The sequence below is a fragment of the Chaetura pelagica genome, unplaced genomic scaffold (assembly GCF_000747805.2).
Source record: "Chaetura pelagica isolate M959 unplaced genomic scaffold, ChaPel_1.0 scaffold261, whole genome shotgun sequence".
Lineage (NCBI taxonomy): Eukaryota > Metazoa > Chordata > Aves > Apodiformes > Apodidae > Chaetura > Chaetura pelagica.
Window position 1 is genome coordinate 1,456,136 of NW_009952189.1, and position 69,605 is coordinate 1,525,740.

Here is a 69,605-nt window from a genome sequence, read left to right on the forward strand (position 1 = left end):
GTGGCTCATACACGTTTTCCCAATTAAATGTTCTTTTGGGAAGCTGGTCTTGTTTGTTATGGTTCCTGGAGTGTACTGTTTTAGAGGTTAAAGTTGAAAGCAGGGAACAAACGCTGTTGAAATTTGCCATAAGTATTAATCTGGGATCTAGTTAGTGTTTTAAGTTTTTCTACTTTCTGTTACTTAACTCATCTGAGTATTTGAGGTTAATTTCATTTGTCTATTGATTATTAAGGTTTGTCAGAAGTATTCTCCTGTTCATGACATTAATTTTACCCTACTTGGGTATCTCTTAAAATGCTTACAATAACAACTGCAGATTTATTTAAAAAAAAAACCAAAATAAAATAATTTGAACATTGAGAGAAGTATCATTTTAAAAAGAGTGAGTTTGTGTACAGGTTAGGGTTTTATTGCTAAATTTATTGTTTAAAACCTGTACATTCAAGAATTCTCTGGAAAGGTTGTCTTGTTTTCTTATTGCTAAATATTTTTAGCATTGGTAAAATGAAGTTTGTTAACTTTGGTTAATGTTATAGTCAGATTACATTAAGGAGCCTGATTGCTTTTTTATTATATGACCTATTCTTGACATACTGCTCTGATGCTGTGTTCTCTGTGTGTGTTAGGTTTAAAAATTGATGATAACTCTAGTAGCTGAAATTTTTTTTTTCAAAATAGTAAAGGCAGTTTTCTTTCTAGGCTATTCTGTAGAAGATGACTTGCCAGGAAAAAAGTGCTTGCAATTAAAAAGCTATAACTGAAGAATGTAGTACCCAAACACCATGTTGTATTTTCATGGGCAACTTGCAGTTCTTATGTGTTCTGAAACTCTGAGATTAAGCATATGGCTTTTCTGCTGTCAGAGTAAGCTGACTGTAAAAACATAGGGGTTTTTTTTCCAGTGAAAACTATATGCCTATACCTAAGTTAGGGTACATAGGCTTATGCTATATTGGAATGGAATAGTAGGAATTTACTGCAGTAATTTTGGGGGGCAGTCAGAGTACATTGCCAGTTTCTTGCTTGTGTCATGTGACACACTCCTGCTACTTGCATCACAAGGAATGTTCTGATAAAAAATGCTTGTATATAGAGTATGACTGAGCCTAAATTGCACAGTGGCAGAACAACATAGAATGAAAAAATACACAAACATGAAACAATCAGCTGAAAGTGAATTATTAAGTAATTGAACAGTTATTTTAAATGACGTGGCTAATTTATGGCTGGGGTAATATTTTGGGGTTTTGTGGAGTGTTTTTCATTTTGCTTGTGAATGGTTAAAGGAAATTAATAATGTTAAGTTCACAAAACATAATGAAAATGTTATTTAATTAGATAAGCATGTTTTGAGTGCAAAAAATTTTGTTTTAATTAATTACTGATACTATGAAAATACTTGTAGGCCTGAGTTAGTTTGAAAATTGCTGTGCTATGCCTAATATAACCATATGACAGAGAGAATTTCTAATCCTGAGAACTTAAATTTGTGTGATTTTAAAATGACATAAAATATGGAATGATGTCTTTGTAGCCTGGGACAGCCTGATCTCACTTGAAAATAATGCAAGAAGCCATTGCAAAAAAAACCAACAACAGAACCACAACAAAAAAACCCACAACCTTGCAAAGATTCCAGTACCAGCAAACAAGTGAACAAATCTTAGGAAGGGCAGATAAAAATGATAAATGTTTGTAACAAGCTTGAGTACTTGATTAGCAGTGAAAACCTTTGTAATAGCAGCATACAAGGTAGTATTTAGATTATTTTTCAAGGAGGTTGAGAAGCCTTGAAAAAGACAAAAATAACTGGGTGGCCTTATCACTGATACGATGTTTTCCATAGGCACTGTAAAGCAGAAAATTGTTCTAGTAACATTTAAAGTATCAGACTGTTTATGTGTCTGAGTTAGTCATCCCAGAGTTCTGTGGTTAAGAGGTGTTTCCTGACTCAGAATGCTTAACTATTTAAGGGTAAGGGAAGACACATCAGATCTGTGATGACATAATAGAGTGTTTGGCATCAGTGCAGTGAATTTTGGGGTAGTGGTCTAGGTGTGCCAGCCATCTGATCATTTTGTTTGTTTATTAATGAGAACAATGGAAAAAAAATTCACAGTTTCTTGAAATGAGAAAGTACTGCATTGTGAAGCTCTCCCAACCATGAGGGCAACAGAAGCTCAGAGAATATAAAAATATAACCATTTATCTAAGCTTTGACCTCATCTACTTTGTAGTCAGTAGTTTTAGGATGAGAATGTTGAGCAGTATAAGGGTCTTGAAGTAGGCAGTGAAGCCAGTAGTGCTCAAGAGATGGTGGGGAGAAGACCTGTGTCATCTAACCTTAGGCTAGAAATGCTATCTAGAGAGGAATATTCAGAATAGATAGAACAGAGCAAACTCTAGATAATGAAAGACAAAGAGGGATGTTACACTAGTTCAGATGGGAACTGCTGTGGTCACAGGACAAAGTTTAAGCTACTGAAGATGTGTCTTAGTGATGTGGTGGCATTGCCACGGTCTCAAAACCAGGCAATTTCTAAGACCTGAGCAGAACCATGGTTTGAGAGCTTATCCTTAGTTGATAGTCCTGGAAGTCAGTGACTTGCAGTGATGAAAGGAAGACTGAAGCAATAACAGAATAATGTCTGTTTTGTGTATGCTGAGACTAAGCTGATGGTGAGGCATCTGTACAGAGAAAGAGGTGTTAGCTTTGACAGACACAGGAGCTGCAACACAGAAAGTAAATTTCATAAAATAGTAGAGGTGGATGAGGAGGCCCCTTCAAGAGGTTACACTGAAAGAACAATTGGAACAACAAGGGACGAATCATGAGAGCAACAATGACAAGGAAACCAGGGAGAATATTTCCAGAAAAGAAGCATTGCTGGTGGTCATGGAAGATAAGAATTATATCTTGATTCTGAGCCTCGCCATAGGGTCAGGATGCAAGAAATGTTAGTGAGAATGGTTTTGGTGAAGCTCAAGGAAGGGGAACAGGATTATATAGGTGATAGAAGTAGAATTCAGGGATGGGGATCTTCAGGCTACAGTTTTTACTGTCACTGGAAGTTTAAACATAGTACTTACTAAGTTTTGAGTAACAGCATAGCTATGCTATTGTATTGTGTATATGCACTTGATGTGTGCTATAGGTTGGAAAAAAAACTCATAATCAAATGAGTAGATGGTTTTGCGTGACTAACATTTAAATCCTTACCAAGGAGCATGTCAGTGTCTTAAGACTGGCTGTTCGGAAATCTTTGTGAGCATTATATTTTTGAATGGTTCTTCCGCAATGCTTGCCAATTCTCTTTTAACCTCTTGTCTTTTCAGTAGGAGCAATTTTATGAAGTCAAGCTCTTGATTTGGATTGTATTTGCTCACATTGTTTATTTGTTGTATTAAGTAGCTCTTTTTAATTTCTGGTGTATTCTGCTTGATAGCACTAAGAAACTTTGAAAATAATATCTTTATAGCTTGATTTCTCCAGAAATAATCTGTGGACTGTTTTATTATGTGTAGTATGTGTGCATTTTTTACTGCTAGTTAAAAGGCAATATCCTTTGTCAATACCTCATTTGCAGACATAATTCTTTTAAGCATGCTATTCCATACTATGAATTGATCATGGGTTTGTGAATGAGAGTTTCCTTCCTCTGACTTGCTGATTTCTGATTTGCAGTAATAATTCAGTCAAAGATTTTTCATTATTTTGAACTTAAGCCATTTATATATGTAAAAATAATGTGAAAAGAAGCTAAAGTAACTACCTATAAAGCCTTCCTAAAAGACTTGTTGGTTTTTCATGGGCAAATATTTTTAAAAGAGATTTTATAGTTAGTAACTTATTCTTGGTAAAGAGTACAGTTAAGGTGCAATATGTAAGTATTCTACACTGGTTTTTTTCTTATAAAATTGAAGAGAGAAATAGTAATTTTAGATTTGTAAAGTATGTATTTAATACAAACAAGTATTCTGTCTTACGCAGTGCATTTGAGTCTACTGAGAATGAAAAATCTAGTTTATATGCAATATTAGTTTCACATTTGGAGAGTAAATAATGTGAGCAGATTTTTAAAGTTTCAGGACAACTTCTCTGTGTTTCTAATACTTGCTACCCTAAATTCTTTGGATGCTAATTGCAAGAATATCATTAACTGACCTGTATGGTTCTGTAATGTGCTGAATCCCTGCCTCTGAAGAGCATTTTACAGGGAAGGTGTGCATCTGAGTGGATTCTTTTTTGTGTGGTTTTTTTTATTTATTTATGTTATTGCAGTATTTGAAAACTGCAGAGCAGTTGGAGCGTCTGTCTGCTTTTAAAGAGTTACTTATCTTTTTCCTTGTTTAGGTGAAGAAGGGAAAAAGGGAAAGTTACTAGCTGTATTGTCAGATGAAATCTTAACTCTGACACTTGATATGCCTTTTAAGTCTGTAGTATTTCAAGGAAAGTTTATAATTATAGGTATAAAATATATTATTAGTCTTACTGAACTTTCATTTTTTTCATGTGGAAATGCTTATAATGTTTCAATATTGTATGCATTTCATACTTATATTGAACATAATTGCAATAATCAATAATTAAGATTATATGAGGCAAGGAAATAATATGGAATTATGATTATCTCTTTAAAATGTAAGAGCTCAGAGAAGGAAACAGCTGATAAGTTTCTTTGAAATAAAAATTATTTAGAGAAACTAGCAATTTCCACATAATTATATTCTTACCAAGTCTTGGAAAAGTGAATGCTAAACTTAGAGTTTGACATTATCTCATTTCCCGGGGTTCTACTTACTTTGTGCTGCTCTTTACTCATAATTCATGCGTGTGTGTTGTGGTTGCCACCTTTTTTAAAAGAAATGTTCAGTACCCCTTACAACCTAAAGAAGCTGTCTTTCATTGCCTGTTTCTATGTGATGTCATAGGCCATGTCTCAGAGCTTGCGTATACTATTTTAAATAATTGGATTTTCTGAAAAGCACTTCATACTCGTTAACTGGAGTTTAGTTAGCCAGATAGTGGTATACAGCCATGTAACTTCATGTTTTTTGCTTGTAAATGCGTAAACTACATATTTGAAGTGGTAGATTTTTTTTACCAAGACAGGAAAGAAGGTAGAGGTTTCAGTATGTATGTGAGGTATCTTTTGGTTAAGGCCACAGTTTTACATCCTTACAATAGACAGAAGCTATAATGTTACTATTTTTGTGTTCCATTAAATATGCTTTCTAATTTTTTAAAAGCTTCAGTGATCCATCAGATTTTACCGTAAGATGTAGTTATTATAATGTTTTACTGTGTTAGCTAACCAGGTTATTTGATGAGTGATATGCTACTGGGGCATGAATTATTCTCTAAAGCAGTTGGAATGTTTCAGTCAACTGCATGTTTCTTCAGTAAGTTTGTGAGACTCTTTTTTGAACATGTCTATGTAGATAAGTCTTGAACATTCTTATTTCTGTAATTATATAAATATGGTTGTTTTCATTGCTTCTCTTGGAAAACATTAAGATATTAAGGTGGTTGTGTTAAGGTTTTACTTGTCCTCATTTGTTTCTTATTCAGGAGCAAAGCCCATCTCTTTCATTGTAAATGAAACTTGTAACTTGGTACAGAGTGCTGTTTAATCAGTATATTCAAAATTCAGAACATGTAATAGGCAACAAATTGTATTGGCAAGTAGTAATTTTTGACTGCTCTGCAGTTTTTCTACTGGTATTCTTGATAACATTGCTTGGTCAGTAGAAAAGGTCGATCTTTTGTGGTTTTTGTGTGTTTTTTTCAAAGCTGTGCTTGTGTATTTCCAATGTGTGGTGCTTTGGGAGATTACCAGGAAACTTAGTATCAGAACGAAACTTGATCAGGCAGCCATGAAATTCAGAATATTCTAAGCCTGAGAAAGGGAATTGAATTGTATAAAATACTGGTCCCTAATTTTTGCCGGATCATAGAAATGGCACAGAGTAAAAAATACTGTCTAGACAGAATCTTACTTTTCATGGCAGCTCTTATTTTAACTCTACAATTTAATTTTGGGAGCCATGGCAGATGATCTTGCAAGCAGTGGTTCTTTTGCTAGGTGTGGATTAGAAACTGCCAGTGTATAAAATAAAAGGTTGAACTTGTTTACTCAGCAGAGGAATATGTGAAATTCGGCTTTTATCAGTTTTTGATATGGTGCTGGAGGTCTCTGATAATGGGTTAGAGCTTTCATCTGTGCTCTTACGTAAAGGGAGCTTCAAAATGAAGGTCTAGAGAATCAGAGGTGCTTTCATTCACTCTGAATTTATGTCATTGTGGAAGAGTTCTAAGGCCTGGCAAAATAGAATAAATAATAATTAAACTTATTCATTTATTTTGTTGTTGTTATTCCAGCCATCTGCCTAAAAGCCCTTCGTATCCTGAACATGAAAAAACAAGCACAAAAACCAGTGACTTGCCAGGGTCGAATGCAGAGTCCATAGAAAGTTGGAAACAGAATTGCTCTCTCCTGATTTGGTTCTCTTTGCTCTGTGTGGTTATGGCTGTTTGCTGGGTTTTGACAGGTGGCGTTATGTCTTCTCTCTCTACTGCGGCTGTGAAAGATGGTCAGAAGATAGCAGACTCTCTTAGGTTTTTAATTTGTGTAACAGAAAGGTATGGTAATGACGACCGAGAGTGACTGTATTCATAATTAATGTGTTTTGGTAATAGTGAGGATATTAGAATAGACACTAGAAAGATGCTGCTCTTATGTAACTGAGGCATAAAGGCAGTGGGTAGGGCATGGCCAGTGGATAAGTGTGGCAAGAAGAAAAATGCAGTGCCACTACAGTATGCTGTAGCCACTGCTGAAGAGATAATTCTGTATAGGTATGTATTTTTAAAATCCAAAATATTTTACCACTTTTCAGATTAGCCAGCCAGCTCTGGCTTCAGTAGTGGGTCTAAGAATTCAGAAAAGAAAGGTTTATTGAAAGGTTGGTGTTATTCTGCATGTATGAGTTTCTTTTCATGCTTAGTTTTGTTGTAGATAGGCAGTGATGCTAGTAAAATCCTTAATAATATAATGTTTTCCAGAAGTGAGGGAGATATAGCAAAACTATTTTGGACATGTCTTTTCTGTCCAAGTACTTTTCTGGCCAAATTTTTTTCTTCTGCTGTTCAGCAGTTCTTTGCCAGCACTGAGTCCTGGGGTATTGTTTTTTGTTTGTTTGTTTGTTGTGTGGTTTGTTTGTTTTTTTCGTTTTCTATTCCAGTTGTTCCTTTAGTTTTGCATGCTTGGTGTTGTGTTTTGTTTGTTTTGTTTACATCAGGTACATTACAAATAGCAGTAAAAAAGTTACACAGAGCAGTTAATCAAAATAAGTATTTCAGGTTGGGTTTCCTCTTTGGAAGAGGTTTGCAGCACATTTCATGCATTCATTGTGACAAACTTTCAGTCAGCACAGATGGTACTAACTTTGAATCCTAATAGTGATGTAGAAGTCTGAGAGATCTCTATGTAGGTACTACATTTCCAAGGGTTGCTTCCAATATTAATTTTTTTTTCTGTTGATTATGGGTGTGAAAGTGCCTCTTAGCTTGTATGTGAGAGTTATAGGAGAATATACCAGGCGGAGATTGGAAATAGGGAGTTCTCTAGAGCTTAAGTTGTATTTTTGCCATAAAGCTCATAAGAAATTGGAAAGTTAAGGCATAAAAACTTATTCTGTTACCTAGTTAATAATGCAGACATTGGCCAGATTCATGTTCAGTTTTGATAATATGGTAACTAGGATTTGTGTTTGCAGTTCTTACGTGTAGATAGCAGCGCACTTAAAATACTAAGAACTGTGTTAAAAACAAATCTGAGAGCTCTACTAAAATGTCAGAAATCTTTTGTAAGTGGACCAGACTCTTAGTCATTTGTAAATGTTAAAGGCTACTAGAAAGTGCGGGACAGCTATTTCTGTTGAATCCCATGAGCTGTAAGGATAATTGCATTTTGTTTTGGGTTTTTTTTCAACAAGCAGCTGCATCTACATTTAGCTTTTGAAACTGCAGTAAATAGAAGGTGAACTCAGAAGATATGCTGAAGGTGCCTGTCAAGACAGAGTTTTAAGCCAGTCCTTGTGTTCCCTGAATTTAGGCTGAGTTTCTTTAAGGAAATATATAAGTGGTGACATATCCAGTGGTTTTCCACTACTTCATACTGATAGTCTTTCTGTACAAGATCTTAATTACTTTTTTTTATGTTCAGTACTTAGCAAGCATTTGGACAAACTGAATTGGCTCTTAGCTGTTTCATCTCATTGCTGTATGGCACTTCAAGTTAGCAGTAAACTGGGTAGATGTGTCAGTTTGCATAGTCATGAAAGTTGTATTGCATCAGTTCAAATTTGAAAGTATATCTTTTTTGGTTAGAATAGTTAAAAAAAAACAAAACCAAACAACAAAACACAACACTACCAAAAAGAAACAGACCTATGTTTGCCAGAAGTTACTAGGCAGTGATGAGTGTTACATCTGTAGAGATAAGAGATTTCTTCACTTCCTGGAAGTTTTCCTCTGTGCCTTTGGTGCACACGATTCAAATTGTGGGTATTGTTACAGTACTGTCTTAACATAGATTTTACTGGTGGCATTTTTCATACTTTTTGTGTGTTCAATATTCTGTTTAATGTTCTATTTTAGGCAGTTTCCTTCAGTAACAATATTACTTTTTTTTTCATTTAAGATGGAAGATACTATTCTACCGGTGTCCAGTTGCTTTCCTAACTGATATTGCAATTGCTTTCTAACTGATATTGTTTCCTTCTTGTGTCGACATTAGCTGAAAAATACGTATAGCCAGTGCTTGACATTCCTTTCCTCTGTTTCCAATTAAGATCTATTCAGTTCTGCTTCCTCTTGTTATATATACAGCATATTAATATAATGTTGGGGTTTTTATTTTACTTAGTTGCTTTCAGTCTTGTTCTCTCCTGAATTAACAGCCCTCAATTAATTAGTTTTGCTTCTACATCTTTTTTTTTTAATTTATTTAATAGAGTAGTGCACTAGAATACTTTCCTTGGGGTTTTTTTGTGTGGGTTATTTTGTTTTGTTGGGGTTTTTTTGTGTGTGTGTGAAGTTTCTCTATAAGCCCTATTCTCTTTGTTCCTGGGCAGCCTGCATTCACTTACCTTTGTCCAGAGCAGTACTTCCAGAGTACTTCCCAGCAGTGTTGCTCGTTACTCTGGATCTGTTACGTTCCTTCTTCCCACCCCAGTTTTTGCTGTTGCTAGCCCTATAGACTTGTGGTGTGCTTAGGGCATCACCACCATTATCTACAGAATGGGGAGGTCACTGTTCCTACTCAGCCAAGGTGATAATCTAACAACTGTATGTTTGAAGTGAGGTCCAAACCCTATTCCTTGCTTTTGGAACTAGAAGCTTGGTCATATCCCTTCTGTCTTTGATCACAAGAGGGGGTGTCTAGTGAGTCCTGGTGTGCTGCTTTTCTCCCAGCTTTAGAACTGGTGAGGGAGAGAGAAAAGAATCTAAAGAATTCAAGAACCCCAGATAACTTGTGTAACAAAAGACAAAACATTGATACAGAGAGATGAAGAAAATTAACTTATTGGATGGAGAAAGCCACAGAGAGATCTTAAGTGTTAATCTTGTGATGGCAGGAAGAAGGCTTAGCTGAGGATCACTTTATCTTTGAAAAGTTTCATTATTTCTTTTCACTACCCTTCTCTTTTGACACGTTTCAGTCTTCATACTCCCTAGAAGTGTATCAAAAGCTATTATTATTTTGTTACCCTTTTGCTACTCCAAGGGTGATGGATAATATAGAATTTCGAATGAGCTCTGAGACTGCAGTCAGTTGCTGTTGGCTTTGCAGGGAGTATGTTAAGAGTTGTGAAGAAACAAGGAACTTTGTTCTTACTAATATGGTTGATTTCTGAAGCAACTGAACTAGGAGAAAGGATTGATTTTTGAAGTGATGAAAGCAAAGGAAGGAAAGCTTAGACCAGGTTTTGAAAGCTTAAATTCTGTAAATAAACATTTCCCAAAAGGGGGGTTTGTGTATACAGATAAATTTCGTGTTGGTTGTTAAACAGTTTTGTTATACAACTTGAATTAATATTTGCTATACAGAAAGTTTCTTCTAACATAAGAGGGGTTAAAAAAGCAGGTGTAACTTCCTGCTTATAATTTTAACTTTCCTTCTTGCCTGATTCACTGGTTGATTTCAAACATTAAATTTGCTTTTCTTTATACCTTTTCAGAACCTTAGAGAAATAGTATTCATACAGGGGTGTTTTAGTATAGTTTTAAGACTATCAATTTGGTTGAAATAGTTCTCTCCTACTTCTGTTGTTCTTACCAGAGAAGGAATCCTTACTAGTTTGTAGGTTTTGTAATACATTTGTCTTGAACTTGTCTGCTATTTTTGCATCGCAACAACTATGCATTTGAAGGGTTAACATCAAGATATTCCTAAAGGAGATGTGTAACACTGGTACACTTTCTTTCAACAGTGAGCCTCAGTTACTCTCAGTGGTGAAGCAGCTGATGTACCTCTTTGCCTAAAGCACTCCTCCTTCCCCTCATTTTGTAAAAAAAAATTGGAAGTCTAATAGGCATGTCCTTTTGATATCAGAATTGAATAATAGTTCCAGCCAGTGAGACTTGATGTGTGCAGCCTTTCTCCTTTGGTAAAAGGCACTTTCAAACATTGTCTTGCAACACTGGGCCCAGAGTTGGAGAAACAGGAAGCAAGCACTTAAGCTTTGTCCCAGATCTTCATTACTCCTTCTGTCTGTGGCCTCTTCCTTTTCTCAGCTGCTTTCTTAATTTCTGTTGTGGAAGCCAAGAGTAACTTCATGCTCGTCTGAGTTGAGTCATTTATCAGCTTCTGCTTAGCCAAATAATCTGTAATGGAATCCAGTACATTTTCTTCTGCTTAAGGTCATGTATTGCATTGTCCATCTTTGTCCCTGTCCTCTTGACTCTGTATTCTGTCCATTTTCTACGCTGTCTACAGTGTAACTGTTGGAAACATCTTGAGGACTCTTGAGGCCTCATCACACTATCGTTCCTGTAGGTAGCCTGCATTAATCTATAACTTGTACTGCTTCCAAACCTTACCTGTTGGGTGGCGTGCAGGTTCAGGCAACCCTTTTAGCAGGTGGTCTAATATACCTGAAAGGATGGACTGTGTTTTTTTTAATTACAAAACCAGTCAGGATACCCGGACCTCTTGGAACCACTCTGTACTCTTCGTGTATTGTGAAGAGTTGTGCCCTGATGGTGAGTATACTTAAGGTTTGTTCCAAGGTTTACTAGCATGGTTGACCTGATCCTGCAACTATTAAAAGTATGACAGCTGAGCAGCTGTTGGGTGCCTGTCATGGCATTGTTTGTGTAGTTAGCGAAGATATATTTGCTAAAGGACAGTATTCTTTGTGATTGCCAGTCTCTGGGGAAAAATCAGAAAATCCTTAAATCCTTTCCTTAAGGGAAAAAACCTTAAATAAGCCAAAGATAACCAACCCACAACACCCCCCCAAAAAAACCAAACCCCAAACCAAACCCAAACAAACAACTCAGCAGTAAATTTTGTTAATAAGCATTTGTATTATCATACTGCACTTGACAGGTGGCTTTGTGTGCATACCTTCAGACTGCTGTGGCATTCTGTTGTCATGCTTAAGTCAGTGGTGAGCTTCTGAGCTATGTTTTTTTGTGGGCTTTTCAAGTGTCACTCCAATATGAAACTGGGTTTACTGATGTTTTAAAGCTGAATTTGAGCTCTGGTGTAGGATGACCATTCAAGGCTGATTGTACTGGTGATGCCAACTTGCCTTGGGATTCCTGTGCATGTTTAGTGTAGCCCTATTCTATATCAGAACTCTTACTTAGTTTCTTATCTGTCCCACTGGTCTCCAAAGCTCACACTGTGTGTCCTTTCCTATCTACAGTATATTTGGACCATGTGAGGTCCAGTTACTAACTGTGTTCATTTCTGACATCAGCATTGGACTCTGAAATCCCTTGAACAGGAAACATTCATAGGCAGGAGAATGTTCAGGGGAAGTACTTTTTGGACTTGTCTGATTCTTGCTTTTCTTCAGCTGTTAATTCTGCTGTTGGAGGTAGACAAATTGATTGTTGGAACCTTGGCCTGAATAATAACCCCTTCATGCACTAGCAGTGGGAACAGGAGGCCCTGCACCTCTGGGTGCACTCTTAATCTCTGTCTGCTCTTCTTCCTCATCATTCCCTTGCTTGCCTTACAGCAGCAAAAGAGATTGGAGGGGAATGGATGGACAAATAGTCTGGGGTTGGGGAAGAGAATGAACTCTCTAAATACAAAGGTAAATGATGATGTGTTTATGAGTGTGAGGACATCTGAATATGCTTTTTTTCTCGTGAGTCTCTTGAATTTTCTACTACTGCAAAGACTATATTGTCTGAAGAAATTTTGGAGGTGGGAAAATTAGATGTTGCTGTCTCAGTGTTGAAGTTTTTGTCCGATTCTTTAAATTACCTTTTTGTTAAGGTATGGAAACATTGAATTGCTTTTCTGCTTTACACATGTTCTTGTATTTAGCTGTAGGGAAGTTGGTCTTTCTCCCCCCACGGGAGTTTCCTCTGTATATGGAAAAAATACAAAACAGAAGTGAAAAATACCTCAGGCTTCCAAACCTGCTGCTCACATTTAACTTCTCCCACCAGCCTTCTCATAGAAACAGTGCGGCAGTTCTTCCTCTGTACCCATAGCAATGCCATCTATTTAAAGAGCTAGACACCATCATAGCTGATATGGTAGGTAACTTGATAAACAAAATTATTACAACAACCTGTGAAGCACTGGAATTGGGGGAGAAGTTACACAGTGAAGTACTTTTCTATTTATCTTTAAATTGCCAGGATGTTTTATTACACTTTCTTCAGGCTAGTAAACATAATTTGGTACCTGTTCCGAAAGTTTTATAGACATAAATAAATTCAGTATGCAACTCATGTTTTTTTTGTTTAAAAATGCACTTAAGGCAGGGGCCCTAAAATTGTGTGTAACAAACCAGTTAAATGCATTTTGTAATTTATTGTTGTCATTACAAATTCTGGAAACCCTCTGCTTGCACTGAGTGTAGAGCAAACAGTTGGTTTCTGTATTTCTTATGCATGGACGAACAGCATGTAGATAACAAAATTGAAAAGACTTGTAAGATGAAATGCAGGTATTGCATTCTGATGTGTGAAAGCTGTTTTGACAGTATTCAAACTTTCCCATAACCATCTAAGATTATTTAAGCACTTTAAAATTGACATTCTGAATTTTCTTCATTTGTTTAGACTGCATATTGTGTATGCTTTTGTCAAGTAACAGGATTTTTTTGGTCTCCAAGTTGTTCTGTAAAGAGCAGGACTAAAGAACTTGTGTTTGCCTGTACATTTGTGCCCTATATGGTGAAGAAAATTTACAGGACAGTACCATGAGCTCCTTGATCCCTAGTGGGCGAAGGTGTAGCTGTAGTACAGCTAAGGCATATGCTTACTATCTATACAAATGGCATATACAAAGTGATCAGCTGTGAAACTGGTTGTCTTTTTCCATGACATCAGTATTTTGGAAATGTCTAAACAGCCTCCAGTTTTCATAAAACACAAAAAACCTTAATTGTCTTTAATAACTATTGGTCTTTTTAGACTGAGTTAGAACTGATTTATGAGTTCTGAGGTTATCGTGAAGGTGGCTAATCAGTTATATAGTGTAAGCTTCATTTTTTAGTAAAATGGGAAACTAAAGCAATGAAGGAGTACTAGCTTAGCTGTTAGTAGAATACTAAGCCTGCTCTCTGGACACATTTGTGTGTCCATATTTCCAAAATGCCTTAATGCCTTGGAAAAAAAGATACCATCTTTCTAAAGTGCTTCTAAGCTGTAACTACAAATCCTCTGATTTTCTTCAGGGTGAGACTTTCTTTTCTTCATTTGTCTTGGCTGCACAGGCATCTGCATGCTTTAATTTAGGAACTCAGCTTATCTATCTGATTGCTGTATCTTAATGATCACATTTGTCTGTTATTTTCCCATATTTCTTGGAGAGCTCCACCTGCCCTGTTTGAAGCAGCAGTAGGCAGGAGCTGTGAAAAGGAAGTCTTCCTATTGATTAGCATGTTCCCCATACTACACACTTGACAGTCTGGTGTTGGCAATCAATTTTAAACCAGTCAAGGTATGAATGAGACAATGGTAGCTGTTAACTGAAATAACTTTTTGTTTAGCACTTCAAAATAGTTTTGACAATTTACTTTCCCTTCTGGCCTGAATGTACTTGAAAGGATGAGACAATGTTTTGAAAAGAGGTTGGGTTCAGAGCTCAGCAGTTGTGAGTCTTTGCAACACTGCTTAGGCACGCTTATCATGCAGCAAAATCCTTACACAAAAATTTGTGCCAGCACAGACATTATTCTGGGAAGCTAGTGTAGCAGTTACAGGTTCAATATCATGCAGAAGTGCCATTGGGTATAACTTCCTTTTAAAGTACTAGTTCCTTAAACACTTCAAATACCTAGGTCAAGTAAAATTTGTCTCAAAAACATTCTTGTTTTCAAGTTGGGTTCATAGTTTATAGTGTACCTCATTAAGATGCAGGGAGAAGTTTTAACAGTAATTTGCATCTGTGTGGAGTTTAAACTTGACAAACCTGAAAAGCAGGCCTGCTTGAATTAAGTATGATTCACACAATTTCCATTTTAAAAAAATGGACAATAATAACTGCTTTGCATTTGTGCTCTGCGGATATTTTTTTTCTTATTATTAAAAGTATTATCGTATTGGATGACAGGCATTGTGCAGATTTTATTTCTGTAGCAATTTGTTTCTAAGCATTTGAGTTTGACAATTAAAAATAGCAGTAATTGAAAGGAACTTGTAGATTATATATTGTAAACAAATATGCTTGTTATAAATACCATTTTCTTTTTCCATTCAATAGTCAAGTATTTGTTCAATGGGAATCTGAATTTATGTGTCTTTCCTGTGTGAAAATGCTCTATTCATTATTGCATGAGGTGTGAATGAATCTATTAGAAACACAGAAATAATTTACCTGTGAATTGATTCAAGAACAACAAAAAATCCAAAGATTTTCACTCTTTTAAAACATTTGTTTTTATTAAAACACAAGTTTGTAAACTGCATTTTGCTGTCTAGATGCATGATTTTAAAGGTTTAATAATAATTTTTGCCTATAAAATGCTTCCCAGTTGGAGATTGTTAGCACAACCACAGTGAAAAGATTGACAAAGAATGGCCCCCAAATGATTTAGTTGTCCTAGAAAGTTGTAAAAGAGCCTTCTAATTCTCCCTCTTTTCTGGCATGTGTGTTTATTGCTGCTGTTTTTATATTCATGGGGTGTTGTATTCATAAGCTTAATTACAAAACAATATACTTGAGATTGATTAATTCTAGGATACTGACAGCTCATTTTGCAATTGCACCCAGTTAGTATTCGTGTAACCATATAATTCCTGGGTGATGCAATAAGAAAACATCTGAAATCTAGGGAAACCTGTAATTTCGTAAAACCGGTTGGTGCCAAATACAGGTTTGTTAAAAAGTGTATGTATTTACTGGTTTTGTGTCATCATTTTAATCTATGGAAGAGATGAATTTTATTAGCTGATTTGGAAATCACTGTATGGAAACCTGCTTATGAGTTGATAGCCTACTCTCTGCTTACATACTGTGATATCATTTATGATTCTCTGTAATTGTTTTATAAGTCTAGAATCAGCAGATGACACATAGGTGCATCAAAGTAAGCTTATATAGCTCCAGCAGTTTCCTTTTAATGAATGCTTCTGGTTTGCATTTTGAAGGATTACAGCAGTACAGAAGTTGGAGAAAGAAAGGGAGGGGAAGGAGAGGGTACAGACTGTAATTCCAGAATCGTCAGGGTTGGAAAGGACCTCTGAGATCACTAAATAATACTGTGTTTAAAAAAAATAAATTCTAAAATATAACAAGTTCACTCAACTGACTGAGTTGCTGGAGGAAGATGATGATGATAGAATCATAGAATGGTTTGGGTTAGGAAGTATCTTAAAGATGATCTAGTTCTACTGCTCCTGCATGGGTAGGGACACCTCCCACTAGACCTCGTGTTTTTTAGAAGTACAAAATTGTAGTGGAGATTTTTAAAAATTGTTACTGAATTTTGCTTTGGTGGACTAAGCACTCCACATACTATTGCTATGAGAGATTACAGTTCCTAAAACAACACCAGCAAATGGAATGCATGATTTATTTATTTATTTAAATTACAATATATAAAACACAATGGAGTGTGGCTAAACTGAAGCTATGTATGCAGTAGATTTCTAATAGCAATCTGCTGCCAAAGTGGGAGGTCATACTCTCCTCTGAGTGTTCCTATGGATTGCATTGTCGTGGCACTGGCACCCACTGGATTCATGACTGAATCCATAAAATTCATTCTCCTTTCTTGCTTTCATCCCCCTCTTCCCCCGAAAGATGTCTTTTGTTCTAGGTTACTGATCTGAATCTTTCTGTGGGAAGGTCTTAAAAGTAAGGGTGGGTCCATGTAGTCAGGGGGAAGCTGGCAGGCAAGACCTATGTTTGGTGGTGACAAATCAGCTCAGCTGCCTGTGAAGCCACAGTCCAACTGTGAACTGGAGCGGCTGGGACACAGGCATGTTTGCGTACCCTGACCTAGCAGGATGGTGGGAGAGGCTTTTGAGACAGTGGTGACTTAAACTGTCACAGCAAGACTTGTCAGAGTTGGTCTGGTTAATCTTACAAGATGTTAGCATTCTTTGCTGTCATTTTGCATTAAGTTCTGACTGCATTTGGGGTGATACTCTTACAACTATCCTAAACTAAACCTTGACTAAGGCTGTTAGTCTGCTGGTAAGATCTCTTACTTATGCTTAAGACTTGTTTTTTGCAAGTAATTTTCCTTACAGAATTCTTCTGTGTTTTAAATTCTTCCATATAGGTTTTTTTTCCCCATGAGTTGCATGCTTGCTAGAATGCATGAGAAAACAAGTTTAGCTGCTGCTTTTGTGTAATCTTTTTTGGCTTCTCTTAAAGTTGTATTTGCTGAGGTGATTGAAGAGCTTTCTTTATCTGACCAAAACCACTGGTTTTCCCTCCTGTCTCCTGCTTCCCAGTATATTAGTCATGTGACAAATTGATGGGCTGAGTTGGCTCCCTCTGAAGGTCTGAGGCCTACAGGTGGTGCAGGGGAAGCTGGTTGAGAAGCTTGGAGCAGGACAGTAAGCACCTTAGAGGCAGATTAGTACTGTTCTTGTTTTTCTGCTAATAGGGAGCAGTTGCTGTAGTAATGAAGCTTCTTTGTTTATGTGGGTGTAGAGTAAGGAAAAGCACATGGAAGAGTGATTCACTAATTACTTTAATAGGACAGTGGTTAGAAATTTTGAGCTGACCAATGACTATTGCTGTCAGGAACCTGTTATCTCTTTAAGAGGTGTTCAAAAGAAGTATGTATTTGCCTTTATAGTTATTGAGGTTAGGCAGACTTTTTAAGAATCTTTCTCCTTTGCAAGTCAGTATGAATTTTTGCCACTTGCAAAATTATTCACAGCTTCTGAATGCGTATTTTTGGCATTACAGTGAATGGTGGCAATTCAAAGAAAACCATGAGCCTTAAGGTTTTGCCTCAATTTAATTGTTGTTTTGTTGTTGTTTTTTTTTAATTCTGTACAGAGGATGCACGCTTATCTTCCAGTTAAGGATGGAAGGTATGTTAAAAGAGGGGAAACCATTCTCTGAACACTGCAGACGTTCAGTCATTTAAAGCAAGGTTGAACAAGTCCTTGGGTCCTATACTGTAGTGGAGGCTTCCTATATTGGCTGGAAAGTGGTCTAAAAAGTCTCATCTTGTGTCTTGTGATTTTTGTCAAGTAATGAGGCAACAGAGACAACAATCGGTAGGTTTATTGAGGTTGATTCCTCATGCATCGAAAAGTTGTTCTTCAGGCTACATCTTATTTGGAGTTAAGATAACTGTAAAAAGCACTGCTTTATTACTCAAGAGCCCTGTTTTTGCCATATTTAGACACTTAATTTTGTGAAACAAATGCTAGCTGCTTGTTTTTTAAAGGGTCACTGGTACTTGAATTATGGTTTAGTAAGGGATGTAGAATCATTTTCTTAGGAAATAGAAGTCAAGTTGTGAAATATCTAGTCACAGTTGATGTGCAAGATGACCTCCAGAGGGAATTTACTGTGCTAGATGGGTAAGAAGAATCCTAGTAACTGTACACGAAGCCAAGTAGTTGTCTCTAAAAGCTGTGAATGTGGGATGCTACATGTGGAAGCATGCTTTGGGCTGTTTTTTATGTATTAGCAGTTTACCTTTATTTTTGTAGCTGATTTAGTGAACTACATGCAGTTATTTTCCTTCTTCCTAACAGTCATTCTTTTTTGTTTTGAGTGGATGAAGATAAAACTAATGAACCTTATATTGCACATTCCCTATGTGGTTACAGTAGCTGAGCCAAATTATATTGTGTTTTAGGGACTGAGATTCTGTTGGCATGCTGATTTTTCAAGCTGATAACCCTTTGAGTTGCTAAGGTAAGTGTGTGCAAATCTGCAGTTTCCACTGAACATTTGAGCCAACATTAGGGAGTCAATAAAAAAGAAATAATAGCAAGTGAATATAAAGTAATCTTAAGAAATGGAGTAATTTTTTATGCTCTTTCTCATTTTTCTACACCATTCTGTTATTTTAATGGCATGCTTTAAGTTGATAATATCTAAGTTCTTTAGATCTTTGAGATCTTTGGGTTACTGCAGCTTCTTGCATCAGGTATCTACATCAAACAGTGAAAGCAGAGAAAGCACATCTCCAGAGTGATGTTTAGGCACCTCCTTGTTCTTAAAGAAGCTGTCATTACCAACTTCCTTGCTTTCCTTAATGTGGGAGAGTTGTGCAAGTTCAATTTGGATTAAGTTGATGTCCTCTTTGGACTAGAACTTAGATTTTCTTGAATAATCTGTAAGTATAATGATTTACCGGATTATCTTTTTTTCCAAATTTAGGTAGACTAATGCAAAGAAGTGGATTTGTTTACTTCCACAAGTTGCTTAAAATTGAGGCTGATGTGATGCAAGCTGTATTTAAATTGCTGTTGAGCTGCTTTCATTTTCTTTTTATGGAGATTGGAAAGGAGAGAGAACAATAATGAAAGCTATGTGGGAGGATGAAAGCAGGTCAGAAAAGGTAGAGGGAGTTTCTAATTGAACCAGTGATTTCCAGTGAGAGGGCGTGACTAAAAGAAGCAGAGCTTTTTCTTTTGTATTTATGTCAGTATTATTTGATATGGTGCCAAAAGTGTATATAGTACTTTACAGAAGAAGATTGGTTCAAACATGAAACATGTTCCCTGTGTTGGAGGACTTAAATTCTGTAAGTATAGGCTGGAGCAGTGCAGGATCATGGAGTACAAAGATGTGAAAGTGCATGGTTGGTGGCATTCACCCTGGAACAGGTGGGTCCTTCCTTTTTTTTTTTTTTTTTTTCTCCTCTGTCTGGAAGAGAGGGCATATTTTATGTATCGGCCAAAAACTTACTGAATTTTTATTTCAAGGGCTGCTGTGCCCCTACTTTCAAAGAGCCACAGTGCAGTTGGACCACCATCATTTGATCTTTACAGGGGAGAGGACTTTAAGAGTAGGAGTAGTGCTAGCATTGTCCATGTCTGTTAGACATTCTCAAGTGGTGAGGTTTTAATTAATTTTATCTCCTTTTGTAGGATGAATAAGAAAAGAGGGTACAATGATTTGGTAGTATTTCAAAACAGATTGGCTGAATGTTGCTCTTGGTACATTATGTGTGGATATGAAATTGGTATTTATTTTAAAAAATGGGTTGGATTTTAGTTCAACTCCTGATCTTGAGGGCAAAGTCTTTATAGCAATATTTATTACAGTAGACACCCTAATGAGAATCAGAGCTGAAGTGCTGCTGGCAGGCAAAAGTGAGAGCATGTTGATGACTGACTGCGTGTGACTCTTGTTAGTGCATGTGTTCATCTTGAATGATGAACCAGTCTGTGGCGTGATAGATGTTCTGGAAACTGTCATTTTGCTGACTTCATCAGCTCTAGAGGATTGTGCTTACAAACAGAGTTGTACCTGGAGGGAGCGACTGGGGAGACAGGTGTAATTTCTTCAGCAGTTTCCATACCACAGGTATGTGATATAGAAAGAATAAGAGCCTCTGTAATACATAATTGATCTGTGTGTTTAGTTGTATATGTCATATTACATAAATCTAAGTATGTTCACAGCAAAAAGAGAGAACACTCGTAAGGTATGTATGTCGCTGCAGAGTAATAGATCTACATAATCTTTAGTGTCTTCTGCACTTTTCTGAGTTGAGTAACAGCTGCAGCAGTATTTTTATTGAGGAAGCAGCACAGCAGTAACTTCTGGGGTTCTGCTAAGTGTGAGGAAATAGTACAAGACCATAAAATGTTAAGGTAGTCTTAAGGATTTAAAAACCCCTTTCTCAGTGATGTTATACAGTGCCACAGTACAGTGTAGACTGAGTCATACTAGGCTGTATGGCATTAAGTTGACGAACTGTAGAGATCAGTGGAGGACTAAGAAAAAGCAAGTGTGTAACACGGTGGGAGGTTAGCCTGAGAGAAGGGTGTGTGAAATCGTAGACTGTGTGGAGTATAGAGCGGCTGAGAGAATAATTACTTAATCACCTGTCCTTTCCTTTGACAATATGTTTATTTTTGTTCTTTCCTTTTAGCTTGTGTTTCCAATGTGGTGTTTGTTTAGTACGCAGTGTTACTTGTAGTACAGCTGTCTCCGTTTCCCTTAATGGTCAGACCTATGGATATTGAATCCATTTTTGTTTTGGAGAAGATAAAATTTTCCTTCTGAAGGTCTTTGTTTTAGCAATTTATATGGTTCGTTTATTCAACATCCTCATCTGCGGAAGAGATACATGTGAAATGATCTATTTGAGCATAAGTACTATTAATTGCTTGTCTTCCATCTTAAATGAATTCATGTATCCAATAATATGTCTTTTGTGTTAATCTCTTAGAAATTGAACCCTTTAGGTGTTTTGGGTTTTTTAATAATGCGTTAAACCTGGAGAATATAACTTTTTTGAGGTGTACATTTTTACCACTGGCAAATCATAACTATGCCCTATTTTCAGCTTTATTTAAAAAATAAAGGACGTTGGTGTGGAATAAGGCACACTTAGAGAAATCAAATGCACCAGTTATTGCCAACAGTTAAAATTCCTGTGTTCTAAAATTTGTATCTGCTGCCTTGCTCTTACTGTTGATGTAACCTTCCAAATGTAGAAATCTAAAAAAAAAAAAAATCGAACAACAAACCCCAAGACTGATGAAGAGTAGTAGTCTTATTCTAATTTCTTTCTTTAAAAAGCTTTTGTCTCACTGTCCAACATCAAACTCTTGACATTCTTTCACAAGTTTCTTGCTTATACAAGAGGTTTAGAAGAAGGTTGAGTGTTTTAGAACTGTGATTCAGTGAAGCACAGAGGTTTCCTTTGCTACACTGCTAACTACAGTATATCTGTAGTAGTTGCAATGGCAGTATTTCTTCCTCCTCAGTCCTTGGTGGCTTTTGGGATAACAGGTATTTGCTAAAAATTAGAAATGCTGGAACTTAAACCTCTCACCAGACTTCATAGTCACTTCATTTTGTATTGGAGAGCAGAGGCTGGAATTTCTTATGTTTTTTATTTCTGAATTGCACAGTGTATTCTGAAACTTCTCTAGAGATTATATAAAATTCTGAAATTCTTTTAATTAGTCTCCCTCTTTTTCAGGCATTATTTTCCTCAGACATTGAGGAAGTAAAAACTTGATTTAGTTAATCTGTTCTGTATGTAATTCAGTATTTTTAATCATCGCTGTCCCTTAGCAAGCCTATGCGAAGCACTCTGTATTTGTCTCAAAATACTTTTATTTGACAACTTTCTTTAAAGTAAGTGAGACCTGACAGTCAGTGTCTAGATCTTATACTGCCCTGGATTAGTGATTGTCATATCTTATTTCTGACAGTGTTGAGAGATTTGTGCTTCAGGAGAAGGAACTGGAATGGTTGCACTAAACAGTTATGGGATAACTTCCTTCCAGGGAAGTTTCCTTCTGAGCACTTGTCTGGGGATTGTTTCCAGAATCCATACTGAGGTATTGCAGTCCTCTGTTGTTGAAGAGTTCCTCTAATGTTTTCTACAGCAAATACTATGATGTGTCACATCATAGGACTGGATTAATAAAGAATTTGTATTGCTGTTCAGGAAAAATGTTAGGCCCTTGCTAGATCAGTCAAAAAGCATCAAGAAGTGTGTAGGTCCAGTTGCAAATGATTTGACAGCCAGATGTTTGGGAGTTTGCTTTTTCAAAATCTGGCACTTGTTTTCACTGTAGAAGGCATGCTTTTTTCTTTAAATTTTTAATTGTACTGGATCTGTCAGGGATGGGGTTAATTTTCTTCATAGCAGCTGGTTCTTTGTGACCAAAACAGTGTTGATAACACACTGTTTTACCTCTTGCTGGACAGTGTTTGCACAGCATCAAGGCTGCCTCTGTTTCTCACTCTGTCCTGTGTCTGTCCCCCTATAGTGCCTAGGGGATGCACAAGTCATTGGGAGGGAATACAACTAGGCTCTAACCAACAGCAGACATATTTAATATCATAGATATATCTAGATCTAGATAGATAAAATTGCATGCTCAGCAATAAAATGGAGAGAAGGGGAGTTTAGAGAGGTTATCCAGCTTTTTCTTGGGAACTGACTGGGCCATGATCTGTCTGCAGGAGATAGTGAGTGATTGACATGTTTGGTTTCTCTCTTCTTCCACTTTTGATTTGTTTGTGAAACAATTTTTATCTTGACCTAGAAGTTTCCTTGCTTTTTACTTATGCTTTACTCTTTACCCATCCCATGGTATGGGAGGTGTAAGTGGCTGCATGGTGCTTAGCAACTTACTGCACTTAGCGCCCAGTAGCCATGATGATGTCTTCATGCCTATGTAAGACAAAAACAAAATAGATGTATACTCAGATCTCAACAATGTGTATTTGCTGTAATATGGGTTTGGATTCTTGAGGGTAAGGCAAGTATTTTGTTTTTAAATTCATACACCATTAAAATGTTTGTCATAAAAAAAGCACCAACAAAGAGGACAGCAAATTAGAGTATTTTTACTAGTCTTTGTATTTTGTGGGGTTAAATCTGAATGTTTTGCCTCACCACAGGCTTTTCTGGTGCCTCATCTCTCATAATCTTCTCAGACCTATCCTTCTCACCTAGCAAGTCCTAGTTTGCCACTTCTCATTCTCATTCCTCACTCTTACTGCTTTCCCCCGATGTTGGCCTCTCCAAGATGCTTGCTTTCAGCTCAGCTGTTACTCCTACTGTATTGAAATTTGCTTTTTGCCTCTCTGGGGAGTATTATTTACAGAAAAATCTGTGCTATTCCTACTAGATGCTAAGAATTGGGTCAGTCTATAGGCCAAATGAAGATAAATTTCTTAAGGCAAATTGTTGAAGTCTGCCTCTGTTTGAATGTTGTGGAAATATTTTTTAAGACTTCTGTGCTTGGTAAATAAAGATGAATTGACTTTCTAAGGGACTGTAAAAAGGATGTTCTTGGCTTAAGGTCAATACTGGAAAAATTTGAAGTTCATATCCTAGGGAGGAAGGTGCTAGAGCAGTTTAGTGACCACGGATTTTTCAGTCACAGTTGAGGATGGGATAGCATGTCATTTTTTGGTATTCTTTTTAAAAATAATTTTTTTCTTGAAAATGGCAGAATTTTTGTAGTTTTTTTTTCTTTCAAAATGTCATTGGCACATAAAGCCATTGAAAAAAAATAAGCTAAAACATTTATCTCCAGAAAATAAGACTGTATAACAGAAAAAAAATTCAGTACTTTTAGCAGAGGCATATAATAACTGGTACATTTTCTTTGTCTTTTAGCTCCTTAGATACTGGAAACAGTGGAGATTCATACTTCTGCAGCCATAGAAAATTATAGGATAGTATGTATTATATCTGAGCTAGGAATTCCAAATAGATTTGGCATTCTGGTATTTTCTGAAAACATTTGAAACTTTCCCCCTATGTTGTGTCTTGTTTTTGCATAACCTGAGAATATTAAAAGTTTGAGCAAAACTAGTTAGTGTACTTGTAAGGTTGATGTTAATGCACTTGTTCATTTCCATAGTTACTTCAAGGGCAGTAAAGGGTACAAAGAGTAAGTTCACTTCCCATTCCATGCATGGGGAAAAGAAGTTTGAGGAAAAGTTTGCATGGGAAACTGAGACTTTCTAAATGAAAAGGATGGACTTGAAAAGAAGAATTATTTGGGACATGATGGGGGGGAATTTGTTACTACAGTGCAAAATGTGGAAGGGAAATTAATTTATGCAAAGCATCAGATGAAAAATAAAATACATGAAATAATGGAATACATACTAGTGGTTGGAGAAAATACAGGACTGGGAAATAAATTATTAGAACACACATAACTTGGTACAACAGCAAGTGATTGTGGTGTGAGTAATGCTTCTACTCATATTTCTAGTGCTGTGTGTTAGAGAAATGCTAATAAAATACTGTTTGCACAGAATTAGTTTTGTCAGTTGAAACATCATCTTGATTTTGTGTCCAGGGCTTCAGTACACCTGAAGCAGTGCTTAGTTTTGGATAGTAAAATAAACTTTTTAAGAATGGGAAAGGAACTTGGTGAGCATTTAGATATACTGACATATAACTTAAGATTAGGTTTTCAAATTATATACATATATTATATATAGCTTGTTTAATAACTACTGTAGGAGTAGAACTGTGATACATTTTTTGTTTCCTCTCATGTATATATTTTTTATTAATCTATCTGCATGTTTTCAAGATGTAAACAAAGAAGAGGAATAGAAGTACTGAATATAAAAATAAACTCCAGAACAGTGAAATCCAGGAAAACTTAAGCAAGAAAAATCTTGCAATATGTCATCTCTGACAAGTAACACCTGATATGTCTAAACTGGCTTTATTTTCAACATACCAGTCAAATATGAATGTTTGAAATAACAGCAGTCATGGCTTGTACAGTGTCATTTAATGTCATGTACAATGACATTTAATACAAAACCATAATAATGTGTGTGTTGCACTTTCAAATAGGCTGTTTTATCATAGAAAATTACAAAGCCTCTTAGTCTTTTCTTCTATGTGCTAGTTATTGGTAGTTTTTAGAGGTTGTGTTGTCAGTGCAGATATCTATCTGAAGTTGCAAACACACAAAAAGAGTAAACCAGGTGAACTATTAAATGAAATATATGCAGTACTTATTTTTTAAATTTAATTTTCATGTCTTGTTTGTGTATCTTGAGTTTTGAAATATATCTGCTTCTTATATGTACTAGACTGTGCCTGGTGGTCAATAGCAAGGGATGATTAAGAAGAGAATTTGAAAGACAGGGTAAATGTGAAGTGAGGGGGTTTTTTGTTTGTTTTGTTTTGTTTTTTTCCTCCTGATAACTTTTTGCTGTTCATAGAACAGGCTTTAGGTTTTCCTGAGAACAAAGGTGTAAAAAAATAGTTCATTATGGTTAATAAGAGTTAATGGCATCCTGTACCAGAGTTCAGTTTAATCTTTGGAGCACGTTTAGCCTTTTACCCTCCACAATAACCTCTAGCACTGTGCTTCACAAGTTAGTTATAACAGTGTTTGTAGAGCACAGAAACAAAAAAATCTGAAATGAAATTTTCAGATATTAGCTGATTTTCCAAATTCCTGTGTTTGAGACATAGAGAATATCTATATCCTTTGCACATTTTGCATATCTTTTATTAGTTTTTTAGGTCTTTACCTCCATTTGTCACTTTTCTCTCATGCCCTCACTCGGATCTCAGAGTTTTAGCCAAAGCATATGAAAACTATTGATCATCTGTATTGACTTTTGTGACATCTTTTGTTACTCTGAGATAACTTTCTACTATGTTTTCTGTGAACTTTGGATGGTTTACAGAATCCTGGGTGTGTGGCAGAATAATGCTATGACATGGTAATGTTTGTGTTCCCATTTCATTCTGAGTAGTTCTTGAATTCCTACCTTGCCTATTGCTGTTGAGCTAAGGAGAGTATTTTACTGGATATGTAAGAATGCAATGTCAATCAACCTTATTCATATAGATAATTTGTTTAAATAATTTGATTTATAGCATTCTTGTACAAGTCACATTCATTTTTCCTAAAATATATTTATCCCTGTAAAAATGTCTACTAATCTAAATGGTTTATAAGTAAAATTTTAGGGTTCTTAGTTCTGAAGAGCATTTTTGGGATCCTTGAAATTATTCTGAAGTGGTACAGGAAAGTGCTAGTTATTGACTTCAAGGCTAGGGTACATAGCCATCAGACTTCTGTCAAGATGACATTCTTGAGGAAAAAGCAGCTGAATTTAATTGAGACAGTAAACATGAATATTTAATTTCTTCCTGTTCTACCTCTCCTTCTAATGTATATTGAAAGAATGATGAAAGGTCTACCAAATTTAGTTTGCATCATCTCTTTGGAAGGGTCATGTTGCGAAGGGGAGCATTTTTGTGTTCACAAGTTGATTACAGTGACAGCATTAACTTTATTATGAATGGAGGGGGCTCCATCAGATGGTCAGTTTACTCTGTGCGTCTTCAGAATGACTCCATGCTTTAGTTCTGCCTCTGAAGAAATGGGATTTTGGTACTTTTTCCTGTCTTGTGTATTCAGGATTTGACTAAATGGGGTTTCTATAGTGTGCGCAATGTCTCCAAAATAGGCACCTCTTGATTTTTTTTCATGGTGAATTAAAATTAGGGAGCTACTCTATAGGCATTTATTTTTTTTTTTATCTGTAGAGTGTTGCCTAAAGGTAATCTGTTGTCTAGTCAGTGAGTCACAGGCAGGTGAGTCTTCTGGCACATGTGATGATCCTAGGTCTTCAGGGAAGAACAGTAACTGCATATATAGTACTGACAGGTGAGTGGGATATGCACACCTACTCATGCTGTCATCCAGGGAAAATGAGAGTCACAGAGTGTGCTCAGGAGATGAAGTTAGGCAGATCCTCGACAGATAAGTGGTAGAAGCAGAAAGGCTTTGGGATATAACTTTCCTGCTGCCAAACTTCAGAGTTTGGGTTTTTTAGTTATCTTTCTGCATTAAAAATATGGTGAAATGATGATAGACAGCACAGAGAAAAATACAGTTTAAATACATATCCTGTAGACCTCAACATTTAAAATATATTATTCTGTGTAGAGTGGACTACTAGTACATTATAATACTAATTTCTCAAGTCTGGAAAAATTACTTCAAAATTTGCTGAATGTTCTTGTCACTGTCTTTTCAGGAGAGTGCTACTCTGCTCAACTATATAAAGGACAGTAACTACTTTTTACTTTGTACATTTGTAGAAATACTCAAGTACAATTGAAATGTATCAACTCATTCCATCACCAGTTGCTGTAGGGTTCAGAACAGATCTCCTGCATGAACAGGGGAATTTTTTGCACATCATTTAGTGATGAAGGTCTTGTTGTCCTAGGGAGCCTCCAACACTGTTGTAGGGCAATGTAAGATGTGTATTTTTCACTATCCAGGAAGCATAAAGGGAACCACTTATCAAGGAGTTTGTCAAGTCATAGAGATATTTATGAACACTGGCAGCAGAAGCACAGTCTCTTATGCCTTAGTTTATATTTAGATAGAAAGGTGTTAAGCTAAACTTTTTTTTTTCTTCATGGTCATTTTATCTTGTGGTTATGCTTCCTTACCAGATTGAGCTGATATACATTGCAGGTGCACATTGCTGGGTAGAGGCTTCCTTTTTTCAGGTCTTTTATCAGACCATTTTGCTTTAATCTGAAGATGCTTTTGTTAATGAAAATGTTTTTGTCTTGTGTAAATTCAGTGTCTTATGAAATAAAGACTATTGTGGAAAGTCTGAACCTAGTGTAAAGAGTGTACTCTCTCTCAAGAACGGTGTTAAAGCACTAAAAGAAACACAGCTGTCTCAAAACACTTTCTAGCTGAAAACAGTTAGATGTATTGCAGGATCTTTCTGGATCATGGATGGGTATGTTCCACAAAAGACGTTTTTCTTATAATTCTGTACCAGAGCACATGAAATACATTGTCATTCTTTTTGTAAGATGTCATTGAGGAAAATCAGAAATCAGATTTCAGAGAAACTGTTGTGATGGGAAGCATTTTATTGTGATTTGTTAATTCAGAGATAAGTGTGTAAATTTCTGTATGTTCATAGAAACTGCTTTTTGTTCTGGTTTCCATAGTGGCAAAGATCTCCTGGTCATTTACACACTTGTCGTAGTTGAACTTTTAAAAAATGAGTCAGAAATTAAGTAAATGTGGCTTTGGCAAAGTAAGTTATCTAGTGTTGTAGTAAAAAAAGGCTGATGCTGTTTTGGGAAAAGCTGTTGCAAAGAGCTGGTTGATTTTTCTTTCTAATTTCTAAATAAATTACTATTAAAATTATACCAGATTCCAGTACATTTTCAAAAATCATAAAATTGGCATGGTATTTAACTGTAAAATTATGACTAAACAGTTTTGGTTTATATTAGCAAATTCTTCCTTTTTCAGGAAATTTGGAGAGCGACCTCAACCGAAACGGCTCACCAGGTAAGCATTAAAGAAATTCTGATTTTGACAATTTCCTAAAGTTTCCCTTTTCATTTTGACAAGGATTTCTAAGTTTAAAAATTGTGGCTTGATAGTCCTAGAATTTTAAATACCAGGGCTTTTTAATGATGATAATGATGATGCAATCAGCAGCCAGAAGTAAATTTTTTACAGCAAGTGGCTTGTTTTTAATATCATACCCCAAAGTGCCATTTAGAAATGGTATTGACTTCACATATCAGTTACTGTAGATTATTGTGTAGGATGTGAATCTTCTGAGTTTTGAATTGCCAGAAATGAGCTGTATTTCTTTTCTTGGGTAAAAATGTCTCCCAATATGAAAAACTGCTGTCAAGGAGTGATCTTTACCAATTTTTAGTGAAGTCTAAACAATCAGAGATAGCATAAAATAGGACCATCAAGGCAATCCAGTTGGCCAGTGCCAACCTCATGAAGTTCAACAACGCAAACTGCAGGGTCCTGCACCTAGGTTGGCGCAAATACAGGCTGGGGGAAGAATGGCTGGAGAGCAGTCCTGAGGATAAGGATTTGAGGGTGGTAGTTGATGAGAAGCTGGGCATGAGCCACCAGTGTGCGCTCGCAGCCCAGAGAGCCAACTGCATCCTGTAGCTGCATCAAAAGAAGTGTGGCCAGCAAGGCCAGGGAGGTGATTCTGCCCCTCTGCTCTGGTCAGACTGTGCTGTGTACAGTTCTGGTGCCCTTAGCACAAGAAAGATATAGACCTGTTGGAAAGGGTCCAGAGAAGGGCCAGCAAGGTGATCAAAGGCCTGGAGCACTTCTGCTATGAAGACAGACTGAGAGAGTTCGGGCTATTCAGCCTAGAGAAGAGAAGGCTCCAGGGAGACCTTATAGCAGCCTTCCAATACTTGAAAGAGGCCTACAGGAAAGCTGGGCAGGGACTTTTCATCAGAGAAGGTAGTGATCGGACACTATCGGTGCAGATAGAAGATAGTGATTGTACTTGGAGAGTTGCAGGTTGGAGATCTGCTTAGAGACAATGAAAGATGCTTTATGCTGCCATTATTTTTGAAGTGTGAAACGACATTTTTGTCCCATTCTTAGCTTCCTTTTTTTCCACACAAGGCTGGGGTTGTTGCTGTAGTTCTGTAAGAAGATCTTGGTTATGACATTCTATAATTGCATTTTGAGAGAATCCAAATTTGAAAGGCATTGGACACTAGTAAAGTGAATGTAAAATTGCCAGGACTCCTGTGATGGTTTATTATTTTCCTTGAAAGAGTTTTGAGGCTATGTTAATAGACTTGCTGTTGTGGTGTGACTTTTCAGAGCAAGAGTATGCATTTGTCTTTTGAAAGATAAAATAGATCAGCCCAGTTACAGAGAGGGAGACCTGCAATTATGGGGAGACCTTATAGTGGCCTTTCAGTACCTAAAGTGGGCCTACAGAAAAGGTGGAGAGGGACCTTTCATCAGAGAAGATAGTGATAGGACAAGGGGTAATGGTTTTAAACTGAGAGGGGAGATTTAAGTTAGATATTAGGAAGATATTCTTAACTGTAAGGTTGGTGAGGAACTGGAATGGGTTGCCCAGGGAGGTTGTTGATGCCCTATCCCTGAAGGTTTTTAAGGCCAGGTTGGATGAGGTTCCTTGCAAACTGGTCTAGAGGCAGGGTTCCCTACTCACAGCAGGGGGGTTAGAACTTGATCTTTAAAGTCCCTTCCAACATTAATGATTCTATGAATTCAACAATTGGGTGCAGTTCACAAAAAAACACAAAACAAAAAAATCTCTCTTCTGTAGGGTTTCATCTCTTATTGTAACTTCCCCTTAAATTGATAATTTGTTTCTCTGGTTGATGACTTTGACCATGAGTGTATTGGTGGGCATTCAACCTGCAAAAGCTCCTCCAGGGACTTAAATGTTTCGACACAGCTAAACCCTAGGGTGTTAAATTTGGCATGCTGGTTAGTGAACAGTTAGATTACACAGAAAAATGATAGAATGTATTATTCTTTTCTCTCAAGGAATTGCTATTGGTGTGTTTGAGATAATTATAGCTTTTATATGATGTCTATCATTACAGTGATGATGAACAATAGAAAAGCTTTTTTTTTGTTTTTTACCTGATTACATGCAGGAAGTAAAGGCTTTCTCTAGAAAACTAAGTGAAACAAGAAGCTGAAGAATTTTAACTTCTTCTTAGTGTCTTCACAACGAAAAGAAAACTTTTCTATAAACTTTGCATTTATTTAGTTAATAGCTTAAACAAAATTCCAGAACAATTTGTCATTATCTTGAGATGCTAAATTGATTAAGGAGACAATATTGAAGTAATAAAGTATGTTCTAACAAAATATTTATGGTATAGTACTTTACAAAATCAGACTTTGAATATGATGTAATAGTTGGCATTGTATAATTTTACATGACAAGCGTCATTTTTTTCTGGACAATGTAGTAGTTGTAAATGACCACAGACCCCTACTTGTAGCTTCATGCAAGATAGTTGCTTCCTTTTGCTGTGCAATTGTCATGAAAGGCAATGAAAAGCAAAACAATAACATCTTGATCTTATTCATGGTTGTGTTCTTTGAATTTCAAGGTTTTTTTGTCCTAAAGCTGTCTTTATTTATTCATCTCCTTTAATTATAAACAGAACCTAAAGAACTTTCAAAGCTTATTTTGTCTTCTTTAGGGAAGCAATGCGAAATTACCTAAAGGAGCGAGGGGATCAAACTGTGCTAATACTCCACGCAAAAGTTGCACAGAAATCATATGGAAATGAAAAAAGGTAAGTGGGCTTCCTCTACATCTCCCAGCTAGGGAAAATATAGTGTGTACTCTGGTGTGTAGTGCATTGCAGAATTCCTCAGGTTGTACTGTAGTCTGAAAAAACGTAAACCAAAACGTGTTCTTGTAAATAATTATGTTACGAATGTTGCAAATTTGTGGAATTCAATGTAGTGATGCCTGTTTATACCGACGGGTTCTATGTAGGTGAGGATCTTCCATTGAACTAAAATAGCTTTAATTTTAAACGTTCCATTTTAAGTTTGGTGCAAACAAGGCAATTAATGGTGACTGTAGAGGAGGTTCTTTCTGAGTAATTTCATATTAGTGTGAAATGGGAATGGCTAGCCTCATTAAGATGCTTTTCTGAATCATATCTGTAATAGCTTTAAAAAGAATGTCAGGTCAATTATAATTATATTTATGATAAACACACTCTTGTAAAAACAAATCAATTACAATTTACCATAATAGGCAGTTTTCTAAGGGACAGAACCTACAGGAAGATGTCAAGTTGAATGCTTTTTAGGCAAAGGTGAATTTCCTGCAGTCTTCTGTGGGTTGTTTTCATTTCATGACTAGTTGAAAGCAAGTAGGATGGTCCTTCATATGCAGATTTCTAGTCCTCTCATGATGAAATAGAATTTAAGTATAAATTATACTTTTCAATCTTAAATTTCAGTAAAATAAGTAGTGCAGTATTTGGTTAGTTTTAAGATACTTTGTATTATTTGTTCACCAAAAAAACCCCACATATTCAATACATTAAAAGATCTAAAGTTTTCACCTTTCTTTGCCATTGTTGCACAAGTCCTGCTACATCATTAGGTTTTTTGCAGTTTTTTGAAATTTGAGATTTTAACATATATGTATGAAAGTGTTAGAAAACAGGAATGTTAGAATTAAACCTGCAGAGTTCTTGGTTTGCTACCAATCTAAATCACACTTCCTGATGTTTGTGAGTCACAGAGATATAGATTGTATTTTCAACTGTTCTTCAGTATTCTGTGCTTGAGTACTTGTCTTTCAATGTGTGTTCAGGCAGTGTCCAGGTTCTGCAGCGTGGGATTGTTTACTCAAAGTGCTTTTTAGATCTTTCTGAAATTCTTGATGAGAATTGAATGGGAAGTCAGTGAAAAAGGAAGGAGGAAGGGCACAGATGCAGACACGTACGCTCGTGTGTAACTATACAGCCCTTTTGCTCACTGCCGTTTTTAAGTGCAAAAGGGTTGCAATGCAAGGCCTTACTAGCAGCAGATAGTGGCTTTAACCCTTTGCAACAAACTCAACAGCCAAGTTGAGTTTTCAAGTTTTCAAAATTTTTACACTAAGACCATTTCTGAAGTGAGTTGTTTTGCATATATCTGATTTATAGACAGAAAAACATTTCACACCTATTTTTGTGGAAAATTTCCATGTTTTCCATGGGGTTTCATTATGGCATGGATATAATGATGGTGAGACACTTGAACAGTTTGCCCAGGGAAGTTGGGGATACTCCCTGGAAGTGTTCAAGGTTGGATGTGGCTTTGAGCAATCTGGTCTAGTGGGAGGTGTCCCTGCCACCCCACCCCTGTGCAGGGGGATTTGAACTAGATGATCTTTGAAGGTCCCTTCCAATGCAAACCAGGTGTGATTCTATGATAATCTGGTTAATTTTTGATAAAAAAATAGTTAAGTCGAATTGCACTATCACTGGAACTAGGAATCCAAGTTACAAAACTAATTATTTCTTAAATTTTACGTGTTTGTCAAGTAAATATAGAACCTAAAAAAACCCTAAACAAACTTCCACCTTTTGTTCCAGTCTTTAAACCATGTTTGTTATGAAATAACTAAAAATATTTATCATTAATAAACTTTGCGTGGCACAGTTAAAAGGTTAGCACGATAACTTTCAGTGTTTTGGTGAAGATTGGTAGATGGTGAAATAAATAACTGTGTTGAAAATTAGATGTAGATGGTGCAGATCTGGCATTAGTGTGGTGTGGTTTAAATAGGCCTCACAGAAACATAATTCCAGGTTTTTGCCACATGGATGGGAACTTCTGGGATAATTGGAGAGTGTTCTTGATAGTTTATCCATACATAACCATAATGAAAGCAAGCTTCTTTCTTTTTTGAGTGGACTTTTCTTTTTAGCCTTGCTCTTCTCATATTTACTGTTGTGGAGTTTAACTAAGAAGTCAAGAGGTAAGAAGCTCAGGGAGGGACTTGAGTTTAGTTTTAAGACTTTGCCTAATGCTTCCTGTTGGATGGCTGCCATCTTTCAAAGGCATTCAGCTGATACTCAGGTGATACTTAGTTCTGATGAGTGTGAGTGTTTGGCTTGTGCTGCTGGTATTTTTTCCATAATTACCATTCTCGCTTTGGAGTCTGAACAGTGGGAACATTTAACACCTTAAAGGACTGAAGTGTTTTGGATTCCAAGACAATTCATTAAAGACTGAGAGCCAGATTGGTATTTGTGGATTACATGCTGTTCTGAGTTTAAACCTTATCACCACTGATGAGCCTGAGAATGGTCTAGCTTCATCTTGTTTTACGGCTGTTAGTGAACGACACCTCTAAATCCTCGTGAAGGCAAAGAGTTCTGCAAGATGAATGCAGGGATTACTTGGATTATTTGGAAAAGCAAAACTTTGAGACTAGAAGCCTGTGGTTTGAAAAGAGCACTGACTGTGTTAGAACTAGGTAGCAATGACATGAAAGGATTTTAGGTTACTTTCTACCCCTTGCTTCCTGGCAAGTTCAGTTAGGGTAGCTTCTCTACTTCTGAAGTACTATATTTTCTCTGTATTGATTGGGCTGAAGGCGTGTTGTTCTCTCCTTTGGTGAGTGTCTGACTTAAAACCATATTCTGGCTGGTGCCAAAGGCTGTCGTTGAAGTCAAGACTTGGAAACCACTAGAAATGACCTTGTTCTTTTAAAGTCATTTTAAATGAAGGCAAGCATCCTTAGACAAATCTCAGCTTTGTTTTTTGCCATGGAAAAATGTTCAGTTTCAAGTTGGTCTGCTGGAATAGATCTGTCATAACAAAAGACTAACAGCTTGCTTCTGTTTGCTGTACCTACTGAGCCGGGAATCTAAGACAGAGGTGGTGATACTATGGTCTTTCCTCGCTTGAGTGGCCTGTGAAATTGTAGTGTAAAAAGGTACTGCTGGGATGCCCTTTATTTTCTGGAGATTGATCCCCTGACCTTTCCTGGCTAATACCACTTCCAAAGTTAAACTCATTTAAAACTGTCCGTAGTTTTAATTACACTGATCACAAATTCTTGGAAGATGCATGGAGGAGCATCAGAAGAGCCTCTTCTGAGAAACTAGGAGTCCACAACAAAATGTTGTAGATACACATTAAACACATGAAGCATTTGCAGAGATGCAGTGTCCCAAAATATTACCCTGGTTCAGTCACTGTGCTTTGTATCAGCAAGTGAGAAGAAATGAATCCACATCTTGTCATGTAGCTCTAACAAGTGCGGGATAGCTTTTCTCCAGGAAAGACATTGCTGGTTGTTGCAGTGACAAAAGAACTCATGGAGTTGTTTCCTAATCGATTTAATGTTTTGGTTTTTTATGTAGTTGTTAGATGTTTACCTCATGGAACAATGTCCTGTGTTGTTTTACTACTCATTCAGCAAGGAATTGCTGGTCTGCTTATAGCACAGAGAAGAAGTTTTAAGAGAATGTTATAAATTCAGTGAGGAAATTACATGCTACGTGGTTTTCTACTTGTACTGAAAATCACATTAACATTAACATTCCTATTTGCATTGAAAATGTTTTATTAATGAGATAACCTGTTTCCAGCAGTTGTTTTATACATATCAAAGACACTTTCTTTAATCCTCTGTGAAAATTAGAAGTATGAGGATACTCATGGTTTATTCACACTATCTTGGATAGAACATTTTTAGTTAAATTCTTCTGTACTGATTTTCTGGGATTGCAAATATGAAGTGAAAACCTTCCAGACCATACTTGTTTGTATCTGAAGGATAAGAGGCTGAAACATAAGAAAATTCATTCAGATTTTGAATGTCCAGATTTTCTTCCTACTTGCTAATTTTAACAAAACTTAAAATTGTCTCAGCTGCAAAAGGTTCTTTGTTCAGTAAGTTATAGTTTTCCAAGGTTTTTCCTCTGTGTTCTAATTTTAAAAGAGCACTTCAATTGTTGTGGCTTGTTTTCTCTTCATCAATGGGCTAAAACTTATTTCTTAATCGATCTTCATTGCCATCTAGTGGCTGTAGTTATTCAGAGGACTTTGTTTAGAATAAAGTTGATATGAAAAAATGATGGGATTTTTTGTGTTCTAACCAGTAAGAGACACAAAAGAGTACATGAGAAAGGAAGATTAATGTGTGATATTTGCCTTATGATGTTATACGTATTTGGAATTCAAGAGGTTTGTTTTATTTTTTGCAAAGCATTGCTCTGGTAATAAAGTTTGCATATTTATTTTTAGTCTGTGTATAATTTCTTTATTGGAAATAACTTCTATTTGTTGAGAATAAAATTAGTGGGATACATCAATTAACACTGAAAGGTTTCTTGTATTGTCATTCAAGTTTGAGAGTTGGAAGCTGACTAGGTATGTGGTATGCTTTTTCTGGCAATCTGAGTTTATTTCTAGAAGATAAAGTCTTGAATAAATGCATCTGTTGCTTGAAGTTTCTTCCCCAAAACTTTGCACTTCCTAATCTTGGAGTTAGTTCATAACCCCCATCTGGAAAGTATTGTTCATAGGGGATCACCATAATGTTTCCCTATCCAGGCTCTTACCCACTTGCTTCCCTCCCACCCGTAGGTATATCTCTGTATATCTATTTATTTTTTAAAATGTGATCACAGTTGTCTGCAGTAGAAATTTTCTCAATGTAATGCTAAAGCTGTTATTTCTTCCTTTGTTTTGGTTTTCTGTTTTCCTAAAAACTGCTGAAAGTTTCAGCAACCAGTGGATGAACTTCCAAATAGATTTTTAACAACAGTTAATGGTACTTACATCTAGATGTGGAGTGAAGCAGGGCATATAAATTAGATTGGTCGTGGAGAAAGTAAATATGCATGTTGTATACTTAATATTAATTTTATTATTTTGACCATTGTCATTGCACTGTCTCCCTCACAAACCTAAGTACTCTTGAAGTAATTTTTCCTTTAGGGTAGAGAAGCATTTGAGGCAAATTAGGTCATGTCATCTGTGCTATTTGAAATAAATGCAAATGAAAAGTAGGAAATGCATTCCTGGTTTTAAGAACAAGAATCTGTAGTAGCAAGGGGAGGATTTTATTGGCATGCAACAGAAACTCGTGATGTTCTTAAATAAAACCCTACTGCATCATTCAGCATCTTCATGAAGAAAGCTGGAACAGGTCACGTAGCAGGAGTTAAGAAGCAAAAGGCATGACAAGCAAAAAGGGAATACATAGTGTGTGCTATTTGATGGCATTTAATACTACTTATTCTTTCTATGCATCGTGATTTTCAAATTTCAGAATTTCTTTTCTTAAAGCTGTAAAGTTACAAAGACACATTCTGATGTCAGATAATTACAAATTTCAGCTTTATGATTCATGGCTGGGCTAGTGGAATTATTTTCTTGTGCTACTACTGCAAAAGTGTTAATTTTTATTTTTGAGGCAGTTTATAGTATACTTTTTGAAGTTGACAGTTCTATTAGGAAACATCTGCTTTACAAGTTGTCAAGTTTTTACCTGTTCCTTTGGTTCTTTGTATTATGCATTTTCAATTGGAAGAAGAAAAATTCCAGAGCCTTTAATATGACCCATAATTACCCAAATAAAATACAGATAGTTAAAACCGATGCAGTAAGCATGAAAAAATGTTAGTTGTTAAACTTTGAATAGTTCGCTTTTACAGGTAGCTTTCTATTAATCCATCATTCCATATTTATAAAAATTTCTACGCTTCAGAACAGCGTGAAGGCAATAAAAGGGGCAAATAATTGTTGTAAGTCTTTGCTGAAGTCATTATCATAATAGAGAGAATATATCATTTGTTTCATTGTGTTTACAATTATTATGTTTAAAAAGCAATCTGTAGGAGCAGTTTCAGAAATTAATTTAATGGGATTCTCAACCATGCAGTTGTTTTGATGTCACATAGCAAGCCGCTTTCTACAAATTCTCTTCTATAGGAATTTTTTTTCAAACCAGAGCACAATAATTCTGAAAGACTGGCATGTATATTTAAGCTGCATATTGCTGTATCTCATCAGTTTTGTTGTGTTTTAAAGTGTTAACTTCACTGTGGATTTATTTACAATATAGAATGTTTTATTTTTTTGCCTGCAGGGGACAATTTTTGCTCATTATCATAACCACTGAGACATTTTGAATTGCAGTAAAACTCAAAGTTTGGTTGTTTTTCTCTAGCAAAGAATATACATTAATTGTGTGCATTAACTGAAAGTGTTACAAATCTTTGCATTTATTTATTGGATTCTTAATATTTACATTTTATTATTGCCTGATAGCGCAGGACTTTTGTTTCATCTATTAAGGATTTTGTTACTTAGAAAAGCATTTTTTATCTGTTAAAGGTAATTTTGCTGAACAGTTGAGATAAATACGTGTATTAGACTTTATTTTCATACTAAAATATATTAGACTTGATTTTCAAACTAAAGCTGACATCCAGTAGTTGAGGTTTATATGGTGTTTAATATAAATAATCCATTAATTTAGTTGTCCCAAGCAAAATTTTTTTAAAAAAACCAAAACCCACCTAACTACCTGTATAAGTTAAAGAGTTGTATTTGGCTTTCAAAAGTGCCAAGTTAAGCACTACTCTTGAATTTGAAAAAAATAGAATTAAAAAAACTTTTTTAGTGGTCTTCACCCTTCATTCATTCTCAGCTACCTCACAAATTACTGTGCATATTCTGTTTTTCTAACTTTGATCTTAACTAAATTATGATAAAAACACTGCAGCTGTTGGCCAAATGTAACGTCAAAAGGGATTGGGATTTGTGTTTTAACAATTTGCATAAACTTCAATACATTGTATTATAATGCTGCACTGCAATTTGAACATGTTGCTGTAAGGAGCATCTGGACTGACTTCAGTCAGTGCTGCCAAAGACTAGATCATGTCTTGTACAGTCAATGATGAAGGTGTAAAATCATCTTTTCCCTTTAAAACTGGAGAGAGATTTATGCTTGAATAGAATGAACATCCTCCATGCTCATGATGAAACACTGTTTAGGAATTATATTCAGGAGTTGTCCATTAAATTAATTTGTAGAACTGTTCTGTATGTATTAACTGCTGCATCATGTTAAGCACCTACAAAAGTAAAACACTGTCATCACTTTATCAAGGCCTTTTTGCTTTCTCAAAACTCTTCTTTGTAAAGGGTAGAAAATGTTTTTGTTTTATAGAGATGTGGGCTGTTACCTATGGTATATTGAACTAGAAAGATGCTCAGTGACAGTGCATCTAATGCTGATTTTTTCCTTACTTTTTATCTTTTCATTTACATTTTAGAAAATCTTCAGAAGCATACATGTATAAACTCGAAGGCAAAGTATAAATGGGCTGAGAATGCTTTGGATGCATGTCAGTTGCTATCTCAGTAATTTTCTTGAATGCTGCATGTAATCTCAAAATGCATTTTACATTTTCAGGTTCTTTTGTCCTCCTCCATGTGTGTATCTTATGGGCAGTGGATGGAAGAAAAAAAAAGAGCAGATGGAACGGGATGGTTGCACTGAGCAAGAGTCACAACCTTGCGCCTTCATTGGAATAGGAAACAGCGACCAAGAAATGCAGCAGCTGAACTTGGAAGGAAAGGTAGAAAAATTGTAATAAGCCATTTCAAAGGGTACTATGGTTACATGGTGCATATTTCAAGGAATCCTTTTGTTTATTTTTGGGAACTTTGTTACCCTGTAGAAGATACTACATAAGTAATTTTTAAAAAATCCTTCAAAAATATATAGGACAATTTAATAGGTAGATTTAGTTCATGGGATCATAGGAGGGATCATTAACCTGTCATTTGTAGGTTGTTGATTCAGAGTCAGTAAACTGTTAGGATATTTAGTAGGCATCAATGGTTAATTGAAGTAAGGCTTCTGGATCAAACTGTTATGTCCCTCTCCCTGTCTTGCATGAATGGATAATCTCATAAAGGAAGTATCTGAAAAACATCTATGCTTGAAGTGGTCTTTAAGTCCCTTTGCATAAAATACAATTAAAATAGCATCTTATTAAATGTAGTGTTTTAGTTTTTTGCAGTGATATAAATTGATATAAGATTTTTTTTAGAAGATATTTGTGATTACTTTAACAGATGGAATATAACGAGCAGGAGTGCTTGTTTTTGCTGGTTGATTTATTAAGCAGTACCTCATAGCTACCTAGTGTTTCCAGCACAGTCTGTTCAGAAACGCATCATATTTTGCCGAATAGGAAAAGAATAATAATAGTTCTCTCTCAGAATTTATTTATGCTCCTATTGTCACACAGCATAAGCGTTTAGTCAACAGTAACTTTATAGTGTTTCAAAATCCAATCATTTCCCGTCCTTTCAAGAAAAGTTTGAGTCAACACATTTTCTACACAGAGCTGCCTGTGTACCACTACTCAAATGTAATTTTTAGTGGGGCTTTAACACAGCTACAGTCTCTAGTAATCTGCTTTCCAGTTACAGAATCACACTTAGGTTAGAAAAGACCTTCAAGATCATTGAGTCCAACCATTAACCCGGCCGTATCCCTAAGCGCCGTATCTAGATGACTTTTAAACACATCCAGGGATGATGACTCAACCACCTCCCTGAGCATCATGTTCCAATGTCTGAAAACCCTTTAAGTGAAAAGTGTCTAGTCTAAACCTCCCTTGGTGCACCTTGAGGCCGTTTCCTCTTGTTCTATCATCAGTTACTTGTGAGAAGAGACCAGCACCTACTTCTCTACAATCTCCTTTCAGGTAGTTGTAGAGGGCAATGAGGTCTCCCCTCAGCCTCCTTTTCTTCAGACTGAATAGCCCCAGTTCCCTCAGCCATTCCTCATAAGGCTTGTTCTCAAGGCCCTTCACCAGCTTCGTTGCCCTTCTTTGGATATACTCCAGGACCTTGATGTTATTCCGGCATTGAGATGCCCAAAACTGGACACATTATTTGAGGTATGGCCTCACTAATGCCAAGTACAGAGGAGCAATCACCTCCTTGGTCCTTCCTGCCACACTATTTCTAATACAGGCCAGGATGCCATTGGCCTTCTTGGCCACCTGGGCACAAGTTCTGCTAAGGGTCTTTAGAAAGATAGTAAACTACTGAAGTTGAGAGTTAAACTTCACAAAGCTAAACAGTAGCCATAAAAGATACCCATATAGAAGAGATGGAAAAAGCAGTTTCTGTTCTGTTTTAGAAACTATCACATCAGTTTTCCTGTTTTGTTTATTATTATATATATATAGTTGATTGAACTGAGTTGACTTGGAAGAAGAAACAACAATATGTTTTCACCTACAGAATTATTGCACTGCCAAAACATTATACATATCAGACTCAGACAAGAGAAAGCACTTCATGTTATCGGTAAAAATGTTCTATGGCAATAGTGACGACATCGGTGTGTTCCTTAGTAAACGGATCAAAGTAATCTCCAAACCTTCTAAAAAGAAACAGTCACTGAAAAATGCAGACTGTAAGTATATTACAATTCTTTTCTTTATGTAGCAAATCATCTTGCCTCCTCCTGATTTTTTCCTTATGTGCTCTGAGGTCTAACTACAAACCAGATACAACTAAATAAATTACATTTTCAGTTTGTTGTTTTGCTAATGTATTTCAGAACTGTACAGTGCATTTTTAAGTATTTCAATATAGATATGCACTATACACAGTTCAGTTTTATGGAGTAATTAGTTTTTCAGTAAATAGAAAAAGTCCACCAAAAAAACTTAATTATGAGGAATTAATGCTTTTAAATGCATAAATAATGCATTGCCTCAGCTTTCTAAGCTGGTGGAGCTCGTAAGCTGCCATGATCTGTTGTTTAGAATGTCTTGATCAATATCAAAGAGATAGGTTTCAGATTGTGATAAATGAGTAGCATCATGTTATCCAAAGTGCACTTTGTCACATCACAGCCACCTTCTTACTGTCTCATGCCATTTTCATGTTGGTTTTATTTTTAATATCTTTGTGTGGTTCCCTTGAAGTAATTGGTTATTAAATCTGTATGGTGATATTTCACCCAGATTTATTTGCTTACCGTGTTTTTCAGCTAAAGGTATCTCTGGTGCTAATGTATAATTGGGAGTATTTTTGCTTTTCCGCCAAAGTTCCTGCCTGCATACCACTGGAGCACCTCAAGAGATACCCTTTTTTTTTTTTGTTTGTTTTTCTCTCTCTCTTCACTAGTGCTTTAAAAGGCTCTTCCATCTGTGTTGGGCTGGAACCCATTCACCTATGGAATGTGGATCTCGGGGCCGCTAGCTTGCCACATGACTAAAGGCAATCTGTTGCTGTGGAGTTCACACCCGTGGGCTCAGAGTATGCACTGTTGACTTTGTATTCAGACAGATAGTTTTGATGGACAGTGAATATAAACCAAGCATTCTTCAATTGTAAATATGAACCAAGTAGAAGAAACGTGCCAGTTTGATGGCAGAGTGCTAGCTGCTGATTTATTTTTTTTTTTAGGAGAGCAGACTTTCTCTCTTGGAGAGCATTTCTCTCTCTTGAATGTTAAGTAAGTTCAGATCTGAGAAAATTTCAAGTTGCATGGTTACAATTTTACATATTTATGTCTGTCTTCCTTTCAATTGATTGTGATTTATAAGGATTTTTCTTTATACTTCAGATATACCTCAAATGATCACTGAAAATTGTCTAAGTACTTCACATGGGCAAGCTAAAGCTTTTGCTGAAATAAGCAGTTGTTGGAGAACTGTTAGCAGGAGTTTTCAGCTGGCAAGCACTTGCCCACTTGGCTAAGTGGCAAAATTCTGTGAACTAGCATGCCTTTGGAGAACAGCCTTTGTGTGTGTTATCCCAATTATAATTCTGTGATTATTTTTGTTCTGTCACAAATATAAATATTTTCTAAATTAACCAATAGTTGAGAGTGATTTCTTGATTTCCAGTATTCATCAGTTTATTTTACTGTATTTGTGACTTTTTGTACTTTTCTATGTCATAATGAAGTAATTGGATAATCTGAAGTCTATATGTGTTCCTTACAGTATGTATTGCATCAGGGACAAAAGTGGCACTATTTAATAGACTCCGATCCCAAACAGTTAGCACCAGATATTTGCACGTAGAAGGTGGTAATTTCCATGCCAGTTCGCAACAGTGGGGAGCATTTTACATTCACCTCTGTAAGTAAAAGTGAAACAATATATTTTTTCACCTCACTCCCTCCATCCCCATATAACATAGTCCCGGGTTTTTTCCTTCATATTAATTGCCCGTATGCAGATTTGTTACTGAGTGTATATTTGGTGCCGTAATGTGGTGTTAAATGTTCTTTGTACAAAGGAAAATAGTGATTAAAACAAATATAATGTGGAAATTCATATTTCATGCAGTGGATGATGACGAATCAGAAGGAGAAGAATTCACAGTGAGAGATGGCTACATTCATTATGGGCAGACTGTCAAACTTGTATGCTCAGTTACTGGCATGGCACTCCCAAGACTGGTACAGTTTAATTTCTCCAATGTTGTAATTAATTTGTAGATGGTTGCTTTGTATAATTGCATAGTTGGGTTTACATTGTTTACTCCAATTTTTAGCTTTGTATGCTTCCTTTTGGGGAGTACATATTTTTTATGTAAAATAGTATTCATTTTTTAAATACTGTATTTTTAGATCTGCGTATTAAGCGTATGTAAGCAAAGAACAGCTTGTAAAATAAGCATAAGAGATTTTTCTGGTTTTAGACCTGCCAAAGTAGGTGAATCTGCAAGCTGTCCTTAAGAAAATGTCTATTTTAAAAACAGTAATGTAGGTTTCAGTGTAACAAAATACTTTAATTATTGATATTGAAAGATGAGTAAAGTCTTTGCAGCCAGTAGGACTGTTCTATTTGTTGAAGTCATTAAAGCTTTGAAAATGCTTTACTGTTTTGAATCTAAAAGCACTTCTGTGTACTTCTAGGGATACATAATTATACCAATACCAGCTTGCAAAAGCATTTTGTACCTTTATTAATACTGTCTGGTTTAAATATGGAACATTGGAAATGCCTTTGGAATTACTTTTTTTAGAAAGAGACAATTTCAGCTCTGTCACAGATACAAATTTGATTATAACCAGTTAAGGTTTGTGAACCAAAAAAATTATTGCTGGATATACAGGAATGTTTTTTATAAATAAGTGTAAGCATAATTATAGGGGGAGTTTCTACTGTTTTATTAATTTAATGCCAGCTTAAGTGGAATTTTATATGGCTTATAATAAACAATGCTTTCTATGAGATTTTCTGTGAAATTGTGTGAATTTCATACAAGGCTCTGCTAATTCCACTTTTAATTAAGAAATGGTTTTTAGAATGCACCAGTGTAAAACTAACCTTCCCTTCCGGCAGGTTTTTTTCCTCTTCCCAGACTTATTTTACTAGGACTGTAGTGAGAAATTCTCTCCCAATATCAAATATAGCTAAAAAAGAAGATATCCATATTCGGAGTTAATTGTATAAAATTATCATTAAAACAGATTTTTTTAACTTTTATTTTTCTTCCCAATTCACATTTGACAGAAAAATACAGACCTGGTAACTAATGATCTGGTTCAGTGCACAAGTGCACATGTCAGTAAGAGGATCTCACTTTATTTGTGGCCTTCATGTTAATATTTTCTTACTGCTGAAAGGAGATGCCGTCATTTATGATTTTGGAAACCTTATTTGTAGGTAGAAATAAATAAAAAAATAATAGGTTAAAGGTTCCTGTTTGTTTGCTATTGTCATGCTGCCTTAAAAGACTGAAGGTGATATGATTAAAAGGTAACTTGCAGACATTTTATAGGTTAATGCAAAGAACTTTGAAGAACAAGTTAACCTTGAAACTTAGATTGCTAATAATGCCATTTATTCTCGTTAGAAATCCCAGAGGACAAGGTTGACTTTTTGATTGTCAGTTTAGAAATCCTCAAGCGCTTTGGCTGCTGCTTCTGCTGATACTGCAGAAAATGAAATAGTGAACTTTTTTCTATAAGTTGAGTTGAAATTCCAAGCTACATATTTACTCTCTCTGTAAGGAAATAGCTTTTTCAATTTTAAAAAATAAATCAGCAAAACAGCTCTGAATGAAGTCAGCAGATATTTTTTCATTGAACTGCCAGATGTAAGGAACAATAGTTCTTTCTATTTGTCTTTAATATTTAATGACCAGCTATTGTTAAGATACGCTATGATTGTTGAGTTTGCAAAACTGTATTTAAGAGCATCTTGATACCTTTAAAGCAGTCCTTGTTTTCAACTGTTTTCATTCATCGACCTGTCTGCCTCAGAATATTCAACTATAGTGCTGTGTGTCACTTCAGTGTTGTGTGCTTGTTTCAAAAGTATTGAGTGTTACGAATCTAATGTTGGTATTCAAGTGGGAGGCCTGGAAATAAATAAAAAAAAAGACCTTTCACTTCCTTTACTAACAGTACCTATGTAATCTCCAATATAATGAAGTACAGAAATTGTCCTAAATATTTATCTACAATTTTCGTTCACAGATCATTCGAAAAGTAGATAAACAAACAGCGTTATTGGATGCAGATGATCCAGTATCGCAGCTGCATAAATGTGCATTTTACCTTAAAGACACTGAGAGAATGTATTTGTGCCTTTCCCAGGAGAGAATAATCCAATTTCAAGTGAGTTGTTTCAAACTATTTCAATAGATGAGATGCATGGTTGTGAACTTTTCCCAAATATTAAAAAAATATGTCTGAATGCCGGTTTTCTAGTTGGTTTTGAATGTGAGTCTAATATTATGTTTTGAAAAAACAGAGGATGAAAAGCAGCAAACTTTATCTGTCCCTTTCCAAATCTGTTTTGTAGTGTTGTTTTTTTCCTCATAACCTTCCATGTCTGTCTAGACAATAAATTCTCTTTTCTCCAGTTGAAGAGATGGAAACACACTGTGAACTTGTACATGCAATCGTGGTACTGTGACTTAACGTGTTGCCATATGCCAGTGGAGTTACACCACTTATTTGTGCGTCCATTTCTAGGTTACAGCATATAGAAAACGGTGCAGTCCATGATAGACTTATTTAATTGTGAATCTTGCTCTTGACTAAGAGGATAAACATACCCATGGCAGTTGACCACAGTATTTTGCGAAGCCACAGAAATTTGATTTGTCTGTGAAGAATGTAGCTGTGTCAGTTTTCAAGTATTTGTTTCTCCAGCAGGTGGAGAAAAATACCCCAGCGAGTTACTGTAACAGGAAAGAACCCCTAGGGAGAGCTGTAAAAAAGTAGCATAGTGTAAAATTGTTCTGACAGCTTATATAGTATGCTAACAAATTATGGTTTTAGTCTTACATACATGTTAGCATGCTTTTAGCAGATTGTCAGTATGGTTCTTAACAAGACTGTGACCAAGATTGGGCCTGCCTAAGAACTGTGTATTTTTAAAAACATCCTAGGCAGCTCAAATAGCAAAGGGTGTTAAGAGATAATGCTGTGTTCCAGGAAGATGGCCATGCTGGAGAAAGAGTGGGAACTTCCTTAGGAGAACAGCTGTAGCTTCTTGGATAAGAAAGGTAGAGGTGGGAAAAGGGAAAGCTAACTTTAAGATTTCCCTTAATATAAAGGAAGAAACAAGAAGGATTAGTAAAGGCTCAGTTGACTGCTATCCTGACTTGGAACAATGGAAAGAGAATATAAGAAGTTTTGTTTGTATTTCAGGAAACATATTAATGACTGGTGGCTTAGAAGGGACAATAAAATTTTTTAATAAAATCTGTTAACTTGTGCTGACTGGCATCTCTTAGCAGGCTGTTATCATTCTTTGGTATGTACAATCACCATGGAAGATAAACTCTTTCCACCAGTGGCAGGAGAGAAATCCCCTTTTCTCTGTCTTTTTCCTTTGGACCAGAAAACCAGGACTGGAGAAACAGTCATGTGTAGCATCTTACACCTGTGTGCTTTTCAGCATTTACTGTTGAATACAGTTCCTATAGTAGGCAGTTTACATAGACTGTGGCACTGTAAGAAAAAAACAAAACCCCAAAACTTTACTTTAGGTTGACAACTCTCTTTTGGATGAGTGGAAATAGCCCAATATAGAGATCTTAGGAGCTTAAAGCTGTAAAAAGTCAGCAGGTCAGCATGACCCTACATAACTCTTGAAATTCAGTTGCTGAAGTACCAGCCATATTTCTCTTTGAATATGTCCATGTATTCTGAAGAATAAAGAAGGAATATAAATAAAGCCTTACTGGATCAGAGCATAGTCTGTATCTAGCAGCAATAGATGATGCTTACAGGAAGCAGGCAGAGCTGGTCACTTTCACGCAGTCCAGTGCAGTTGTACTCCAACAGTATCCACACTTCTTGTATTAAAGGTTGTTGAAGGCTGCATCCTTCACTCTGTCTTTCATTTTGTAGATGTGTGGTCCATCAGTTTGATTCCTTTTTAATGTACTGATGCTCCCTTTTTCTGGAGTATGCTGTGGCAGAGAGTTCAAGAGGTTTCCTGTCCTCTGTGTAGTAAACTATTGCTGTGTTTGTTTTGAATGAGTAGTTTTTGGGAGTGATTCCTAGTTCCAGTCTTGCAAGATGTAGTGAGCTACTTTATCCATCAATATCTTATGTTCTCTCCAAATTGGAGAGTTCCAGTCTTTTCAGTTTCTTCTCATAAGGTCAGCAGCTCCTTGATGAACTTAGTTGTCCCTAGTGTACCTTCTCTTTTTTTTTTGCCATGGCTTTGTTAAATGGGGGGACCAGAACTGCACACAGTATTCCAGAATCAAGTGAACAAAGGATTACACTGGCAAAATAATACCTGATATCTTGTTCTCAATATTTTTTCTGATGGTGTCCAATGTTCTGTTGCCACTTGCAGCTGCCACTGCACATTGAGCTGGGGATTTTTTTGCCCTTTATGTTTATTTTTATATTCTTCTGGACATAAAATCCATGCAATTGTAACAGAATTTAAATAACTGAAAATGTTAAGGTCATGCAGAAGTTTGAAAAATTGACTTTACCAGCTCACTGGTGAGGATGCTGCATAAAAGTGATCCCAACACCAGTCTTGGGGAGGAGACTGCACTGTTGGCATTTGTGCCTATTGAAGGGAGAATAACTCTTTTAAGTTCTACCCTTTGCTTTTTGCTTTTGTTTTATTAGCTTTCTATTAAAAACAAAACAACAACAACAACAAAATGCAACTTTTTCTAATCCATTATAATTCTGTTTCTTTAATATCCCTTAATATAGAGCTTTCCTGAGTTTTTTTTCAGAGGGATGAGTTAGTGGTGTTTGGTCTTTTGTTGTTTAGGTTTTTTTCTTTTGTTGTTGATATTTTAAATCCAAATATATTGCTTGAATTCCTTTTGTCTGGGTCCTTGTGTTTATCAGTTCCTGGGGAGTTCTGTCCTTTATCCGTTACTGTTACACATTTGTTTCGCATCCTGTCTCCACATGAAGCCAGTCAATATATGAGGTATTAAACATGGTATTTCAGTCTTTCAGTACCACCTGTTGAGAAAGTTCAGTTAGGAAAGAGAAGGGGAAGGGGGAGAGGGTCTGGAGGTATACTGGTGTATTTGGAAGTGACAAGGAGAAATGCTTCTCTAGAAGAGGAATGATGATCTCCCAAGGATTTCTGTGACAGAAGGAGTAATGTGCTCCTGACATTTCAGAAAAAAATCTATGGCATTTGTCTTCCACTTTGTGGCAGGGGTTTAGCAGATCTGAAGAAGTCAGTCAAGGATTTTGTACAGGATTATTCATTTTTTAGATCCATGTTTTTATTTGTAATAAGTGGAATTATGTTAGCCCATGCCAAGGGGAATTGTAGTCAACCTGTAGAAAAAATGTCATGCATCTAAATAGTGTACAGAAGTTTATCTTTTGAAGTTGAGCTAGTAATTTAGAAGATCCATATATTTCTAATAAAAATATCAGTTGAGTCTTGACCTTGGAAAGGTCTGTAGTTAATATCCTTGTTGCGCACTTGCCTTGCAAGCTATTTTTAGTGGTTTTTTTACATGATAATATCAGAATGAGGAGTCCACATGAGAATGCAGTTTTGATCTTTTCCTCTGAACTGGTAAATTCAAGCTAATTTAAGTTTATCAGTTTTGAAGAGTGAAGGTTATGGTTACATACCTAGATATCCTTACAACTTAATGGAAGATAACAAAATTTAGGTAATAAAAGTAGAAATTTTGCATCCCATTTTTTTCTGTGCCTGTGTTTAACCTATACACAATTTCCATATTGGTTGCTAGATGATTAACTTGTTTAGAGGTTTTTGTTGGCATAAAAAATAGTTATCAGTGCATTTTCTATCTATGTATGTATACTTATTTAGTAATATTAATGAGGAGACATTGGAAGTTTCTTACTAATTTATGAGGTTGTCATTTCAACTTCTTTCCCATGTCTTTGCACAAACACTGAAATACAAGCTTGCATTTTCCATCATTTTGTGGATGGTGAAGTACTATCTAAAAACAATTTTAAAACCTTGGCCAGATGTAAAACATAACTAATAAAAAGTATTCCACTTTGGTCTGTACCTGTTTTTGTCACTTTGCATTGATAAAACCATATCTACCTTAAAGTTGCTGCTTCTAGTTGCTGTATTTTGTTGGCTGTTTAATAATATTAAAAACTTAAAGGCTGAAATAAAATAAAACCCAATAATAAACAGAAGGCTGGAGAGGTGACAGTGTCATAGGTGAGAGTTACAGTGTTCTCACAAGTATCAGTTTTCTACTAGTTTTGCTGAAATATTTGTGAATGTTTCTTTAGGTCACTGTGTTAGAAGAAAAACATAAGGATACTTTTTTTTTTTTTTTAAATAACAGTTGTTCTTAATACCTGAGTTGTTCTTTAGCTCTGTAATTTGGCAAATGAGTCTACAGTTCAAATCTAAAACTTTTCTTTGTTTCTAAGGCCACTCCATGCCCAAAAGAACCAAATAAAGAAATGATTAATGATGGAGCTTCTTGGACAATCATTAGCACAGATAAAGCAGAATACACATTTTATGAGGGGATGGGACCAGTCCATGCTCCAGTGACACCTGTGCCTGTTGTAGAAAGTCTTCAAGTAAGTTGTTAAACTCTTTTATGTGAGATTGTTTTGTAACACTGATTTAACCTTCATGGTACCTTTGTGGAATACTGTAGGAAAACTTTCTTAGTAGCTTTATAAATAGGAAATTTGTTTCAATAACTTTTCTTACCTACATTTCAGAATACATGAGCCTGTCCATCACAGGAAAAATATTCCTATTTTTCTATACACTTAAGATTTCCTAAAATATTATGGTAGTGATATTCTTAGGATTTTGCTTCTGTTTGATTATTTATAAATTGTTTTTGACTCTTAAAAGAACCAGTTATAGATGAAAAAGGGCCAGACTGAAGCCTTATTAAGAAAACAAGCATCCTGTTGTGGAAAAACTGGAAGTTCTCCTAACTTGTTCTTTGTTTGCAAAGCCTTGTTGACTTCTAAGTGGCCATTATCAAAAATTAGAAGTTCCTTTAGGATATCAAATTATTTGGCAGTATCTTTTAGATGTGTTCATTCTTTAGAGTTGAGTTGCATTGGTGTGTTTCTTTCAGTTTTATCCAGCTGATAAAACAGAACTGTTTACAGTTCTTGTACACATGTGAAGGATTTTATTTTTTTTCTGTCTGAGAGTGGGTGTTTGTTTTTTAATACTCCTTTTTTTCTTCTTTGTCTTTTATACACTCTCTTCCCAGTTGAATGGTGGTGGGGATGTAGCAATGTTGGAACTTACAGGACAGAACTTCACTCCAAATTTACGTGTCTGGTTTGGTGATGTGGAAGCTGAAACCATGTACAGGTACACTATTTCCTGCTACTTTTATGATTATTACACTGTACCAGATGCTTTGAAGAGTGTATACTTGTCTATACACTTGAGTGTGTTTTTTCTGCCCTGCAGAAAGGGTTCTTGGAGTGTTGGTTGACAGCAGACTCGGTACATCTTGGCAGCCAAGAGGGCAAACCCCATCCAGCTAATCAAAAGAGATGATTTGGCCACTATGTTTTTAGCATTGGTGTAGTCTTACCATGAGTATTGCATGTAGTTCTGGGCCCTACAATTTAAGAAGGATTTTAAGATACTTGAATGTGTCCAGAGCAGGGCAACAAAGCTGATGAAGGGCTGAAAAAGGCCTGGAGGAGCATCTGAGAACTTGATGAGTTTGTCTAGTTTGGAGAAAAACGGCTTGAGAGGCAATTTCATTGCTCTCTAGGGCTTCTCGAGGAGGGGAAGTAGAGAGGGAGATACTGATCCTTTCTCCCTGGTATCATGTGCCGGGACATGGAACGGTTCAAAGCTGCACCAGGAGAGGTTCAGACTTGACATTAGGAAGCATTTCTTTACCAAGAGGGCAATCAAACACTGAGCAGGCTTCCGAGAGAGGCAGTTGATGCCACATGCCTGACAGTGTTTAAGAGGTATTTGAACAGTGCCCTTAATAATATGCTTTATCTTTGTTCATTCCTGAAGTGGTCAGGCAGTTGGACTAAGTGATCATTGTAGGTCCCTTCCAACTGAACTATTCTGTTCTGTAAGTTTTATTATGCTGAGTTGACTTTCCTCTTTTTCAGGTGCGCAGAGAGCATGTTATGTGTTGTTCCAGACATTTCTGCATTTCGAGAGGGTTGGAGGTGGGTCCGTCAACCAGTCCAGGTTCCAGTAACTTTGGTCCGTAACGACGGCATAATTTACTCCACCAGCCTTACCTTTACATACACCCCGGAACCAGGGCCACGGCCACACTGCAGTGCTGCTGGAGCAATCCTCAGAGCCAACTCGAGCCTCATGGCTTCTAGTGAAACAAATACAAACAGCGAGGGAAGTTACACAAACGTCAGCACAAATCCAACCAATGTCACATCATCTACAGCAACTGTAGTTTCCTAACTACTGTTGTTTGTCTGGACTTTAACTGACTTTAAGTGCTACTTTCAGGAGAACGGAACAATTTTTGTGGTTTCATGGGAAAAAACCTTTCCATTTTAGGTGATTTTATTTGAACCTTGTTACCTGCAAGTGCTGATCTTAAATATAGAAGCCACAATAAAAAAACAAACAAACAAACATCCAAAACATAAGAACTTTATTGAAAGTCTATTTTTCAGCTGTTTTTTTTTAATGGGCAAGAAATAAAAAATTGTGGCTGGGATACATGTTGAGCAAACTAGAAAACATGAACACAACGTAGTTTTTATGGACCAAGGAACTTGTATAAGCTTTAGTATAAAAGGTACATTTTCACCATACCTTTTTTGTATCACAACATATAGTACACTTTTGTTACCAAATAGTTTATATTTTTTTTTCCTCTGAGCTTTTGCTCTGAAGTATATTCAGGTTCCAAGCCTGACCATGCTTGTATAATCTAATTACCATACTCTTCCAGTTTAAAAAAAAATATATATATTTTTGGTCTGTGGCTGGAACTGTTCCTTTTTTTAAACTGAAGTCTTGTGACTTTTTATGAACTGAAATTGTTTTTATTTCAGCAAGTAGAACCTTGTAAAGGCCAGCATATTTTTTTTAAGATTATATGAAGTCTGTGCAAAAGCTTTAAAAAATGCCTCTGCCTTGCCTGCAATACATGCAATGTATGTTAACTTTAGTGCTCTGTTTTCATTCATTGTTAATAGTTATTTCTGTTTTCCTTTTTTAAATATGTATTTATAGTGATAATTCATGACGTTCTAACATTACATGAGGTTTTTTTAAGTGGCATCTCAAGCAGTCATATTACTGATTGTTCGTGTCACAGGCATACATTGGTGTTTTTGAAGGGTTGTTACTGGGTTATCCTCCCTCTTCCTTGCTCAGTCATATTGCATCTGAAAATGTTTCAGGATCTTTTCAGGTTTTTCTAATCTTGTACATAATTTGTATTAAGTGTAAGTTAAATGTTTTATTTCAAAAGTGGAATGTTCCAAATAACTTCATTTGGCAGCATGTCTTCTGTCTTGTTGGCATGTAACTAAAATACCATGAGAAGTATGTGCTACAAATGGGATTGGTAGGTGATGCCCTTCATCGCTTGAGAATCACAAGCAGCATGTTTTTCTTCATACTGTTCAGTGAACTAGGCCAGACTTTGGTGTAACACTTGTATTGAGAACGTGCTTTCATTGTGAAGTGATCATACCCTAATAACTAGAAGTAAATTTTATTACTTAGAAATGGGCAAATAGAAAATCATAAAAGCACTATGAAGATGTCAACTTGTCCCATCCTTATTTCCTGTGGGTTTGTCTTTCCCTGCCAACAGCTTGTGCAACATTCTAGTCTTCTCTCCATCATAAATTCAAGGCTCATTTGCACTTCGACTTTGTTGGTTGTTGCATTTGTTTTTCATTTTGACTTTGCCATGTTTTGTCCCTCCTTGTAGACCTGCCTATATTTGTCTTTGAGAGTATACCCTGGTAGTTCATTTGTAGTCACAGAACTAGGCATAGACTTACAGGACAAGTTCAATAGTGCGATCTCCCTCTTTAAAAGCCAAAATACAAATTTTGTGGTGTGTTCAGCCTTTTCTATACCCTGAAGCAAAAACCACAACTGTACACAACTATGTGTCAATCTGTGGCTTCCTACAGTGCATTGCTTAGAAGCTTATCTGTTGACTATTTTCATAGGGTTTTTATTTCTGACCACTTATTCCAGTTTCAACACCCACCACCATTTTAAAGCTTTGTCTCTGCATCATTAATGTGTACTCTGATGCTCCATTCTACTTGTTTGCTTTAGTGCTCAATTGTATGTGTGAAAACTGTGGTTAAAGGAAGAGATTGGTTATAGAACATACTTAGCTAATAGTAAAATCAGTGCCACTGTCCTTTTAAAATGTGCTTGTATTCTACCACAGGCCTTCATATTTGCTGTTCTGTATTACAAAACACGTTCCCGTGGCATAGTCACAACGCTGGTTCTTAGCACTAGTGAATACTGCCTCAGCTCTGCTTCAGTGACCAAGGGCAGAATTCATTGTGGCCTTATCTGTTTTAATCTGTTTACTGGCATTTACTTGCAAATCTGTTTACCTTTGTATGTGCTATAAAATTTCATTTGAATTGTGTTGTGGCAGGAATCATTTCACAGTGTTTTTGTTAGAAGCACGTAAGTATCTTGCAGTATGGCTTCATTCAAGAGCCACAGGTTTTCATCACTAATTAGACTAAGAAAAAAGCAAGATACATGTATCAGAGTTAGAGCTCATTCAAGAACAAACTGTGATAGACACACATGAGGCAAACCATAACGAGCCTTTTAACCTACAAGGACTATTTAAAATATCTTTTCATAACTTGATGCCTGATTTTATACTGATTATTTTAATTTTTTTTTACATATAAATGCAATACTTTTTATATTCCGTTTCTTTACTTGCAATAATTTTGCCCAATAGTTATAATATTCCTTGACTTTGTAAAGAACCTAATGACTTACCCTAATTTCTACTGTACTACACACTACAACCAAGTGGGTGGAAAAAAAGAGACTATTAAGTTCTGCTTACAAGACCATTTTAAACCTGATTTTTCCCTTGGGCTTGTGGCTCCATTGTTGCTAGTAGTTATTTTGTAGTACAGAAATGGTCTTCCAGGTCCTTGCTGTTGTAAAGATGTCCAGTTGTTCAGATATATTACCTTCCTGAATTTTTACCTGTGGGGTGATTTTGTTACGTTTATTGGCCTTGTGAGCTGTTAATCAATTTTCATTATACTAACAATATCTCAAGTTTTTGATGAAGCTATTTTTAGATGTTTCAGTATGAAACTACTATAACTGTTCAAGTCTAGCTGTTAAGTCTGCTGTTAATTCTATATACAAATTGAGTCTGTGTTCAGAATGTTGTTATAGTTCCAACTATAAGAAAAACCAAATTGAGTGCTCAAATATAGCTATGCCTAGTCTTGTTTTCTTTTGTTTGGAACTGCATTTCAGAAGTCAACGGTAGTGTAGTCTTTAATAATCTGCTGCTGCTGTTCTTCCTAACCATTTGTCCTGAGGGCATCCCACAACTGTGTTAATAATGGTGTTCTGTACTACTTTTCATTGCACAGACTTGTAAGATCAGAAGGGTTACCTGAAAAGACATGAACTGAAGACATAAATCAGTGAATTCCCCACATGCAAAATATGAATGCCAAGTGAAACAAATTATCCACTGGAAGTAAGCTACCCACTTGCAGATTAAATGACTCCATAGAGGTGTCCATCTTGGAACTATGACACTCTTCAATTATTAACCATATTATTTACTTTCTTTCAAAAGCAGCTGTGTTTATGAATACTGAACAAATGTGTATACTTTCCTGTGCCAGACTTTTGACTTTGTTTTCAAGCACTGTACTGTGGGATTGAGTGGCAGCTTTGTTAGAAAAAGAAGTATATTAGGGTTTCTACTTAACCCTTTTAGGACTGAACAATTTCTTCCCATTAGAAGCTGTAAAATGAATGAGCAATTCTAACTTCGTAAATGTTCTGTGTTCAGCACTGCATTTGCCCTATCTGGAGGTGCTATGCTAATGGCATTTTTTTTTTTAAATTCTGTAGCATGTGTATACATTCAGTCTTAAAAGGGTTATTTTTACAAACTGTGCACCTGTAAAGTTTCTTAGCAATAAGGTAGAAAATATGAGCAAGTTTTTACCATAATTTTGTAGAATTAATTGCTCAGTTCCATATTTCATCAAGAAAAACCCTGCAATATGGGCAGTTTTGAGGATTAAATAAAAGTGAAATGTAAACCACATAAAAGTGTTTTTGTCAAGTCTACTCTGTGTGTGTATGTGCATATACTATTTGGTTTCATTTTTTTCTACAAGGCTAAAAATAAAATGCCATGTTACTGTTGATGTGACAAACTAACATCTGTATGATGGTATGATAAAACCAGTTATGGTGTGATCAAGTGTTGCAACTTGCCATGTTTTGTGGATTCTTTTAAATGTTAAGCAAGGAATATGAAATTATTTTTATTTTCTTTTGTGAATGAACAGTGAGGTCATCTGTGGAACCAGAACAACACAAAAGAAGATCAACTCCAGGAGCTGAGAAAGTCATCAGTAGTTGTGAGGCTGTGCACACTGGACTCCACTTGTACGCCATATGGAATATCCACCCAAAAATCCAAACTGGTTTCATTGTTTGCTTGTATTGTTGCTGGAGTTAGATAAGTAACTGTTTTTTCCAATAATGTAAAAAAAAAAACAGCCAACCCAAAACCCAAACAAACAGAAAAACCCAAATGGTTCACTCTTTTATATTATTTATTAAATAAGAAAAAATGGACTCTGTTTAGTTGTTTAACTTTAGCAACTTTATTATTGCAACTAGTATACCTGTTTTAATTTTCATCCTGGTTTTAGCAGCAGACTGGCTGATACTCTTTGCATTGGTTAGTAATTAGAACTGGAAATTAAGCAAGTTAGCTTATTTAATACTTTGTCAGAATACTCAAGGCCATAGAAACAACTAGAAATTACTCAGTCTTTTAGTTTGCAAGCACAACAGACTCAGTCACTTGAAAAAAGTTTCTGAGATGGGAAGTGGACACAACAGAGGAGAATTTGGAATGGCAGAAACATACCAGTACTAGTTTTGTTTCAAAATGCTACAAGAACTGCTAGCACTACTGTACATAATAGACTGTAAAGGAGCCAGAAGTGGTTGTTAGGAAGGTGTAGCAAAAGCAAGAGAGAGATTTAATTTGAAAAAACAGATCATTTGACTATAAGAAAGCATCACAGGTTTTTATTGAAACATCTGCAAAGGTGAATGCTGTTGTTAATAAACAGAAACTCAACACTGGTAGAGCTTCTTCTGTTTGAAACAGTGACAGTGTGAGCAGATGACATTTATTTTGAAGACTTGGAATCTGTTTCTCGAATGCTAAATATTCTTTTTGAGCAGAATAGAAATTAGGTCTGAGCTTTTGGCAAAGAGAATGGTCACTTGCTTAACTTCAGTGTTGGTATAGTTGGAAGAAACTGTGGGATGATGCTCGTGATGATGAAGAACAATAGATCCTACTAAAATCCAGGTTAGGGGATTAAAAGGAGCATGACATGAAATTATTTGGCTAAAAGAAGATACTCATTTGGAGGATTACATGCAATACGTGCTATTTCAGAACACTCAGAATTGCAGAACTGGAACAGGTAGTTTACCTTTTGCAGTGCCCTCTTCAGATTGGAGTGACATGGGAAGGGTAGAAAAGATCTTTGTGTTCAATTACTGTGTGCATAAAGGAGATTTCTTTATGGTATCCAGTATCACATAGTGTGAGGCCAAAAGCATGTAGAGTTACAATGCACATTATTTATTTCAGAAGACTTTTGTACTGAATATCAACATGAATTATGTATACCAAAGAGAAGTAAGTTGGGTAAATTTTGATTCTCTGAAGTTTACTGTCATCTTTTCCATGCGCTGTTGCCTTTGTATTCTAGTCTCGGTTCTCTTAATTTTCATGTGTATTTTACCAGATCCTGCATTAGTTTGCAGTTTTACTCAGAATGTGTAAATTTTGCTGCATAATTCAGGAGAGAGGAGTCAGTGTTAAGTAAGGTGAAGTATAAATTTTGAATCTATGGTGGGAAAGAAAAATACTGGCTTTTTTTAAGCTGCTTGGTAGGTACATGGAATGGAAGTTTCTACAGACTTGGCCGTAATGATCTGCAGGTCTTTATCTGAAGATGACACACAATTTCAAACCTATGCATGTGAATCTTTATCATTCTTCATTTTTCAGTTGTATTTGCTGTCATGTTGTCCCCCATCTGTGATCATTCAGACCTTAAAACTTCTTTGCTTTTAGCTGAAGTGCCTTTGTACATAAATCTGTTTAGAGTTGATCCAGCCAGGATCTGTGCTGTGAAATGGGATGTGATCCTGAAATCCACATTGTTGTCTTCGCTACACACAGCAAACATGACAGCAGTGACTTCAAACGGGTTTTTTTAGTGTTTATCCAAGACAACTTCTGTATGTGCATGTAGTTGCTGAGTTTTACCTGCATAACCGTGTTTCATGCAGCACCTTACGGATAGACACACAACCAAAGACACAAATGGTTAGTTTGTGTCTTGTTAGCTTCCTTTGTTCCCTTTAATTTCCAATAATCTGTTATTATAATGTCTTAAATTACATCTTGTTCTTTTTTTTTTCTGTTTGTTCTCAATTAGATGTTCTTCACTTTCCATTTCAGTTCTCTCACTGCCAACAATTTTACTTTGTGGAAATTGGGGAAGGGCAGATGAATAATTCATGGTGATTTAATTTAGTGTCTTAAAAAACGTAATTGGAAATGCCCAAAAAATGTGAGAGAGTCAGCAACATTACTGGGTTTTAACATGAACAATATTAGGATAGGAAATCATATATCTGATATTTTAATGTACTCATATTTTGGTCTTAGTAAAAGGTGTTTCTGTGCTTGAATTTGAAAGCAAGAATTTTAAAATTCTCACACTGTTATCCTAATTCTATGCAATTCTTTACTTGCAAGATGGAGTAAACAAGTACCTCAACATACAGACCAGACAACTGTAGATCTGCCTCTGGATGTCAATGCAGTTTCTTACACAGCATCTACTTTCATTTGAGGGAATAAAGTGAGCGGCCCTGTTGTTCCTTCACCCTGCTCAGATTTTATAGGTGTTGCAGCCTGGTTTGTTTGTCAGGCATTTCAAGTGTTGTGATGAAGTATATTTGCTAAGGTGGCACAGTCAGTCAATCTGTAGTGACACAAAGCAGAATACCATACAAAACCATTTCAAACAAAAACATGTTCAGTCTTGTACTGACAAAGTAGGCAACTAACACAAAAGTCCTTGATTAATTATTACAAATGTCAGAGTTCCAAGCAAATTTAATTTCTGTAGGGCCTGATGTGTATTAACCTTCATGTGGGCATGTGTATCTGTTTGGACAGTCCTTTCACTGCTCCATAATGCTTTTTACAGCATGCCTGGGTTTAAGGAGCTGTCTGGGTTTTGAATTCTGTGTGATGTGATGACCTCAGTTGTGAGGCTGATGTTTATGTCATCTTCCCAGCTTCACATATTCAGAAAGTTTTTTACTTCTGAATCAACTTTTGGTGAACAGTTTTACCTTGGAGCTTTAATGGAAATACAGATCAAGCAGTGGCCTGAGAAAGTGGTTTATTCTTGATTTAATTTACAAGTAATGTTGACAAGGAAAATTATTTTCCTTATTTTGGGAGGATAAATTGAATCAGTGAGTATTTAGGCTTTTAAAACACATCTGCACTTTCAACCAAGTGGTTCATTTTTCAAGTTAATAACTTTTTGTTATTCAAAGAAAAAAAACGTGATTTTTATTGTTGTTTTGTATTTTACTTTCAGATGCCTCGCTCTGTCTCTCATGAATCGAATGTGTTTCATCCTAAAGTTATAACCTGGGTGTCTTTATATTCTGGACTGCTTCAAAATTCAGAGCTCAAAATTATAAATTTTGGTAAAATTCTGCTTTTGTGTAACTTCATATTGTCAGCTTACAGGTAAACTTGGTGAAAATAGATACCAGCTACCAACATACATGGTGGTCTAAGGAGTATTTGGTCCCACCAGTGTGCTCTGTTTGCTTCCTGAAATGCCTCTATGCTAATGCACGCAGCATGGGGAATAAGCAGGAAGAGTTAGAGGTCTGTGTGCGGGCTAAGGGTTATGACCTGGTAGCAATAACAGAGACATGGTGGGACAGCTCACATGACTGGAATGTGGCCATGGATGGTTATGTGCTTTTTAGGAAAGATAGGGAGGGCAAGCGAGGTGGTGGAGTTGCTCTTTATGTGAGAGAACAACTAGAATGTACTGAGTTTTGTGCAGGGGCTGATGAGGGGCAAGTTGAAAGTCTGTGGATAAGAATTAAGGGGCAGGCTGGTGTGGGTGATACAGTGGTGGGGTCTACTACAGACCTCCTGATCAAGAAGAGGAAGTTGATGAGGCTTTCTACAGGCAGCTGAAAGCAGCCTCACAACTATAGTCTCTAGTCCTCATGGGAGATTTTAACTACCCTGATATCTGCTGGAAGACTCACACAGCCAGCCTTTCACAGTCTAGGAGGTTCCTCCAGTGCATTGATGATAACTTCTTAATGCAAATGGTGGACAAGCCGACTAGAAGAGGAGCGCTGCTGGATCTTGTACTAACCAGCAAGGAGGGCCTTGTTGAAGCAGTGGTGGTCAATGGCAGCCTTGGCTGCAGTGATCATGAGATGGTGGAGTTCAGGATCCTGTGTGGAAGGAACAGAATACCCCGTAGGACCAGAACCCTGGACTTCCACAGGGCAAACTTTGGTCTCCTCAATCATCTATTAAGGGAAATCCCATGGGACAGGGTGCTAGAAAATAAAGGAGCTCAAGATAGCTGGTCAACATTCAAGGACCACTTCTTGCAAGCACAGGATCAGAGCGTCCCAATGGTTAGGAAATCTAGTAAGGGTGCTAGGAGACCTGCATGGTTAAAGAAGGAACTACTGGGCAAACTTAAGTGGAAAAGGAAAATCTACAGATCATGGAAGGAGGGGCTGGTCACGTGGGAGGAATATAGGACTGTTGTCAGAGGATGTAGGGAGGCAATTAGGAAAGCTAAGGCCTCCTTGGAACTTAACCTTGCAAGTCAGGTTAAGGATAATAGAAAGGGCTTTTTCAAATACATAGCTAGCAAAACTAGCAATAGAGGCAATATTGGCCCATTGAGGAATGAGGTGGGAGCCCTGGTGACAGAGGATATAAAGAAGGCAGAGGTGCTGAATGCCTTCTTTGCCTCTGTCTTCACTCCTGCAGGGTCTCCCTATGAGCCCCAGATTCATATAGCCCCAGAAGAAGTCAAGATAGAGGAAGAGTTTGACATGGTAGATGAGGATTGGGTTAGGGATCAGTTGAGTAATCTGGACATCCATAAATCAATGGGTCCAGATGGAATGCACCCAAGGGTGCTGAGGGAGCTGGCGGAGGTCATTGCTAGGCCACTCTCCATCATCTTCAGTAAGTCATGGGCAACAGGTGAGGTGCCTGAGGACTGGAGGATAGCAAATGTCACTCCAGTCTACAAGAAGGGCAAGAAGGAGGACCCGGGTAACTATAGACCGGTCAGCCTCACCTCCATCCCTGGAAAGGTGATGGAACAACTTGTTCTTGGCACTATCTCCAGGCACATCAAGGACATGGGGGTCATCAAGAGCAGTCAACATGGTTTTATCAAGGGTAAATCATGTTTGACTAACCTCATAGCCTTCTATGAGGAAATTACTAGGTGGATAGATGATGGTAGAGCGGTAGATGTGGTTTATCTTGATTTCAGTAAAGCATTTGACACCGTCTCCCACAGCATCCTTGTAGAAAAGTTGATCAGGTATGGGTTTGGTGATCAGGAAGTGAGGTGGATTAGGAACTGGTTGAAAGGAAGGAGTCAGAGAGTTGTAGTCAATGGGGCAGAATCTGGTTGGAGGTGTGTGACTAGTGGAGTCCCACAGGGGTCGGTACTGGGACCGGTGTTGTTCAACATCTTCATCAACGACCTGGATGAGGGTATAGAATGTACCCTCAGCAAGTTTGCTGATGACACTAAGCTGGGAGGAGTGGCTGACACACCAGAAGGCTGTGCTGCCATTCAGAGAGACTTAGATAGGTTGGAGAGTTGGGCGGGGAGAAACATGATGAAATTCAACAAGGGGAAGTGCAGAGTTTTACATTTGGGGAAGAACAACACCATGTCCCAGTACAGGTTGGGGGCTGAACTGCTGGAGAGTAGTGTAGGTGAAAGAGACCTGGGGGTCCTGGTAGACAGGAGGATGACCATGAGCCAGCAATGTGCCCTTGTGGCCAAGAAGGCCAATGGCATCCTGGGGTGCATTAGAAAGGGTGTGGTTAGTATCAAGTCCCCCTCTATTCTGCATTGTTGAGGCCGCATCTGGAGTATTGTGTCCAGTTCTGGGCCCCTCAGTTCAGGAAGGACAGGGAACTACTTGAAAGAGTCCAGCGCAGAGCTACAAAGATGATTAAGGGAGTGGAACATCTCCCTTATGAGGAGAGGCTGAGGGAGCTGGGTCTCTTTAGCTTGGAGAAAAGGAGACTGAGGGGTGACCTCATCAATGTTTACAAATATGTAAGGGGTGAGTGTCAGGAAGATGGAGTTAGGCTTTTCTCAGTGATGACCAGTGATAGGTCAAGGGGTAATGAGTGCAAATTGGAGCATAGGAGGTTCAAAATGAATATCCGAAAAAAATTTTTTTACTGTGAGAGTGACAGAGCACTGGAACAGGCTGCCCAGGGAGGTTGTGGAGTCTCCTTCACTGGAGACATTCAAAACCCACCTGGATGCGTTCCTGTGTGATGTACTCTAGGTGACCCTGCTCTGGCAGGGGGGTTGGACTAGATGATCTTTCGAGGTCCCTTCCAACCCCTATGATTCTATGATAAATGTGTCAAATTATGTATCGATATAAAAGATCCATTTTCTTTCACTGGATATTAGGATGGTGAAACAGCAAAGTAGGCTTACTTCCTGCTTGGGATTTTCTTCACAGCACGGAGAAAATTTAATATGTCATGCAGTCATAGCTTTTTCAAAATCATGTTTGAATCTCTGTTTGCAGCTCGTTCCTCCAGCTACCTTGAGGAATGCAGCTATGAAATAGGGTTTGAGTTTTGCCTTTTATCTGCAGGGGTCTGCAAAAGTTTATTAACTGGTTTCACATTATATTGTAATCTAACTTCTTCTCTCACCTATACTTTCATCATGTCTTAGTAAGTAAGTTCTTTGCAGCTTAGAGTTAACACTAGCAATATTGTTGTTTATCTTGTTTTTCAATTAATTCATTATTTATGTGCCTATGAAAATGCTCCTGCCTTTTAAAAACCGTTTAAATGTTAGTCAGCTTGTGAAGTGTTCTTTGCAAATTGAACTATTTTCACTGTTCTGATGCAGGAAATTCACAGTCCAAATACAATAATACCCTCATGCGAAGAATATTGGTCCAGATCTCAGGTGAGATTGGTAACAGTGAGTTAAGACTTTAAGTTAAATATAAGTACAGCCAAATTGTCACATGAGGTGGAAGGAGAGAGATAACAAAGCAAAGGTGAGTTCTAGGTTTTAATCCAGTCTAGAAGTTTCAGGCCTGATGTGAGTTATGAATCATGTGATGAATGCAGTCATTAAAGTCTGAGGGTACTTGTCATGTAGGCCATGAGGACATGCTGTTTCTTAGGTTGTAGGTTTGTTATTTTCCAGAGGCCAACAAGGATGTTGGCTTAGAAGAAGGAATTCTGACATCCTTACGCATCCTTATCTCATTGATAACAACAGAATCTGCAAATGTAAGCCCAAAATTGTTTGCAGCAGCTGCTGTTTGGGAACAAATAGGATTAAATGTAACTGACCCTGCACTGGTTTTGAAGCAGAACTAGCTAATGAAGTATATGAAATATCCAAGTCATCAGCAGAACCTCGTGTGCTCCCCACCTTTTTTAGACCATTGAAGATTTAACCCCTTCTGAAGATGTCTGTTGCAGGTGTAAAGTATGTAATCAACTCACTCAGGCCAAAAAGCATTTAAATGTCTACATTTTAATCTAATTTCCTCCTGTCTCAGTACAGACACAATCTACATAGTCATACAGTGGCCTGGAAATGCTGCTTCTATGTCACTTGGTGTCAAAAACATTAATCCATTCTCGTTTTGCTGCCCAGACCTGCACCTCCCTTAACTATACGTATATATGTGCTGTTAGTCCTATAATGTCTTGCAAAGAGTGAAATCTAGAGCACATATCTGTCTCCCATTATTTTGAGTGCTGTTGGTAGGCCACTCCATAAGAGGTAGATTAATTGTCACATCTCACTTTCTGCCATGGAAAGAGCTGAAGGGCTGAAATGCAAGAAGCCACAATGTGCAAGATTGCCTATTTTTTATGTGTAAACATTTTTATATGTAACTTGTCAGAGAGGGCATGGAAATCCTGAAATATTAATGAAATTAACCTTAGAGTTTGATGAGGACTGTCAAAATCCATCTGGAGGAGCAATCAAAAATTGCTTTAATTTTCTGGATGCAGATCACTGGTTTTGTGTGTGACCTGTTTGTGAGAGCGTTAGGCTTGGCAATGCTTCACATGGAGAGAGGAAAATTGCCAGAATTTAGAGATCAGTCATAGGAGGTGAGAGAGTTTCATATTACAGCTATGAAACAAAGAAAGGGGAACTCAAGCCAGATGTGAAATGTGGCATTAAAAAAAAAAAAAAAAAAAAAAAAAGTGTAAAGTTACTTGATCATATAACTGAAAAGCAGGTGTTTCCAAGTGTCCCTTCTTCAGAAGCCCTTCCGACCGCTATCTGCGATAGCTGATCACACAGGTGGAGAGAGTCTCACAGGCACAGGAAAGTACTCAAAAGCACTTGCACAAATATGTTCTTCCAGAGAGGACCAAGGACAAATTACGTAAATAACAATTCTTGGCTCAGAAGCAGGGCCTGAAGTTGCACAGATGGCTACATTTGAGCCCACAGGCACATGGAAATTAGTATCAAAGTTCTTTGGTTTGTTTTATGTAGTAGTACATCAGCAAACATTATTCAAACTAAATTTGGAGGAAACGCAGATGCAACATGAATCAGTTATAAAATTGCATTTTGGTAAGTTTAATTTAAAAGCATGTTGCTCTTGGTAGAGTTAGGAGAATAATTGAGTGTACAAGGCATTATAGTCTAAGCAGACATGTAGATTTGGAAATTCTTACCTAGTGAAGCCAACTGGTAGCACAGAGATGTGTAACAGACTGCTGCTGTCAGGCCTCAGAATGAGATCACAGAAGCTCTGTACTGTAAAAGCACTTCAGCGAAAGTGAGACAGGAAAGGCAATACCTGTTTCCTCCTATCTTTACCTTCATTTACAGGATGTTGGAGAAGAGTAGAGTGTTTCAATTACTGTTAACTGTTAAATGCAAGCACCAAGGTGGGGGGAAAAGGAGAAGAGCGATTGAGTGAATGGTTGTTCCTTTTTTAAATAATCCCTTGCTTATATAGGTACTTATTTTTCTGCTTACCTGACTGCAACTGGGTTTTATGTTTTCTGAAACCTTTGTCACTTGTAGCTCTGTCTGATGGAGTATAGGTCCCTAATAGACTGTCATGCCTATGATAGCATAGATAAGGTCTGTGTTGGCTGGTGGACCACACATGCAGGTGCAGCTCTCAGTAGGTCCCAAAGCTGTGCTGTGTTATGGGGTACTAGGCTTTGGAGACAGAGAAACATAGTGTTATATTCTCTGAACCCATCTAGAATATGCTAATGTTGTGGTGGTGTAGTTTAAACTGAGGTGAGAGATGTCTGACTCATACAGGCATATAAGTCAGGTGCTGCAGCCTAGCAGGGCTTTGCATGCAGCAGGTTCTCCGTGGCCGTGAGAGCACTTTTGCATCTGGCATCTCTAGGGCATGCTGCAGGGACCCCAGCTCCACTTGTATGCTCTGTCCTGCTGTCAGAATCCCTTCAGCAGAAAAACCCTCTGCAAAGCCTATAGAAAAGAAATTCATTCCAGAATAGTTATTTTATTTTCAAATCTCCACTTTCAACCTCGCCCAGAGTGAAGTTCGATTTTCCTTTCATCTTGCTGCCCAAGGAAACTTTTTTGCTCCCCTCGCGTCCACTCCCCTCATGCTTCCTTCCCACACAGAGCGCACCCTCGTGGTTTCAAGAGGGTCTTGACAATCCCAAACCAGAAAGTGTTCGCACTTATTTTTTTATCTCCACAGATCAGGTCACATTGTCCTTTCCTCCTTATTACAATCTTCCCCGCACACACACTCTACAAGGCTGAAATGTTTCCTGTTCACCTTTTCTTCCATTCCTCCCCCAACCCTAGGTTTGGGCTCTGCAGAACTATGTTTTCAGCTGCAAGTGCATCAGAGTCAACTTTGGTTTTAGTCACCGTCTTTCTAAATATTCACTCTTCTGCCAGTCTCACTAATCTCTTACAAATCTCACAAAAGCAATATAGGACAAAGCTGTACACCTGCGGCCTGCTCTGTCGCTCTTTATGCAGCCTCTGTAATTGGAAGCTTGTCAGTTGTCTCTTCAGTGCTGTAGCAAAGGTCTATCCTGGTTTTAATAAATATTTCACAAATTAGTGCAGCAAAAGAGTCATATTGGATGTTAATAAACATCTAATATCTTGTGGGAAACCCTTCCTTTCAATAAACATTCCGTGACTTTGTACCAGCTTTTGCTTTTTGTTACTTGAGAAAAGGAAGGAAATAAATCTGAAAGGAAAAAAAATTGCTTGAAAAATACCAGGGAACACAGAGCTATGCCTGACAGCCTCTCCTGCACTGTATTGTTTTGCTTCAGTCAGTTGACATTATTTAAACAGATTTCCTATTTAATAAACACAAAGGCACTGAGATATGTTTTCTGGATCCTTTTCATAGATCTGCAATCCCAGTGAAGCGAGAATTTTGATATTGGCACAATTTTCTCCTTGCTAAAAATCCACTGTGATAACCTGTCTTATAGCCAAAAGTTTGTGTGCTGGTTTGATTTGGTGGTTTTTTTTGGTGGTGGGGTAAGGGCCCCGTGGGTGTCTGATAAGAAGCTGAGAAGCTCCCTAAGCTCCAAAACCAGCTAAGGATCCATTAGAGACAATAGATGTGCTGTGCCTTCTCAGATATAATGAAATATCTTCAGTGCCATAACCATAGTGTTATTTTTCCTACTTGCATGGGGACTATGGCAGGGCCATCTTTAGGGAAGCCATCAGAAGCAGCAACTCCAGAAGACAGAATTTTTTGGATGATATTTTACTGTCCTTATATTCCTTTTCAGTAATGGCAAGTCAGTCACAGCAGCACTGCCAGATGCCACCCCAGGGATGTCGACAGAGATTTGAGTCAGTTTTAGAGCAAGGAATCAGCTCTGGTTATGCCACATCTGTCCTCACTTTGGCTAAGAAATCCCAAAGATCTTAGGTGTTGGAAAACCCATGGCACATTTGTAAGAGGCAAAGCAACATTCCTAGCTGGTTGGCCAGTTCTCTCTTGGGTATTGTCATCTACTTATTGCAGTTGTTCCTGTGGTTTCACATCTGTGCTTAATTCTTCACTTGATCATGAATGAGGCTTCTTACCAATTTCTAAATATTCATAGGACAAGACCACAAGCCACTGTCCATTTAATAATTTTAAAAAAAAATTTATTCTGACAGGAAACCAGGAGCATAAGCATCCCCTTTCCTGTGAATTTAGGTTCTGTATATGTGACTGTTCTTCATGCTTGTTTTGTAGCAGTGTTATTTGTAGGACTTTCACAGGAGCTACGCAGTGATTTGTCCGCTGTTTTAAATCAAAGTTGCATGTCTTCTTTCTATCAGGAGATATTTATTAGATTTTTAATAACTGCCAAAATAGCTGGGAATAGGGATGATTCCTACTTGATGTTTGCTACCTGCTCATGCTAATGAAGTTATTTTGTTTTCACAGCACAGTCGACAACTGACATCTTGGTATCTTAAAAGTAGTTCTTTTTGGACACAGCTGGAAGTGGAAGCCAAGGGAAGCTCTTTGTGTCATAATTATCTGCAGTGATGCAGACAACTCTTAGCAGGGATGATTTTCCATTAGGCAAGCAAAGCAGGAGCTTTACAATTCATAAACATTTCTTGTGCATTTTTTTTTCTCCTTTGGTAGGTACCAAACACAGCCTAACAAGCATTGCAGGGGGAAAAAACAAGTAAATAATGCTAGAAATGGGTCTTTTTATAAAAGACCTAGACAAAAAAATTGCCATCTTTAGGGCACACATTACTATGATGCGGATGTATGAGAAAAGATCCAGGGATTGACGAATAAAAAGTTGGAGCTGTTTAACAAAAGTGAATAATACATATAGAAAAATGGATAGTAACATTATGGTTAGAGAGTGAGCAAGTTGCTGACCTACATACACATCTGAGTGAAGTGTGATTTCGTTGGTCTGTGTCATATTTTAAGTGGAAGAGCAAGATATTTTTCAACAAACCCCAAACAAACCAAAACCAACAACAAAAAAACAAAAACAATGCAAAAAAAAACCACCCCAGGTTATTTTATATACCCTCTACCACCTTTTCTCCAATGCTGTAATAAAAAGGTTACAGTCTCTCATATAATCTGTACCCAATGCCATTTATCTTTCTTCACTTTCCTCTTGAGAAAAAGCAACTTTTGCCACTAGGAACTATAAGTTCCTCTCCACAACCATTTAATTTAGACTGGAGAAAAAGAAAAAGAGGCATGTTTACCGAAGTCCTGAGAAATGGAAGAGAATGTAAGTACCAATGTAAGTAAGAGTGCAGACACTCTTAGTTTGTATATCTGGATTTGTATTTTAAAAATCAGCTATAGAAACATGGCTCCCTGAGAAAATAAAGGAGACAAGTAGCTGTTTAAATCCTCTCAGCACCTGAATTCATTATTTTTTTCATGAGGAAAAATAAATTTTAAAAACTGCCTTCACAATTACAATTGTAAGATTACAAGATGGTTTGACTGCAGTCATTGAATGCCTACCATGTTCTGGTCTGTATCTGCTCCTAGTGCAAGTACATCTGACTGTAGATTAGCTGTGATTCAGAAACACTAGCAGTGTTATATCCTGCTCCACAAGTTTTTTCATGCAGATTTTCCTGGCAGCCTCTATTTGCGAGGTCCTTTGAAATGCAGCTATCTTCAGCTCAGCCCTCTGCCCTAATATGGTTTTGCATGTGCTATTAGCAAGTGCCTGCTTTTAAGAGAAATCTTGCTAAATACTGTTGGAAACAGTGTGACTGTGTGTTTATTTGCTATGCTTTGGCAGCAATATTTCTATATTGTATTATTTCAGTATAGTCTGATAATGAAATAATCTATTCCAAATCAGGAAATATTGTGAAGAGCCACATTGTGAGAACCTGGGTTGCATCATCCCTGAGCTCAGAGGCAGGAGGGGATTGAGGAGCAGGTGGGAGCCCAGACAGCAGCACCAGCTTGCCGTGAAGGGCTTGACCGCATTGGAAAAGAGGCCACGACTGGTGTAAGGGGGTTTGTAAACCTTTGGTGGCTGCAGTTCTAAATCTATGTGCTGCTTTTCATTCAGAGCACGATATAGATCCTTAATTTGACCTGCACCAAGTGCTGTATTTAGCACTATTTTAGGCATCTAAAGCACACCCTAATAATAGAGAGTACAAGCGATAAGGATAGAAGTAGCAAAGGGGAATTTGATGTTATTTAGCACCATGGTTTTTTTCTTATGGACTAGTCTGTACTGCTTGTTTGATCACGCCAGGAGCCAGCATTCCAAGAGAGACAACATGCTAACCCAGGCACAGCATTGTAAGAGGCAATTGCAGAACTGTTGCTTGGAGCAATGTGTTTCAGGAGCCTGTCAATCTGAGAAAGTAGGGGGAAATGAAGATGAGAATGTTTTCTGGGAAAGTAAATCTGTAAAGGAATATAAACCTGTCAAAAAGGGAAAAAATAGCAATTGTTGGTGGGGGAAAAATAACCTAGAGACTGGGAAGGGTACAGAAGAAGGAAAGATGGTCAAATGCAGCTGAAAGAGAGAAAAGACACAGAGAGAAAAAAACCTGGGAGTGAGGGGAGAAAGGAGAAGAAGAGAGAGAGTTCAGAGATTTATGGGTATTATACACCTGAAATTTATTTTTTTGTCCTTTGTCTGCTACATCTAGGAAGCAGTTTGCCTTTATGTAGAATTAGAATTTTAGGTTAGGATTTCTCCACCCCTAGCTCTTATAAATAAATGTTAAAATAAGGAGACTTTATGAGCTGTTTTATTTTGATATGTTTATTCTACCCACCTTTATTGTTGAAGGCACATTCCT

At 36.9% G+C, this 69,605-nt stretch overlaps 1 protein-coding gene across 1 annotated transcript; it reads left to right on the plus strand.

Annotated features, from left to right (window-relative positions):
- The first annotated feature begins 27,596 nt into the window (after positions 1 to 27,596).
- RBPJ (recombination signal binding protein for immunoglobulin kappa J region) lies at positions 27,597 to 51,833 on the plus strand. The gene is made up of 11 exons (XM_010007299.1): positions 27,597 to 27,607; positions 28,676 to 28,714; positions 31,393 to 31,488; positions 39,144 to 39,309; positions 40,994 to 41,168; positions 42,712 to 42,849; positions 43,060 to 43,172; positions 45,201 to 45,341; positions 49,608 to 49,763; positions 50,423 to 50,526; positions 51,300 to 51,833. Exons 1-11 carry the CDS (start codon positions 27,597 to 27,599, stop codon positions 51,613 to 51,615), a joined length of 1,455 nt encoding a protein of 484 aa, XP_010005601.1. The 3' UTR covers positions 51,616 to 51,833.
- Positions 51,834 to 69,605: the final 17,772 nt, after the last annotated feature.

Excerpts from the sequence above, each read along its gene's own strand:
- RBPJ (XM_010007299.1), top strand. Across the intron at positions 41,169-42,711 it reads GTCACTGAAAAATGCAGACT|TATGTATTGCATCAGGGACA; the intron begins GTAAGTATATTA and ends TGTTCCTTACAG. Across the intron at positions 42,850-43,059 it reads AGCATTTTACATTCACCTCT|TGGATGATGACGAATCAGAA; the intron begins GTAAGTAAAAGT and ends TATTTCATGCAG.